This window comes from Macrotis lagotis, chromosome 4, assembly GCF_037893015.1.
Source record: "Macrotis lagotis isolate mMagLag1 chromosome 4, bilby.v1.9.chrom.fasta, whole genome shotgun sequence".
Classification (NCBI taxonomy): domain Eukaryota; kingdom Metazoa; phylum Chordata; class Mammalia; order Peramelemorphia; family Peramelidae; genus Macrotis; species Macrotis lagotis.
The window spans coordinates 184,451,868-184,523,956 of record NC_133661.1 but is presented as its reverse complement, the minus strand read 5'-3'; the positions used below and the strand labels follow the sequence as shown (position 1 = coordinate 184,523,956).

General features: G+C 35.9%; 1 gene segment (V, D, J or C); it reads left to right on the top strand.

Annotated features, from left to right (window-relative positions):
• Positions 1–28,077: 28,077 nt before the first annotated feature.
• Positions 28,078–45,003, top strand: LOC141521914 (T cell receptor alpha variable 38-1-like). The segment is given in 6 exon segments: positions 28,078–28,187; positions 28,411–28,595; positions 33,673–33,797; positions 37,893–38,131; positions 38,249–38,337; positions 40,564–45,003. Coding segments are annotated over 3 exon segments (330 nt in total).
• The last annotated feature ends 27,086 nt before the right edge of the window (positions 45,004–72,089 follow it).

Below are 72,089 nucleotides of genomic sequence, written 5' to 3'. Positions count from 1 at the left end.
AAAATCAGTGTCTACAAATACAAGACTATTATACACATTGATATCTCTAAGATTACTATTTTACTCCTCTGGGCTATTTTCTCTGAAATATTCCAACCTGTTCCACTGCCTTCTCATCCTGGAAGCTGCCTCTATCCCTTTAGTCTTCTCTCACTGGAAAGTTCCCTCAGTTTCTACTAAGTAGTGAATACCAAAAATTCCCATTTGAAGTAACACCAAGGCCACCAAGTGTGCTCAGTCATCTCCTTCCTGGCTCTGTTCCTGACTCTGTGGTCTTAACCCCTATGCCCCTTTGTAGTATTCTCTCTCTCTCTCTCTCTCTCTCTCTCTCTCTCCCCCCCCCCTTGAGTTTAATAATTTGTTGTTATCATCTCCTAAATAACCCACCTTTCTTACATTTATGTGCTTTATCTATAAAAGGAGGAGAAATATATAAAGTTCCTTTCAGATAAGTCATTCTTTTTTTTTGTAGAAGCCCTTTATTAGCAGAATTGCATCTTCAGAAAATTATGAAGCCATTCACCTGGACCAGGTCTAGTTCCTAACAAAAAGGTTGGGCTTTCCCAAACACACAAATAACTGACAACTTTTAAGAAAGTTGCCAACACTTAATTTACCACCTCCCAACAAGTAACGAAGATGGCTTATTGTGTGAAATAAGCAGGGGGTCAAACAGGCTACTTCTCTGACTGTGAGTTAGAGAAATGAACACAGTCAGCTGAGCGTAATCTGGTTGAGACAGCTCCGGATTAGCAGCACTAGAGGCTTCTGCTGAAGGCTTGCAAATCTTAGATCCCTACAACCCTGTGAGGTAGGTGCTCTCTTCTAACTCCTTAGAACACAAAACAAAACACAGAGAGGTTATTGTGAAGGCTTGTTTGAGGCAGGGCTTGAGCTTGGTTTTTTTCTTAACAGGAATAACTTGTTGCGATGATCTCTGCCTCTTAAGCATAACCTCAAACAGAGAAATGCCACACAGAGATGGAGAGAACAGTAGTTTAAACTATATCACGACACACAGTTTACTGAACGAATGGATGCAAGAGATGAAGACATTCAAGGGCAAGACAAGTCAAATACTTTGCTGGGGGTTTTCTTTGACGTCTGCACTTTGGCAGACAGGTTTCCAAAATGGGAGGTGCAGCAGTAGTAGTTACTTCTTATTGGGGGCAATGAGGCGATTTAAGTGATGGATGGATGGATGGATGAATGAATGAATGAATGGGTGGATGGATGGATGCAATGGTAGGGAGGGGGAGGTGGTCTTGGTGTAGAATGTCTTTCATTTCCCTGGCCATTCTTTATAACCTGAGCTTGGTCCTTCTCCAGTGTCTCCTCTTTGAGTTGTACCTGATCTTATTGCCAGTTTTCATCCGAATCCACTGGGGAATGGGACGATTCTGCTTCTGTTTCTTGTTCAGGAACCTCTTGATTCTGAATGTTTTATGAGAGGACATGATGATGAGATGACAGCCGAGCTTCCACCACAATGGCTGGATGGGCGAAAAAGGGAGAAAGACTAGCGGAAGCTCGCTATTAGAGGATCTGCCAGATAAGTCATTCTTAATGGAATAGCAGGTCAATTATCAATAAACATTTGTTGTCTGCTATGTGTTCCAGGCAATATGCTAAGTACTATGGATACAAAGAAAGAAAAGGTTGATCCCTTGCACTCAAAGATTTCACAGTCTAATGTAGGAGACAACATGCAAAAAGCTTTGTATAAATACTTTCTATAAGCTAAATTGAATATACTCAACAGAAGGAAGACATGAGAAAAAAGGGGATCAAGAAAGGTTTGTTGTAGAAGGTAAGATTTTAATTGGGAAGAAAATCAGGAAAACTGGGAGGTCAAGGTGAGGATTTCATGTATGGTGTAGAGCCTGTGAAAATGTCCAGAGTTGGGGAGATCATTCTAGGCTATTAAAGAACTTACCTTCAGCATCCCTGTGTTTGGTCTGAAGAGGGCAGTGCTTCCATTTTCATAAGAAACTGGAGCTTTGACTGTGAATTTGAGAAAGTGAGTATGACTGACAGTGTGAGCTGCATGGCAGAGATGACTCTGATTGGCTATATTTTCTGAAGCAGCAAAAGAAATAGGTTAGGAAGCAATGGTTATATTTGAAGAACTCATTTAGCATCTAAGCCTTTGGAGTTCCTTCTGAATTTTTATGGTGAAAAAGAATGGAGAAGTTCTTAGAATTTTCATTATTGATCCTGTGGTTTCAAACAAACTGTAAGTTGGGTTGGTGTTGGTATTAATTATGATGATGAAAATAAGGTAATGGGTCATAGAATGGTATGAAAGTAAGCATGTTGGATCTGGATTAAGTGGATTTGTCTTTGATTCCCTGCTTGACCTTGGAAATCCAGTTATCTAAAAATGAGAGAATTTAAAAAAATTCTGAATAGAATACAAGCAGGGTGATGTTTTTCCTGCTTTATTAAATAATTCAATATACAACTTTATAAACTGAACATTAATGAGTTCATGTACTTGTATATAGTATTCATTTTTGTTCTTTGTACATTGAAATATTTGTAGTTTTGGAAAATATTAGCCTAATTGGCTTCTAAGATATTTTAAAATTATAAATCTGTGATCCTGTGATATTTAAAAGACTCAGAGGGCAATTTTCACAAAGCTAAGGGGTGGGGGCAGGAGCTCAGTCTGACTTATTTAAATTTGCAAACTTTAAGAAGAAAATATTAATTCTGAAGTGTGATGCCTTGACTTTTTCTCTCCAGGGGTGACCAGCCAAAAGAAAGTGGAGCAAAGTCCTTTATCCTTGACTGTCCAAGAGGGAGAGGATGCCATTGTGAACTGCACTTATACAGATAGTACTTTTGACTACTTTTTCTGGTATCATCAGTATCATGGGAAAGGTCCTCAGTTGCTAGTACAAATATATTCAAATGCAGCTATAAAACAAAATGGAAGATTCACAATGCACCTCAACAAAGGGGCCAGAAACTTCTCCTTGAACATCTCTGCCTCTCGATCTGGAGACACAGGCATCCACTACTGTGTAGCAAGCACACAGAGCTCCCTAGTCACCTGCAGCCTGTCACAAATCCTATACCTGGGGCTCTAACCACACTCCCTGCCAGGGGACTTAGCCAAATGTTTATTGCCTTCTCCCAATCTGCAAATGAAAACAGATATGCAATTGTCCTAATTGGATATCTGAGAATCAAGGGTTTAAAAGTATTCATGAAGATATTTTAAAAGATCTTCATCAAGTTCTTTAAAGTACTTAGTGGAAATCTCATTCATAATATTAAACATCAACTCAAATGCCATCTCTTTCAAGAAATCTTCCCTCTCACCCTCTTTTTCCCATACTGTCTATTATCACAACTCCTCATGTTTTCTTCATTCTTAGAAGTTTTATTAAACTTTATTTGCATCTCTAAGGACATTTTTATTTTTAATATGGTTATCTGTGAACTTCTTTACCTTGAGGAAGAGGATCAAGATTTACTAGGGTTCATATCTCTTTTTCACCTGGAATAAAGATATGAAGATAAGTTCTTAAAATATTTGTTGAATTACAAAGGATGGGGTGATTCACCCTCTTACCCACTGGATTGTTGTAGTTGCAAAAAATAAAGAATAGAAAATAGATCATGAGAAGTTAAAATGATGTATTTTTAAAGTATGAATACTTCTCTCATTGGGTCAAAAAAAGATCGACTATGATGAACTTATCGAGCAAATTAGATGGTACTTGGAGGGGAAGGGGTGATATTCTTTAAATACCTAAGCTCTGAGAAGCTCAAGCAAGTCCAAACAAGGGAATTTTTTTTTTGTGATGGGGATTTAGCAGGAGGAGTGAATTTCTTTTTTTTTAGGTTTTTGTAAGGCAAATGGGGTTAAATGGCTTGTCCAAGGCTACATTGCTAGGCAATTAATAAGTGTCTGTGGTTCTATTTGAACTCAGATACTCCTGATTCCAGGACCAGTGCTCTATCCACTGCACTACCTAGCTCCCCCCAAAGAGAGAATTTCTAATCACATCCTTATCCCTTACTGATGCATGAATAAATCAATATTTGGAACAGCCACCTAAATTTTGTGACTGGTAATATATAATATACTTTTCTTTCTTGATCTTTTGTACCGTGGTCGAAAAATTTTAAAGAATCAGTTGTGGGGGGGCTATTTTAGTTTTTTGGACACATTTCTATTTTTAGTGAGCTTCCCTCAGTTATTCTATGATGAATATCAGATTAATGTGTCCATAGCATAAGCAAGTTTGACTATAATCCTGATGGTAAAACTCTTGTTTTGAAATGAAGAAATCAGAGTACTATTCTACCAATTACAGTTTAACTTTGAGCAAGTCAACAACCATGTTGTACTTCCATTACATGTGCACTGAATATCTATCTATCTATCTGTCTGTCTATCTATCTATCTATCTATCTATCTATCTATCTGTTTGCTTTTCTTTCTCTTTCTCTTTAGGAGTCCTCAAAGTTCAATTCAGATAACCTCATTAGATAAAATCTGACTTTATAGTTTCTCTCATCATTTGCTTTATATTTTTATATTTGATCCATGGGATATTAATAAACCAACTTACATGTATGGATAATTCCCCTAACAGTATGATGAGTTAACAATGGTAGGTCATAAAATGTGACTAATATGATGACATAGCCTTCAAACTCTCTGAACTCAACTAGTATTCTCACCAGAAAGTACATACTCATCATAATCTCTGCCTCCTACTCTCTAGCATTCTAGACAACCTATTTCTCCTTAATCTTGATTATGTACAGCAGAACTCTGCCTAATTTGCTTCTCTAAGTTCTACTTAAAATAAATCTCTTTCCTTTGTTCAAAAAACAGAATGGCCTATTCCTTTCTTCAGTAGGTAATATATATATATATATATATATAAAATATGTATATATATATATATGTGTGTGTGTGTGTGTATTATATATATATGTATGTATGTATTTATAGTAATATATATGTATCTTTATTTACCTTTACCTCTCCATAGAATATTCAATTTCTTGCTTGGATATTATAGATAAGCAATGAATTGGCCTGAGATATAAAAGGAAGACCATTCTGGATAAACCGTGAGAAGCTATACAGTCCTTTCCAGAGTAATGTTGCCCATATAAGATATGAGTATGTCCAAATAGTGTTGTCTAAAAGTAGCTCAAAGGGAGGCATGAATATCTCTGGAATCTTCTCAAGGGAAAATCATTACTTTCAGGAAGTGATCAGTAGATCAGGGCCACAAGGCTGGCCCACTCAGAAGGAGTATACTGTTCTAGAATTATATACTTTTTTTTAGGTTTTTGCAAGGCAAATGGGGTTAAGTGGTTTGCCCAAGGCCACACAGCTAGGTGATTATTAAATGTCTAAGGTTGGATTTGAACTCAGGTACTCCTGACTCCAGGGCTGGTGCTCTAACCACTGTGTAACCTAGCTGCCCTAGAATTATATACTTTTGAAGAAAGCCATTATAAGTTTATATAGACTGTTTCATCCTTGAGGATAAGCTTGTGTTGCATCCTTGAGGATAGGCTTGTTTTATTTTTATACCTTTAGAATTTCACATACCCAGCTCTTGGCAGGCATTTAATAATTGATTCTTGAACTCAGTTGAATTGAGTCTTCTTAACAGGACCCTCTCTTGCATAGAAATCCTTTTATCCTGTTTACTTCCTGTCATATCCCCATGATTGGTCCAAACCTCCTCCTCTCTCCTCAGGCCTGCTGTATTACCTTCTCCCTAGGTCATCTCAGTAGAAAGTACTTCAGTTTTTCTGAGAAAATAGAAGCTAACCATTATGACTTCCCTCTTCTTCTTTGCTTCATTCTTCAGAATGCTTTGATATCCTCCCCATCTGTTCCTATTGTATCCTAAGTTTCTTCAATCTCTGAGTAAGAGGTAGCCAATTCTACCTTCTAATGAATAGTTCTCTATTTTTGGACTTAATCCCATTCCATCTTGTTTCTGTCATGACTGCTCTCCCATCATAGACTTTTCCTCTCTCCATTCTTCCTTCTCTTCTTCCATCCCTTCTTCTCTGTCTCTCCCTTTCTTGCTCCATCTCATTTTCTTTTCATAGTCATCTTTTTTGCTGACTATAAAGGTTATATTAAAAAATATCCTTCACTTAGCCAATGTATCTAATATTTTCCCCCTATTCACAGCCAAACAAATAAAAATAATTGTCTATACATGTTGTCACCCTGTCCTTACTGCCTTTTCACTTTACAAGCACTTTCAACCTGGACTGCAATTTACCATTCAATAGAGACATCTCTCTCCATGATAATTAATTATCTATCTACTGATAAATTCAAGTCTTTCTACATTCTTAAACACTTGATCATGTATTCATCTTGGATATTCTCTTCTTTCTTAAATTTCATGATACTAGTTTTTCTTGGTTCTCCTATTTGTCTGATCACTTCTCATTCTTTTTTTTTAGATTTTTCAAGGCAATTGGGTTTAAGTGGCTTGCCTAAGGCCACACAGCTAGGTAATTATTAAGTGTCTGAGACCGGATTTGAACCCAGGTACTCCTGACTCCAAGGCTCTATTCACTGTGCCACCTAGCCACCCCTTCTCATTCTTTTTTGCTGGATCATTATCCTTGATCCATCAGCTGAACATATGTTTTATGGGACCTCTTCTCTTTTCTCTTTATATAATCACATAGCTCAGATGGGTTTAATTATTATCTCTAGACAGATGACTCTCAAATCTCTATACCGCCCCCCTCTAAATTGCAGTGGTTGACTGGACATCTTGACCTAGACATGCCATTGGCATTTCAAAATTAGTAGGTCTAAGACAGATCTTATTTTCCTGTACATTTCTTCTACATTCATCTATTTCTACTAAAAGCACCACCAACCTCTTAAATCATCCTTGATTTTTGAACTCAGTCATCCTTATTTCCTCTCAATTTCACCCTCCATATCCAATCATTTGCTAAGTCTTGTCAATGGTACCTTCACATTTTCTCTTACATATCTATTACAATAATTAAGGACATTTTCCTTTACCTAAAATTGTAGCTGATTATCCAAAATACTGTTTCATTCATTCATTAGTAAAGGAGAGGAATGTGATTAGAAATTCTCTTCTTCTCCCTTTAGGAGACTTAAATCTTCCTCCTCCTCTCCCCCCCCCCGCCATGAAAACAAACAAAACAAAAGAAAGCAAAAATTCCTAAACTTGGATTTCTTTGAGTTCTTCAGGGTTTAACTACTTAAAGGCCACTACCTTTCCCCAGAAAAGGCTGTCCAATATTATAATAGCTTCTTCCACCTCCAATCTATTTTCTAAATTGATGCCATATCAATACTTACTTGTAAGATGGAAGACTGTTCATGTTACTCCCCTGCTCAAAAATCTTCAGTGACTCTATATCAAATCTGGGATAAAATGAGCATTCCCTAGCCTGGTACTTAACGCTTACCAAAATTCAACTCACAGCTAAATTTGTATCCCAGTATTTATCTTTGTATATTCTGCTCATCCCCTAAATTTGAGGTTCTATTTCCCAAGTATATGCTGTTACACGATGTCAACTCTGGTAACAAATGATCAGAGTCACAGAAGTTTTGCAGCTGCTTACTCTAAGATGAGCATAGTATCTTTTGCACTGCATTCAGACTCTATATATAGTTTTTCCCATCTGGATGTGGATGTGCAGGCATCATAGTTGATCATCATACAATGTGGTTGTTAAGGTGTACAAAGTTTTCTTGATTCTGTTCACTCCACTAAGAATCAGATCATGAAAATCTTTCCATGCTTCTCTAAAAATCTGACCACTCATGATTTCTTTATTTTTCTTTTTTGCTTTTGTTTTTTTGCAAGGCAATGGCGTTAAGTGACTTACCCAAGATCACATAGCTAGGTAATTATTAAGTGTCTGAGGCCGGATTTGAACTCAGGTCCTTCTGACTCCAGGGCCAGTGCTCCATCCACTGCACCACATAGCTACCTCCACTCATGATTTCTTACAGAATCAACAATATTCCATAATTTGTTCAACCATTTCGCAATTGATGGACATCCCCATATTTTTCAAGTCTTTGCCACTCCAAAAAAGGGTTGCTATAAAATATTTTTTTAACATATGTGATTTTCCCCAATTTTTATGATTGTTTGGGATATAGATCTAGTATTGGTAATGCTGGAACAAAGGGTATGATCAATTTTATTGCTTTTTGGGCAAGTTCCAGAATTTTACCACATCCTCATCAACATTGACATTTTCCATTTTTGTCATCTTAGCCAATCTGGTAGGTGTGAGGTAGTACCTCATAGTTGTTTTAATTTACATTTTTCTATTCAATAATGATTTGAGCATTTTTTCATATGACTATAAATAGCTTTTATTTATTCATCAGAGAATTGCCTTTCCATAACCTTTAACCATTTATCAATTGGGGAATGATTAGTAATCTTATAAATTTGATTCATTTCTCTACTTATTTTAGAAATGAGTCCATCAGAAATATTTGCTGCCTTCCTTTTAATCTTGGTTACATTGGTTTTCTTAGTGCAAACCCTTTTTAATTTAATACAGGCCATATCATCTATTTTATAATTTATAATTTTCTATATTCCTTGTATGATCATAAAATTCTCTCCTCTTTATAGATCCAACTGATAGAGTATTTCTTGTTCCATGAAATGGTCTATAGTATCACCTTTTTAGACTAAATCCTGTACCTACTTTGATCTTATTTTGGTATAGAGTGTGTTTTGCCATACTAGTTTCCAGTTCTTTTCTTAATAGTGAGTTCCTATTCCAGAAACTAGTGTTTCTGAGAAAGTCCAAGCTTCTGTATCCATGACAGAACTCAAATAAAGATTTTGAAAATAAGTAAGGGAGGTAGAGTAAAAATTGGGAAGAGAAATGAGAGAGATGCAAGGAAAAACCACGAAAACCAAGTCAGCCACTTGATCAAGGAGATACAAAAAAATGTTGAAGAAAACATGTTTAACACTATTTTAGGTCAAATGGAAAAAGCAGTCCAAGAAGTTAATGAGGAGAATACCTTAAAAAGCAGAATTGGCCAGATGGAAAAGGAGATGGGAAAGTTCTCTGAAGAAAACAACTCCTTCAAATGTAGAATGGAGCTAAAGGATGCTGTTGACTTTGCAACGAATCAAGAAGCAATAAAACAATACCAAAAGAATGAAAAACTAGATGAAAACATGAAAAATCTCATTGCAAAAACAACTGATCTGGAAAACACATCCAAAAGAGACAATTTAAAAATTATTGGACTACCTGAAAGTCATGATCAGGAAAAGAGCCTTGACTTCATTTTTAAAGAATTTCTACAGGAAAATTGTCCTGATATCCTAGAAACAGAGGACAAAATAGAAATTGAGAGAATCCACCAATATCCTCCTGAAAGAGATCCAAAAAAGTACCCCCCAGGAATCTTATAGGCAAGTACCAGGACTCCCATGTCAAAGAGAAAATATTACAAACAGCCAGAATGAAACAATTCAAGTATCATGGAACTACAGTCAGGATTACATAGGACTTAGCAGCATCTACATTAAGGGCTTGTAGGGTTTGGAATGTGATTTTTTCCACAAGGCAAGAAAGCTTGGAATGCAACCAAGAATCAACTACCCAGCAAAACTGAAGATCCTCTTCCAGGGGAAAAGATGGACTTTCAATGAAACAAGAGAATTTCAAATGTTCCTGTTGAAACAGCCAGAACTGAACAGAAAGTTTGATCTTAAATTAGGGACTCAGGTGAAGCATATAGAGAGAGTAGATGAGAAGGGCAAATTATGAGGGATTTAATGATGTTGAATTGCATGTATTCCTGCATGGAAAGAAGATACTGATAATATTCACATGAAACTTCCCATTTATTAGAATAGTTAGAAGGAGCATATGTAGAAAAGGCACAGGAGAGAGCTGAATTTGAAGGTACAATATTTTGTAAAAATGGAATCAATGGGTGAAAGGAAAAGAGAAAGAGAATAGGCTGAGATATTTCATGTAAGAGTCAAGAAACAGCTTTTGCAATGGTGTGGAAGTGGGGAAGGTGAGGGGGGGAATGAGGGAATCTACATTTTCATCAGAAATGGCTCAGAGAGGATGCAATATATATATGTATATACATATATATATATGTATATACACACTTAGGGTATAGAAATCTAGAAGAAAAAGGAGAGGAAGTAGATGGGAGAAAGGGGGGCAGGGGAAGGGAGAGGGGACATAGGTGATATAGGAGAGGGTAGATCACAGGACAGGATAGTCAGATATGACACATTTTCTTTTTTACTTTTAGCAAGGTGGTGGGATTGGGTGGCCTGTCTTGGATCCCATGGCTGGGTGGTTACTGGATCACTGGGGTGGGATATGGACTTGGGGCCTCCTGGCCTCAGGGATGATGCTCTGCCTGCTGCACCACTTGGCTGCCTTATATCACACTCTTGAAGAGGGACAGAGTGAAAGGAGAGAGAAAATATAATAAATGGAAGTAGGGAGGGATTGATGGAGGGAATTACAATCAGCAACAGCAACTATGGAAAAATATTGAAATAACTTCTTTGAAGAAATTATGATGATGAAAGTGAACCATCCCAGAGACAGAGCTGATGGTATCTGAACACAGACTGAAGCCCATATTTTTTCTCTTTCTTTCACTTTATTTCTCATGAGGGTTTTTGTGGGGGGAGGGAGGAATTATGTTTATTCTTATAACAAGACTATTTTAGTAGTATGTAAATAAATAAAAATGTAAATTTGAAAAAAATATTTTGCAATTGTGTTCATATAGTTTTTGGGTTTGTCTTGGGAGGTAGATTCCCAAGAATTTTATGTTGTCTTCAGTTACTGTAAGTGAAATTTCTCTTTCTACCTCTTGCCCTTGAGCTACATTGTTCATATATAGAAATGCTGATGATTTATATGAATTTTTAATATCTTTATACTTTACTCAAGTTATTAATTATTTCAAATAATTTAAGTTGATTTTCTAGGGTTCTCTAAGCACATTATTATATTGTCTACAAAGAATGAAAATTTTATTTCCTCATTACCAGTTTCAATTCCTTCAATTTTCTTTTCTTCTCCTATTGCTAAAGCACCTTTCTAATACTATATTGAATAACAGTGGTGACAATGAGCATCCTTGATTCTCCCCTGATCTTATTTGAAATGCTCATAGTTTATCCCCATTACATATAATGTTTGTTGATGGTTTGAGATAGATACTATTTATTTTAAGGAAAACTCAATTTATTCCTATATTCTTTAGTGTTTTTAATCTGAAGGAGTATTGTATTTTGTCAAGATTTTTCAGCCTCTATTGAGAGAATCATAAGATTTTTATTAGTTTTGTTATTGATATGGTCAATTATATTGAATGTTTTCCTAACATTGAATAATTCCTGACTACCTGGTACAAATCCTACCTGATCATGGTGTATATCCTTGTAATAATTTGTAATCTCTTCGTTAAAATTTTATTTGAAATTTAATGTTCATTAGGGAGATTGGTCTATAATTTTCTTTATTTTAGCTCTTCCAGGTTTAGGTATCAATACTATATATTGGTTTCATAAAAGGAATTTGGCAGAATTCCTTCTTCTAATTTTTAAATAGTTTGTATTGAATTGAAATTAATTCTTTCTTAATTGCTCTTTTAGAATTTGTTTGTGAATCTATCTGGCCTGGAGATTTTTTCTTAGGGAATTTGTTGATTTGCTCAATTTCGTTTTCTGAAACGCGATTATTTATTTTATTTTTTTATTCTGTTTATCTAGGTAGTTTATATTTTTGTATGTATTAATCTGTTTCACTTAGATTTCAAATTTATTAGCATAGAGTTGGGCAGAAAGCTGCAAATTATTACTTTAGTTTCCTCCTCATTAGTGGTATGTTCACCCTTTTTATTTTTGATACTGGTAGTTTGGTTTTCTTCTTTCTTTTTAAAAATTAGATTGAGTAAATGTTTATTTCATTGTTTTTTCAGTTAAATGGTTTTCTTACTTTCAATTTTATTAATTTCTTCTTTGATTTTTGATATTTAATTGGGGATATTTAATTTGTTCTTTTTTTCTAGATTTTTAAATTGCATGCCCAATTCATTGATCTCCTCTTTCTCTGTTTTGTTCATATAGACATTTAGAGACATATAATTTCCCCCAAAAAACTGTTTTGGTTGTATACAAAAATCCCATAAATTATGTATGTTTCATTGTTGTCATTTACTTGGATGAAGTTGTTGATTATTTCTGTTTTATTATTGGATCTACTCATTCCTTAAAATGAGATTATTTAGTTTCCATGATCCTTTATTACAAGTATTTTTTATTGCATCATGATCTGAAAAGCATGCATTTATTATTTCTGCCTTTCTGCACTTGATGGCAAGGTTTTGTGCCCTAGTACATAGGTGTAATGTATTACGGAAAAAAGATTTATTTCTTTTTATCCACATTAAGTATTCTCCAGATGTCTATAAGCTTTCTAAGATTCACCTTCTTAACTTCCTTCTTGATAATTTTGTGGTTAGATTTATCTAATTCTGAGAGGGGGAGGTTGTGGTCCCCTACTATTCTAGTCTTGTTCTCTTTGTCTTCCTGTAATTTGCCTAACTTCTTCTCTAAGAATTTGAATGCTGTATTACTAGGTTCTTATATATTTAATGATGATATTACTTCATTGCCTATGGTGCCATTTAAGAAGATATAATTTCCTTTCTTATCCATTTTAATAAGATCTATTTTTACTTTTGCTTTGTCTGAGATCAGGATTGTGAACCCCTGATTTTTTTTACTTTTGTTGAAATATAAGTCTATACCATTTTTATCAAATTGCCTTTTTGGATGTCATGTGCAAATTGTATTATGAACATAAGGATCATATTTGTCATGGACAGATGTGCTGTTATATGTGTGGAAGAGGAAGTGAAAGATGTCTTCTTTAGTCTTTGATCTGGTACTTAACTTGGAAAACTGGTGAATGTTATTTATTTCTGACTCCTTGGACTTTCTTCCATAGTGGCATGCTGTCACTTTTTCCAAAATGATTCATGTCACTGGTCTTCTTTTGTTCCTCAGACATTTAGCACAGTGCTTAGAGTGATAATGTTTTGACCTTCATTCTCTAAGGGAGATACTGCCATGATAAGCACATGAATTGAATTTGAGTGCAGGGGTACTATGTGACATCTCATTTTCTCCTTCACAGTCATTTGGGTCCAGTGTCCAGATTTGAATCAGGATGACTATAGATGACCGTGGATAAAGCAATCAGGGTTAAATGGCAAGTGTCTAAGGTTAAATTTGAACTCCCATCTTGTCTCCAAGGTCAGTGTTTCATCCACTGTACCATATAGCTGCCTTGTGCTCACAGTAGGTGATTAATAACTGCTCCTTTCCTTACTTTCTGAATTACAGTAGATATATACCTAGTCAATTGTTCCTTTTGTATGATTTTCTTAGGCTCAAGAATATATGGGTTAAGTTCCTAGGTCAACCTAGATATAGGGTATCTCTAAATATGTACAGAATATTAAAAAGGAAAATGTCTTGCATTTTATACATTAAACCAAATTTTAAAGCATTTTTGCAATACACACTTTATTGTCTCTTAAAGGTACTGTCCCATCTAAATGGAGCAGTTTTGTGCTGAAGGAAACAACAAAAATATTTTTTACTACCATTAAATTAAATAAATATTTATTAGGTATTATTTGACAGGTTTTGTGCTAAGTGCTGGGGATATAATTAAAAAATAAGTGAAATTACTACAAAGACTTACATCACCTTCCAGAAGATATAGGATGATGCTTCTTGCTTATGTTAATAGTTTAATGGTTTAAATGAATCAGAGAAATAGCTTTTGCTTATTAAAACTCAGAAAAATAGGAGTGGAAAGGACAGTTTCAGGGACACAAAATAGGTAGAAGTACATTTTGTTAGGAAACAAGCTATGGAACATTCTGGATCCTTAGATAATTTTCATATATATATTATTTTTTGAATTAAGAGACTAAAACTAAAAAGCTGAGAAAATTAATTGGAGACTTTAAGTATAGTTTTAAAATACTTGTCTATTTCATAGTGAAACTTTAATAACATTACCTTTTACATGAAAAGTGAGTCCCTGAGAGTCAAGATCTGGTTTAAATTACTAAAGACCATGGGTGATATATAGATGACTGAAGTTGAAGAGGAAAGAACCTGGCAATTTAGGATTGAAAAAACAGCAGGACATTGAAGAAGTAGTTTGTTGGAGTATTTGAAGAGACCAAAAGAACAGTTAGCTAACAGAAAACTTCTACTCTGTGATTCCTGGTTGGCAGAATGAAGACTTGTTTTGGTTATTACCCTTTTATACCAAATAAAAAAATTGGGAGAGGTGAAGCTTTTCAGAAATGTGTGTTGAAAAGGCATGAAAAGAAAAAAACAGGAGAAAGAGAGATACTGCACCTGCTTAGTTATATAATATTAAGAATAGCTGGCTAGGGGTGGCTAGGTGGGGCAGTGGATGGAGTACTGGCCCTGGAGTCAGGAGTGCCTGAGTTCAGGTCCATCCTCAGACACTTAATAATTACCTAGTCATGTGGCCTTGGGCAAGCCTAATCCCATTGCCTTGCAAAAATCTAAAAAAAAAAAAAAAAAAGAATACCTGGCTAGTTTATTTGTCTAGAGAATCAGCCTGAACTATTTGCTGTTGGCTTTTTTATGAATGAATGGTGCCTTATCTAGGTGAAGGAATTACAGTTTGGTCCTGTTTATATAGTCTAGAGATTACAGGTTTTATAAGCTTTGCAATTTCTCTGGCTTAATAGGAACACTGTTCACACTGGGAAACAACACCTTTAAGTGTTACTTTAAGGGTGGCTATAATAAGGTGAAAGAGTTTATTAATACTATATTTGAGTATTTTAGAAGAGAGAATTTGTTCAATTAGAGAGCAGAGCAGAGAGGACCAATGGTCAAGCAGTTAGCAGTTTCATGTGGAAATGTTCCTGAATGACATAAAAATCTGCAGTATAGAGCTGTTAGTTACTTGGAGCACATGGGTTTTCTTTTCTTTTCTTTTTTGATTGATATTTTATTTTATTTTTCCAATTACATGTTATGAAAATTTTTCAGCATTCATCCACTTGCATATTTATATAACACCATTTTCTACCATCCTCCCTTTCCACCCCCCTCCCCTTAGTTGCAAACAGTCTGGTAAAAGTTACACATGTGCACTTGTGTTTAACATGTTGACATACTATTCATTTTGTGTATGAGGAATTAGTATTAAGGGAAAAAAAAGAAAACCATGGGATAGGAAGGGAAAAACATAAGATAACTCTTAAAAAAGGGAACATAGTGTCCATTCAGATTCTGTGGTTCCCCCCCCCCCCCCCGACTCTGGATGTGGATGGTGTGGTCCATAACAGAATAGGGATGGGATTAAATGACCTGCTCAAGGTCACACAGCCAGGTAATTATTAAATGTCTGAGGCTGAATTTGAACTTAGATCCTCCTGACTCCAGGACCAGTGCTCTCTCCACTGCACCACTTAGCTACCCCACCTATTATTGGTATTGCTGCGTTTAAGGCTATGATCAGTTTTCTTGCTCTTTGGGAGCACATGGGTTTTCTTTGCTAATATGCTCTCCTGAAGGTTCTTGTAAATAAATGCCCAGTTTTTGTCACAGATTCTGAGTGCATGGGTAGGCAAATATGATCTGGGTTTAAAAATAGATAATGATGTATTATATTATTATCCATTTGCTATGATGATGATATTGTAAGTAATATTACATTTGTCTTTTTGCTTACACATTTTTCTAAACTGTATTTCCTTTTCACATTAGGACCAGGGTGAGTGGATTTCTGAAGGGAATATCAGGGTCTTGGTTAATATATATCTTCTGGTATCTTGTTGCTGCTTTCTAGATGTATTATGTACTGTATTCTTTAAGCATTTCAAGGGCAATTCAGGCCAGGTATGATGCAAATTTCCTGAGTTCCCTAATCATATCCTTTGACCTAGGATAAAATCTGATAACTACACACTTGCTCTGAGATTTACCAGCTTCTGACTTTAATTTGGGACTGGGCAATACAACTTTAGATTTGCCTCTGATTGGAATGCCAGTAGATTGCTGCTGTCTTTAGATACTATAAATTTTTGGAAGGCTGTACAGATTTAGCTCAAAAGAATTTCAGACTCCCCATTGAACTGATCTCTTTGCTTTGATAATTCACATTTCTCCCTCCTGATTATCTTGCCTTTTTGACTTCTCCTTCTCTGTCTCTTTTGCTGAATTTTCATCCATGTCATGCCTCCTAACCATGGGTGTCCCCTAAGGTTCTTTCATGGGTCCTCTTTTCTACTCCTTTTAAATAATTTCATTCAATATCATTAACTTTTCAAATTTCATTTTTCCCCTCCCTAAAGCATCCTCTCTTCCCAGCATCCCTATTATGGTCAAGGTGGTATTAATTTTTTCTCATTCAGGTTCACAAACTAGGTATCACTCAAGTTCTCACTCTCTTTCATCCCCCTACCCCATATCCAATCAGTTGTTAAGTTCTGTCATTCTAGCTTTACAATATTTTTTTTGTATATGCCTCCTCTCTTTTGACACTTCTACCACCATGAAACAGGCTCTCATCACTTCATACCTGGACTATTATAATAACCTGCTGGTTGGTCTTTGTTATAAATGGCTCATGAATGCTTAGTCCAGAGTGATTAAAATGGCTTTTTTTTATTAAGACATCTTAATAAATGGCACACCTCTCTCAAGGGGAGAGGGCCACCAAAATATGGAACTACTAGGTATTATATGCATTTTGAAAAGCTTGTTCCTGCCCCTTCATGCCAATCATTGGCTGGGTTCACAAATCTAAATGATTCCTTTTGCCCTGCTCATTAAACTAATGAGTGAGAACAACTACCTGTAGGTTAATCTCAGAACTAGGTGGGGGCAGATCTGACCTAATATCAGTTTTTGATCAGATTGGGGCTAAATTTTTTGTCTTAACTCATGTACCTGTCCTTAGGCAACAATATAAGCAGACCCCACTCCTTGTAATGTAAACTAACAATTCTCCCTTCACATTTTTGTGAAACTTAAATACCCAGACTTCTTCCTTCAAATCTCTCCCCACTCCACACTTTAATCAACTGTCAAACTGATCAAAGGATATGATTGAACTCAGGAAATCTGCACCACACCTGACCTGAATTGCCCTTGAAATGCTTTAAAAAATCATATCACACCTTCCCCATACTCAGTAAATTCCAGTAACTTCCAATTGCCTCTATTATACATTTATCTTCAGATAATAAAGCCCTTAATACCCTAGTTTCTATTTTTTTTCAGATTTCTTATATTTCAGTCCTCTTCATGTATTCTGTGATGAAGTTTCTTTAACTTGATACTTTTATCTCTGGATTCCCAGTTGACTGTTATCTATGTCTAGAACTTTCTTATTCTTGATCCTTTACCTCCCAGATTCCCTGACATCCTTCAAGTCTCACCTAAAGTTTCACCTTCTGCAAGAACTTTTTTTTCCAGATCCTCCTTTGTGCTAATGTCTTTTGTCAGTTATTATTTCTGTTTATTCTTTGCATCTTATTTGTACATGGGTATTCTTATATTACTTTGAAAGAAAGGATTGCTATTTAAACTTTTTTTTATTGCCCCAGTGCTTAGCAAAAAGAGTGCCACAAAGAAGCTACTTAATAAATGCTAGTCAAATGATTGGCTTTATTCTCTTCTCCCATTAAGAATATAAACTCTGAAGCCATGAATTAAGGTCAGTTTTATAAAACCTCTATAACCTGGTTTCTCTCTAACTTCCCAGTCTCTTCTCCATATACTCTTTTATTCAGGAACAATGACTTACTTGATGTTTCACATCCACCATTTCCCAACTTCAAGTATTTTTTACTGGTTGTTCCTTTCACCTAGATTGCTCTCCTTTCTTAATTTTAATTAAAAATTTTTTTTAGGTTTTTGCAAGGCAAATGGGGTTAAATGACTTGTCCAAGGCCACACAGCTAGGTAATTATTATATATTTGAGACTGGATTTGAACTCAGGTACTCCTGATTCCAGGGCTGGTGCCTTATCCACTGCACCACCTAGCCACCCTGCTCTCCTTTCTTAGATCTTCCTTTCAGCTTTTCTGACTTTCTCCAAGTATCAACTAAGGTCTCACCTTCTACCAATTCTTTCCCAATTCTCTTTGATCTTTGTTCCTTCCCTCTTGAGCTATCCTTAATTGATCCTTTCAAAACTTGTTTGTATATTGTTGTTTATGTGCTGTTTCCTCCTTTAGATTATGTGCTCATTGACAACAGGGATTGTTTTTCATCTTTGTATCTTCAGGACTTACCTCACAGTATATGGCACTTAGTTGGATCTTAATGAATGATAGCTGACTAGCTGACACAATCCCTCATTTAGCCATAGATTGCCTCCTTAGTCCACACTATCTGAAATTCAAATCTGGGGTTTGACACAGTGGCTAAGTAGCTCAGGTTTATACTCCTTCTTCTGGAATAATGACTTGCTGTGTTTTATCTTTAGATTTTCTGAATATTGCTTAGTCGGGAGTTCTTTACTAGATGTTTGAGGAATATCTTCTTATTCTTGTCATCTTGGACAGTTCTTTCAAATTTGACCCTTTTCCAAGCTTCACCATTTCTTTAGAAGGCTCTACCATTTTTCTAGTCTCACAGTTTTATAACCTCAGCCTTTATAACCTCAACATTATTTCTCTCCTTCACCACTCATATTTAATTAGTCACTTAATTTCTCTGTTTCTATCTTACCTACGTTTCTTGCATCCAATCCCTTCTCTCTAGTCACATAGCTACTTAATTCAGATCTTCATTACCTCTTAATAACTGCAGTAACCTAAATGGTCTGTCTCAAGTTTCTTCAGTCAATCCTATATCCTGATGCCTATGTAATTTTCCTTGCATGTAGCTCTAATCATGTGACCCCCCCCCCCCCGCCCCATGCCATTGACTTCTCATTGCCTCAAGAATACATTAGGAACTCCTCTGTTTGGCTAAGTCCTAACTTATCTTTCTAGCCTTCCTGGGCATTACCTGCCTCTTTCTGACTCCTTTATCCAGTCAAACTCCTCTTCTTTCCCCACCTCCCACATAACACTCTACCTCTAGTCTTCATTTCTTTGTGCTTACCATCCCACAAGTTTGGAATTCACTCTCTCCTTACCCCTGACACCTCATCCATTAAGATGCAACTCAAGCAACATTTTCTACATAAAGTCTTTCCCAATTCCCTCAAATACTAATGTCCTCCCTTCAAATTACCTTGTATTTACCTATTTTGTAAATGTTTATATAGTAAATCTTTACTTTATACTTACACTATATCAATTTTAAAATAGAATTTTTTGTTTTTATGTTGGCTAAAAATCTCCCATACCACTCTTTTCTCCTATCCCAAAGAGTCATCTCATATAAAAACTAATTTTAAAAAATTGACAAAGAGGAAAAATGATAAAAATTGATAAATTCATAAAATATCTAAGATTAAATTTTGTGATCTTCATTCTTGGACTGTCTTCTCTCTCCTCCTCCCCTCACACCACTGCTGAGGAGCAAAGGGAATGTTTACTCATATCTCTTTTTTGGGAAAAAACTTATTCTTTGTAATTTCAGAATATTGATTTTTTTTTTATTGTTTTGGGGTTGTTCTTTTAATTTACATTGTTGTGTCTACTGTTTATATTTCTTTCCTATGCCTACTTATTTTGCTTTGTTTCATTTTATATGCTTTTCCATTCCTCTCTATATGAATCATGTTAATTTCCTATAGGACAGTAATAATATACTATTACTTTCACATTTCACAATTTATTTAGCTATTCTCTTATTGATGGGTATCTACTTTGTTTCCAATTCTTTGCTAACACAAAACATACTTCTTGGCATTTTTGCTGTATATGGAGTTTTTCTTTTTGTCATTCACTTCCTCTCTGCATTGTCTAGCAGAGGAATTTCTGGATCAAAGGGAAGTGATTATTTAGTCTCTTTATTTGAATAATTATTATTTGTTTTCCAAAATAGTTGCACCAATTCACTGCTTCATCAAAAATGTGGATATGTATATTATATATGTAATATACATATACATATAGTTCTTGTTCTACTACTCTTCTTTCTCCTCCTCCTTCTTCTCCACCTTTTCCTCCTTCCCCTCCTCCTCCTCCTCCTTCCTCTCTCTCTCTCTCTCTCCCCCTTCCCCTCTCCCCTCCATTAGGATGCACATTCTTTATGAGAAGGATTATTTCAATCTTTGTATTTATAACCATAGCACCTAACACAGTGCATGATATGTTTAGGTCTTTGATAAAATTTGTGAAAAGGTATTATTTTATATTAATGATACAATTAATCATATAGATATATGAATTGTTTGCTTTCCTCATTTTCTGTTTAGTCTTTAATGTCTTAATGTTTAGAAGCTCTGCTGTCACAAAGCAAGTCAAAAAGCATTTATTAAACACTCTGAGTCTGTCACTGTGCTCAGCTTTGGCAATACAAATAGAAGCAGAAGGAAAGTTAGTCTCAAGATGCTTACATTCTAAAGAGGGAAGAGAAAACACAAAAGCAAACTGAAAAAGGGGACAAGCTTGGGATGGGAAAGTACCTGGGTGGGGGCATAATGGAGAAAGTCTGGAGAATGAGGAGAATCCTCTGCAGAGGAATGAAGTTCTGAAGGGTCTGGGCATTTTGCTTAAAAGGGAGTTTCTATGTGGAGATGACCAATAATGAAAGGGACTGCAAGGTTAGAGAATGCTCTCAGTGTCAGAAATGTGATGTTGGCATGAACTTCCAGATTGAGGAGGTATCTATAGCAGGACAGAAATAGAGTGGAGTTGGAGAGGAATGACCTTCCAGAGCTCCCCTAACATGTATTCTGAGAGTAAAATGAGCATATAGTGACTGTGCACTGCAGTATGATAGGATTCTACTGCTTGCCATATGTGACCTCTGGACAATTACTTTTGGTCAAATTGGTACAAATTTCTTTTGTAAAATTATAGGGTTAAATTATAGGACTAAAACTCTGGGATTCTTCTAGCTCTAAAGTTTATGGAACCTGTGGCTTTTGTCTAACATCATTTAACTGAAGAGATTATTGGTCTAAGAAGAACTCAGAAAAGAAGGCCCTTGAAGACAAAACAAAGTTTTATACACTATAGAATCTGTTTATTACAGAGTGAATTATAACCAGGCAGTAGGGGGAAAGTTAGAAAGAGCCTCCCCCACCACCTTCCTTTATCTTAATGCATTTGTATGACCTGTCAGGAGAGGTAGTTTACTTCCAGAAAGGAGTGATGTGAAAAATTGAACCCACTGAAAAAAAGAAGTGGGGGATTGGATAGCTCTTTCCTAATCAGATTTTCACGCAACATCATCAAAAGCAATAACAACGACAGCAGCAACAACAATAATGACAACAACAACAAAATCTCAGTATTATCTGGCATTAAGAGGTCATCTGAAGGCTTATAGTGCAACCAGAACCTATCATTTTATCCTTATAATAGACTTGTGGATTAAATGCCAGAGTTATTATTGCCATCATTTTTCAGATGAAGGGACTGAGGAGAGAAAAATTGTGACTTGTCCAATGTCACACAACTAATGAGTGTGACAATATTTTAAATTATGACTTAACCAAACACATTTCAGGAACATACTATTTCTAAACATATTGCTATTGTTATTTTTGCTCATATAAAAATTTTTATTAATATGGAAAGGAGGTTAGAGAACACTCTGAGAAATAACATTTTGGAAATTATTGCTATAATGCTCACGTTGAATTGAAAGCATATGCTTTATTTCATTAATAGTTTATGAATTAAAAAGTAAAAGGAGCATATCTTGGTATAAAGAAAATGACATAAGCATTTGTGGATATGAGCACAAGAAGTCAGGTTTCTTATGGTCTCTCACATAAATGGGATGGTTCTTTTTGAGAAAATAGGTTCATTCTGCAAGTTGGTCAGAATCTTAGTGAATTGTTTTAGAGGAACAGAGATTAAAACCCTTTTATAGACAGTCTGAGAATATTTTGTGTTTCTTACAGTAGCAGAACAAAAGAGGAAAATGGAGGGAAAAAAGTATTTAGCATGGAACCCAAGTCATAGAATAGGGTCATAGATCTAAAACTCAAACTGAAAGTTAATCAAATCCAACTCTGTCTTCTTATGAAATAACTAAGACTTTGAGAGGTAAGGTAATTTACTCAGGGTTACACAGAGTTTAAGTGAATGGATAGATGAGTTTCAAAAATTTTAAACATGGTATAATCCTGAGCAAATGCATGGTGGGTAGAATGCTGACCATGGAATCAGAAAGATGAGCTAAAATACTACCTCAGAAATTTAACTAGCTCTGTGACCCTGGTCAAGTCATTTAACCTCAGTTTCCTCAACTGTAAAGTGGTTTTATAATAATAGCACCTATCTGCCAGGATATTTGTGAGGTTCAAATGAAATAATATCTGTGAAGCAGTACAGTTCCTTGCATAATATAAAAATTATAGAGGCATTATATAAATATTAGCTATTATTATGAAATCTGAGGCACATAAAAATATCAACAAACTTCAGATATGTATTTTTCAGAGTGTCCCTAGAGCCCAAGAGATAAAGAAGCTGTATATAGCAACTGAACCCATGATTCAGGTTTCAAATGGAATACTATTTTACCTGAGTGAGCAGAAAAATGGAGAAATACCTGAGAACCTCATTAGCAATTGACAGCTGTGAACTTTTTTTGTGATTTGGAGAGTTTCTGGAGGGCAGGATAAAATTGTTATCCTATAAGTCTAAGGGAGAAGAGAGATGATGTTTGTCTTACTTGGGAGAATCCTTGTGGTGACTGTAGAAAGCAAAGACAAATTCTGGAGAATGACCTGATCACAAGTATCTCCTGTTGGCAGTCATTTGTGTAAGATAGGTTGAGCATTCCAAACAAGTGGGAGCAGAGACCTAAACCCTGCATATCCAAGAAGGTGAGGCAGCACTAATAGATTGTATCATCTTGATGAATTCAAGAAAACCATATTATTACTAAGATTCTGAAAAAGACCTTAGGTAATTAATAGTGAGGCATTCAAAAAGCAAAAGAGAATGATTGAAATACTCATTCATACTTTCAGAATAGGCAGGTTCATGCTGATAAATGTTTAACAACTGGATTTCTCAAAAAAAAGTATGCATGACAAATTTTTTTTTAGGTTTTTGCAAGGCAAATGGGGTTAAGTGGCTTGGCCAAGGCCACACAGCTAGGTAATTATTAAGTATCTGAGACCGGATTTGAACCCAGGTACTCCTGACTTCAAGGCCGGTGCTTTATCCACTATGCCACCTAGCCGCCCTGCATGACACATTTTAAAGTTTAATCTGAATTGCTAACATTTTCTCCATTACTTTAAAAATCTAGATAATCAATAAAACAACAAATTTAGTCCTGACTTATAATATTTGCTTATTTCTGAGATGCAAATGTTGACATTGAAAATTTAACACTCAATACTTGTCAACCAGTACAAGCAGCCTCAGGCATATTCTTTAGTACAGGTATCACAATGATCAGAGTATTTGACTTGGAATCAGGAAAACTGTCTTTAAATCCTACTCTGAAACTTACTGTTATGCAAGTTATTAATACTCAGTTTACTTTTCAATAGAATATATATATAATAATACCTATAATAGCCAACAGTTTTGTTATGAAGAACAAATAAGATAATATTCTTTGTCAACTTAAAAATGATATATAAATGTCTTATTATTGATATTTGCAGCATAGTTGACTGAATTAACTGATAGTGCAGGTATATATCATAATGCTTATATTGTTGTTGCTACTTCTACTGTTGCTAATTGTTGAATACAAATGTCATTAAAAGGGATTTTTAAGTATATGATACTCAAAGCATCTCTTAGCCCAAAATGTGAAGAGTACAAATCTTGTTTTTCCAGTTTCTCACCTCTACCCAATTAAAAAAACTCAAACCCTAACTTCATTTTTGCTGCCTCTAATACCACCTTCCCTCCCTCCCCAACATCTTAGTTTTTAGAATTGCATTGAGAAAAAGAATTGTAGGACTTTCGTTTTTCCTTCATTCTTAAAGAAGACCAATCATCAGGGAGGTGATGCCATGACAAGCTCATGAATTGTATTTAAGTGAGGGGTTGTTGTTCTAAGTCAGCAGCCTTACTTTCTCTCCTAGAACTATCTGGATCCAGTAGCCAGATATGAATCAAGATGACTGGAGATAGCCCTGGATGCAGTGGGAGATCTTGACTTTTTAAAACTAGGTCTTTCTAGGTCATAGTTTGATTGAGGAAATACTAGTTTAGTCACTAAGGTTAGGAAAGAGAGATAGAAACTATTTCAGGTCTTTAGATACAAATGATCTTTGTTTTTGGATACCCAGTACTTATCCCAGTTCTTGGCAAATAGTAGGTGCTTGATACTTTGATACTTAAAGTCTGTTCAGTTGATTCTCGTTTCCTAAATCATTTTCTTGTCCACAAGAGGGTGATAGTTTCCACAGACGTTTCATAGTTTGCGAAGTCATTGGCACAAATTCATTCCACTCTGAACACATGGCTCTTTTCCAGAATGAAGGACTAACAACATCCCTGTTCATTCAAAATGGTTGTACTCTTTCTCCCAAAACTGTGACAAGCTACAAAGAAAGAAGCTCTGATTTTTGAGCTTTCAAGTCCTTAGCAGAGCTGACCAAGACTGAGCCTGGAGCAATAGGATTTTCTGAGCTTTGTGTCTCTAGGGGAAAACTCAGATTTTCCTTTCTCTTCAACTAGCCATGAACTTTGTTCCAGGTCCAATGTTTCTGATCTTGCTACTGTTTAGTGAGTAGTCATTTCTTTTAAATAACATCCTCCTTAATTACCTAGTTGTGTGGCCTTGGGCAAGCCACTTAACCCCTTTTGCCTTGCAAAAACCATAAATAGATAGATAGATAGATAGATAGATAGATAGATAGATAGATAGATAGATAACATCCTCCTCATTCAAATCCAATTTATGTCACCTCCCGTGATGTCATGGTCTTCTTCAAGAATGAAGGACAAGGGGCAGCTAGGTGGTGTAGTAGATAAAGCACCAGCCTTGGAGTCAGGAGTACCTGGGTTCAAATCTGGTCTCAGACACTTAATAATTACCTAGCTGTGTGGCCTTGGGCAAGCCACTTAACCCCATTTGCCTTGCAAAAAAAAAAACCTAAAAAAAAAGAATGAAGGACAAACATCATCATCAATCAGTGTAGGTTTAGCTGGCCTGGTATTGCTCTCAGTCAGGAAATCATTGTTAGCCTAGCCACAAACCTGCTCTATTTTTTAACCTGTTAGCCCAATGGAGGTTGTTCTGTATATATATGTATATATATATATATATATATATATGTATATATACATATATATATATATATATATCCAATCTTATCATAGTAATTTTTATTTTTTCTCTTTTAGGAAGGACCAATGGAAATTTAATGACCCAGACAGAAGGCCTTCTCATGTTTGCTGAAGGGTTACCACTGATTTTAAACTGCTCTTACAATCACAGTTAGTCTGTTTTTCTTTTCTGGTAAGTCCAGTGTCCTCAATGAAGCTCTGAAGCTGATTTCTGAGAAGTGCAGAACATCAGTAGGGCAGCTGCAATCACATTAAGGATTCCACCTGAAGAAGGAATCTGTCCAAATGGGGGTCACCGAAGTTTATTATTGTGTTCTTTATATAGCAAAGTAGCAGGGAGAGCTGAACACAAGCTACAAGGTACAGAAGAGGTACTGAGTTTAGCCATCCTTGGAAAGTAGAGCATCATTTTCTCTTCCGATGGAGTCCTATTCTGAGATGTCTCTAGGGAGCTGGACAAGCCCCAGACAAACTTTGAAGAACTATAGTTACTGAGAGGGGGAAATGGGGCATGGAGGAATCTAAGGGAAACATGAACCTCATGACTTGGATATAAGCCTTAATTCACTCCATGGTTACTCCTTTGTGTCCCAGGGGAAATATTCACATGAAACAGCTATGGTCCCTTTGAAAACTGAAGGAATTGAGTTTAAAACCCCCATAGCTATACTTAGGTGGAGCACCGAAAAAAAAAAAGAGGGAACTCAAATTGCCTTTATGGTAATTCACCAAACAAAATGACTGGGATCTGTTTGCTCAAAACCTTTCAAATATGTACCATTGGGGGACAGGGACCTTAGTCACCACTTCAGTAACTTTAATTTCAGGCCATCAACCCTCTTCTGTAACTTCCCCTTCCTTTCCTTGAAGCTGTTCAGAAATACAATTCTTTGGGAAAGGGCTATACATACATAAGGAGCATGCCTTTATGGGAGTCTGCTTTTCACAACATTCATGGAATAATCTGCTCAGACAATAGTAAATTTATAGAAAACTGCTTATTTCTCATGCCTTTTCTTCTCTGCTCTGTTTTCTTGCTGCCATCTCAGTACTATATTTATGTTTCATTTGAATCTCAAAGATGTGATATGTTTGCTAAGCTTTCCCTTGTCATGTTTGTCTCAGTATTTGATATAATCTGTCAGCATCACCCTACAATTCCTAATTTTTGTTCTCATATTTAGTCTAGATTTGATTTTGAAGACCTGTATAAGATCTTTTCTTAGTTATATCCACATATTTATTTGGGATTTATACAACAGATTTTTTGAAAAAATATCCATAATGTACTTTTTGGTTAAATCTGTCTTATTGCCTTTTTCACCGTAGCTTTACTAAGTATAGATAATCAAAAAAACAATTACTCATGCCTTGATTTGTAGCATTTGCCATTTCTCAAGTATAAATAATGAACCCCAGTAAGTCAGTTTGAGCTGGTTCCAGTATACCTTTGTATTTATTTAAGAAAAACTGAATAGAAGACTAATCTCTGTGCTCAATATAACTAGCTATCACAACCTTCCCTGCAACAGCACCTGGATATAGAGCATCTCAGTCAACTGTGAAGTAGAGACAACTTTATTGGGATACCTGCATCTTCTAGGGACAACCTCTGGATGGTGCTGCATTCATATTCACTCTCTTGGAGATGGGACCTCTGATCTACAGGTGTTTGTTTTGTTCTTGTGATGCAAATGGAAATTCCTATAGGTTCTAATCGAACAAAGTGGAAAAGTTGAGGTTTTCCTGCATTCCAGTTTTTTTTCCTGCTACTTTTCATTAAGAACATTAGCAACTCAAAATTTTGAAAGTTAGAATGTTTTGTTTTATAGCATTAGATAGAAATACAACCTTATTAAATGCAAAGCATATTCCATTCTTATGGGAATCTATGTGGTCAAGTGGAATAAATTTAACTTCCACTATGAAAACTGTCTTGGAGTCAGGAGAATTTGGTCACAAATTTAGTCACAGCACTTATTAGAAGTATGACCATAGATAAGTGGCTTAGCCTTGCCTGGTCTTGATTTTTTTCATTTGAATAATAGTTTCTACCTCCTGGTAAAGATTAAATAAGATAATATTTGTAAAGTATACTGCATACTTTAAAATATTATATAAATAACATTGCTATTAATAATTATTTGTCACATTAAATTCTGGGCAGAGACATGAAGCTGGGTGAAGATGAGATCTTAAGGGGAAAAATGTTCATATTGCAGTTTTTTATTAACTTTTCCTAATTCTTATTCTAAATTAATTGGCAAATAAATCTAATGTTGATTTATTAACATTTCTCTTCACTATTAAAGTGTATTCATGTTTTCTGACAAATCTAAACATAGAATTTAATTTCTAAAGCAACCCAGTAAGACTAGATGGAACATTAGGATGGGTTAGTTTATCCTAGACTATATATATATATATATATATATATATATATATATATATATATATATATATATATATATATATACACACACACATATATATATAGGGGAAAGCATGTTGTGGGTAATGTAAATTTGTGCTAACTAAAACCCCATTTCCTGTTATGAATGTGCAGCATCAGAAAGCCCCAGGGACTCTACAGGAGGCACTGTGGGCTTGAACAGATCAGAGTCATTTTGACTAATATGCTGCTCTCCAGTCTGCTGTGGACAATTATGATATCTATCTTTATTGGTAAGGTCCACTATGGACATGGGGGCTGTGGTATCTTTTAGGGTTAGGGACTTGGAGGGGTGGAGAGAGGGAGGTTTCCATTGTAGAGAGTTGTCTTCAGTTAAGTAAAGGAAGATGGGAATAAAATTATGATTCTTTCACCAGATTTCCCTAGTCCTAAATTGTAATGTTTCTATTTGTAATGTCAGATGACCAATTCTTATTTGTCTTATTTTTTTTGTAGGGGACAGTACAAGTAAGGAAGTCACTCAACTGCAATCAACACTGATTGGACAAGAGGGGGAAGCTGTGGCCCTGAATTGCAAGTATGACACTAGTGAAAATAATTATGCTCTGTTCTGGTATAAACAGCTTCCCAGCGGGGAGATGATTTTCCTTATTCGTCAGAATTCTTATACTCAACAAAATGTAAGTAGGGATCGATACTTGGTGAACTTTCAGAAAATAAACAAATCCATCACTTTCACAATTTTGGCCTCCCAGCTGCAAGACTCTGCAATGTATTTCTGTGTTCTCAGCATGAGCACAGTAAGAAAAATCATAAGAGGAGCCATACAGAAAGATCAACGCACACCTTGCCATTGCCACCTGCTGCAAAGCCCCATGAGGAGACAAATGCATACAGGAAGGAACTGAAACTAGAACTGACAGGCTGGCTATTACATTCTAAAATAGGCTCTCCCATAAATGGACTCAGAAAGTCAGTGAAGAAACCACATTCTTTACAAGCCCTCATTCTCAAATCATTCAGTGAGCATTGATCATAGGGGTGCTTTGAAAGGCCTGTGATCTCCTTAATGTGGGTCTTTGCTTCATTGTTGCAAGCTATGGTCTAATCATATTTTAGCATCATGATTGAGAATCTCATCCATGAAGTTTCCAGGGGTATTCCAATCAGTTTCAGATTTTTCTTCAGATCCCTGGATACTGATTGAGTATCCAAGGAGCACGCAAACTGATTATTATATATCCTTTGCTTTTCTTACACCGATTATTTCCAAGGAAGAGACCATAACATAACACCAAAGAAGCCATGATGTCACCCAAAGAGGTGAAATAGTTAGAATGGTATGGTAGAAAGAACATTGAAGTCAGAGGACCTGGGTTCAAATCTCATTCCTAAATGTGATCTTGGATTAAGCCCTTCAAAGTCCCTGGGTCTCAATTAATTTGACTGTAAAATGATTGTCCTCCAAGGTCCTTTCTAGCACCAGAGCTATGATTATATGATCAATAAATCTACATTTCACCTTCAATCTTCCATTCTCACCCCCCACAATAATCTAATTGTTTCTAATACAACTTTTCAACCCCCTTTAACATTTCTACACTCATCTCTTCTCTGGTTGACCTTCTATATATGAATATCTTATAGAGGGAAGGATATATATGTGTGTACACAAGCATACACACATGACATATGAGGAAATATATATATCATGTATATCACATACATACACATATCATGTACATATGTATGTGTGTATGTATGTATGTGTGTATATAAAATCTCAGGTACCCAATCCAAGCATCTACAACATCCACAGCTTTTCTGTAGACAGATTTCTCCCTCTTCATACCCCCCATCTTAGTGATCCTACTTACTTCATCCCCCATCATCACTGAGGCAGTGGTCAATAAGTAAGCTTCCAGATCCTCTTGACCCCCTTCCCATCACACGCAAACTTTTATTTTTTCAGGAGAACAAGTAAATAGCCCAGGATTTACATACATAGATAGATTACTATTATAATATTTTCCCCCCTTTTCTGAACTTCCCTATTTCCTGAGAAAGTTCCATAATCTTTCCATGTTCTGGGTTCACAGCCTTCTACTTATATTGACTCATCACTCAATTGAAATGGTTGTTTCAAAGTTACCAGTAGTGTCATGTACTTGCTAAATCTGATGATTTTTTCTTAACCTTCATCCTTGTTGCAGCATTTGTCACTGATGTCAAACCAATATAAGGGTTGTCATACTTGTGACTCAGTATCACTGTTGAGGACCAAAAAATGTAAATATATAACAGAATATAATATATTATGTAATTTATATGTCCTTGTAAAACATGTATATGACAATTTAAAACATTTTTATGTATATACCAATTTAAAATGTCATATAGGCTACATAACCACATTGACATACACAGTTTATGAAAAGTAAATACATACATATTGGGAGTTATATGCAAAAACTGCTACCAGTGGGGTGAATTCATAGACCACCATCTTATCCTATTGCTTCATCTTCTTTTATGGTCATACATTTATCTTTTAATTTATTTTATGTTGCTTCTCCTGTTTAATTTTTCTCATTGGAAATATAATACACCCAATTTATTTATGTCCATTATGTGAGTCTTCAATGTCTTTGGGTAACTTTAATTATTTTATTTAATTAACTTTAATAACTTTAATTCTTAGGAATTTTTATATCCCATACTTTGCATTTTTTTGAATGTTGTTGTTCAAGGATATGGGTAGTAGAAGAAATTGTGACTTAGATGTAAAATGTAGCTGCTTCTTCAGAGTAATGTGCCAAGTGGAAAACCATGCCTTGGAGTGGGAGTGGATCAAGTGGATCAAGTGGACTTATTGTGGTCAAGCTAATTGTGAGAAAAGATTCACTCAGCTTTGTGCAGGTAGAGGAGTCTGGAGACAGAGAATTCCTCTACTTTTTGTCCTTTGGCAGGTTAATGTATTCTCTTCTCTCTTTGGGGAAGAACGGGGAGTCAAGGAATTGGATATCAGAATGTTTTGGACAGTATCTGTCCAAATGATGAGAAAAGGTGACCAAGAATTCTAGTATGTAAGTGGATGAAGACCTGAGCAGGAGCAGGAGCTAAAGAGAGTAGCCACTGCTCTGGTTGGGTATCCAGCAGCCCCCTAAGGTTCAGATCATATTTTAGACTTTTGATTTGTCAAGGGGATTGTATCAAGGTCTCCTTGAACTTTAGACTCAATGTTGGGACTAGATAATCTGAAGGACTTCTTGGTTTTTAAGACAGACTCCAGGCTTGCTGATTATGGTTGAACAAGCATACTGGGGTGATTCAGAGCCTTATTCACCTTGGAAAGTATGTACAGAAAATCCTAAGCAGTTCAAGGTTCCTCAGTCTCAGTGGTAGGAAAAAGGGAAATGGTATATGTTACCTTCTTTCCATAGTAGACAACTGTAGGGATAGGGGTAGAAAAGTACCAGAACTGAAAGTGTCAGTGTTAGTGTAGGCTCAGAGACTCCAGATCATCTTAACAGCATGAATCCATCAACAGAATCTATAGAAACAATAGTTCTTCCTTTTAGTGTTTTTTTTCATTTTTTTATTTTGAGGGGATGGGGTAAAATGGTGTAAAGGTAGTTTGATGGTATTTCTAACCTGTTTAGGGAATTTACTGAAAGCTGACTTTCCTAGTTTCTTTTAAAAGTTAAAGTTTTTTTAAAAAAAACTAGAATTTAGGGTTTTTTTTCCTTCCTCTTATAGCCTACCCCACCATGGGGAGGGGGAAGAAAAAAGGCCTTCTTATGATAAATACATGATCAATCAAACATATTCCTGACTTGGTCATGTCCCAAAAATCTGCATCTCATTCTATCTATTTTGACTGCATCATTCTCAGAAGGTAGTTTATTGTTGTTTAGTCATATCTCATTCATTATGACACCATTTGGAATTTTATTGGCAAAGAAACTGAAGTGGTTTGCCTTTTCTTTCTCCAGCTTATTTTACAGATGAGGAAATTGAGGCAAAAAGAATTAAGCAAGTTATCCAGGGTCATATAGCTAGTAAGTGACTAAAGATAGGTTTGGACTCAGGAATATAAGTCTTCCTGTCTTCAGGTCAATGCTCTATCTACTAGGCCATCTTGCTGTCTCTTCAGGAGGTATGTAGTAGGCTTCCTTTTTGATCTTCTGCAAATATGATTGATTACAGTTATTGATCAGAATTCTTAATTTTTAAAAAAGTTGTTAGTTTTTTTATAGTGTTGTTATAGAGAATGTTCTCCTAGTTCTGCTTACTTCTCTCTACATTAATCATACGTATCTTTCCAGGTCTCTCTAAGAACATTCCCTTCATCAATTTCTTATTATATTAAAATTACATCGTGTTCATAAAAAATTATTTCTTCATTGACAAGTACTGATTTAGTTGTAAGTTCTTTGCCACTACAGAAAGAACTACTATAAATATTTGTGTGCATATGGATGTTTATCATCTTTCTTTCTCTTTGGAATCTAAACCTAGTAGTGTTATCACTGGACCAAAGGGTATTCAAATTTAATAACTTTAGGGGAATAATTCCAAATTGCTTTACAGAATGGCTATACCATTCATCTTTGCCAACTCTATATTATGTTCTCATTTTCCCACTATTTCTCCAATAGTTGTCTTTTTTTTCCCAGCTAATTTGATGGATATGAACTGGAACTTCAGAGTTAATTGTATTTGAATTTCTTTAGTTACTAGTGACATGTAACATTTTTATATGACTTTTGATAGATTGAAATTTTTATTTAGAAAATCCTTGTTCATATTCTTTGAGCATTGATTAATTTGAGAATTGATATTATTCTTGTAGATTTGAATGAATTCCTTGCATGTCTTGGAAATGAGACCTTTGTTAACAGTAATAATAACTATAAAGATTTTTTTTCTTCTTCCCTGGCTTTCTCATTGTTCTTTTGTCTCATTGGGGAATCTTAAAGGCTTTACCTCAGGGTCTCTAGTTTGAAGAATTTCTCCTATTTGTCCTATTGAAAGTTAGGGGGGAAAAACCTGTCCATCTTCTAAGTCTTCTAGCATCTCTCTCTTTCTCTGCCCTTTCTCAATAGGTCAATCAGTAACTATTCATTTTGTGGCTATTATGTGCCAGACACTGTCCTATGTGCTGAAATTCTATGTTCAAATCTTAATTTGGTCACTTGCTAACCATATGACCATGTTTAACTCTTAGAACCTCAATTTCTTCAAGTATAAAGTAATAATAATGTTACTTGCCTTGCCTCTTCACAGACATATAAGGGAAGTATTTTGTAAGCTTTAAATACCACGTAAATGAGTGATTTATCAAATATTAAATGTGAGTTATTAAATTATTATTAAATATGAGTTATTAAAATCTTTTCCCTTGTAAAATGCTTCAGTTCCCATGTTTGTTTGATAGTTTCTGGTCTGTAGATCCAGTGGATCAAGTGGAAATCTAGTAAGAGCACCCTGTTTCAGTCTGAAAAGGGAATATGAACATAGCTAAATAATTAAGATAATGATGCATATAGTAAGTGTAAAAATGAGATAATGCAACATAAATGTGGTGTAAACAGAATGCTACATGAGGGACAAATGGAAAAAAGAACAGACTGGGGGAGCATGGGAAGTATCATGAAGGAGATGGCATTTCAGCTGAACCTAAAGCAATTTTTTTTCTTGTTGGTTGGAAATAGGTCCAGAGTTACATTTTCCATTATTTCCTCCACTTTCTAGGAGATGAAATTGTCAGCAATTTCACTTGATGCAATCCTCAGCAATTTCAACTTGAAAATTGTTCAACTTGGAGAATTTATCAAATGCTCTGCTTAAGTAGAATCAGACTTTTAGCAGATGTTCAGGTATGTGCAATCTAGCATCCCTGTATTTGTTCATCAAATGACTTTTGTGATCTTTATCAAAAACTCGTTATTTATGTCATTCATCTGGCCAGGTAGTCATAGCATGCTACCATTATGAGATTACTACTGTTGTTTTTGCCTTTAGCCCTCTCAGAAAACTTCCTAGGGCTGGGTCCCTCATGATTTTTTACACAGGTGTGTTTGTTCTTTTGGCAGACAGTGTTATTCTTCTGGTCATTCTCTCAGATATATTTTTCTCGAATAAGGTTTATTCTTCAATTTCTGTTTCCAGTCATGAGTCTCATCCCATAAGGAATTTGTGAAACCTATAAAATTATATTTGCCTTTTTACAATAAAATCTCAAGTTCACCCTTTTAAACCTCTGTTCTCTCTTTTGGTTTAGAGATATATGAATAAGTTTTGTTCCCAATCCACTCTCTAGTTATTGCCTTCTGTGAAATATTTGGCACCTGCCCACAGCTATTCTTTCAGTCATACCTGATATGTGCTCTGTCATAACTAGATTTATGGTTTTGTCCCGGTCCTTCCTCTCTCCCTCCTCCCATCCTCCTTTCCTTACATTATTTGTGTGGGTGTAAATAAAAGAATGAGACAGAAAGAGCTATAGAGAGAAAAAGAGAGACAAAGAGACAGAAACAGAAATAGAGGCAGAGAGAGACGGAGATAGATTAAAAAATAAATGGAGGGGGTGGCTAGGTGGCATAGTGGATAAAGCACCGGCCTTGGAGTCAGGAGTACCTGGGTTCAAATCCGGTCTCAGACACTTAATAATTACCTATCTGTGTGGCCTTGGGCAAGCCACTTAACCCCATTTGCCTTGCAAAAACCTAAAAAAAAATAAATGGAGATAGAGGCAGAGAGACAGAGAGAGGTGATGACATCATAAAAGAGAGAGGTAGAGAGGGGTAGAAGAGAAATATTTATGCCAGTTTGACATTGTACACCATTTGATTTTAGTCATTGCAGAAAGGAACAAACCCTGAATATAGAAAGTCGTTTCTCTAGAGGTCATCACCTTGGTGATCTGAGAGTTAAAGGTGTACATGTCAGGTAGAAGAAGTAACACAAGGGAGTCAAATGGCAATCAAGAATAATAGGTGAAATGTTCAATTCTTATTTAAAGAACAACACCATCCAGGAAGGAGCTAAAGGAATTTTTCACGAAAACATAAATTTATTTAGAGGTCATAAAATTCAACCCTATCATATTAGAGATGCGCAAATTGAGGCCAAGTTATTTGAAATGACTTTCCCAGGGCTTTCCCACAGTTGTGGCTAGATCGAGATTCAAGTCTTCCTGATTCTAAGTCTAGTGGTCTAAAGCTATACAGTGTTTGATAGCTGCCTGTAGGGCTCAGTTCTAGTTTGCTAGTGCAAAGAAAAACACCACCAACTCATAGGATAGTGGGATGGCATTGGTTCTTGCTCAAGCCCTGGCACATGGTACTGCACTCTTCTTGATTGACTCTTTGAGAGAGAGACCAGCTACATATCCCTCTTGGAGTCCTAGAAGGACCTCTGTGAGTTTGGAGATAATTTTCTTCAGTGTTATCAGCTTGTGCCCCCATTCTAATGAGTTTTCCTTTACCATTAGCCACCAGTAATTAAGGCATCTAATGTTTCATTTAGCCAATTAACTTCAATTAGTTTTGAAAAAGGAAAATTTCTTTGAAGATATAGCAAGAACAGCAGTCTAATTTCCCCAAGTACCTGAGGCACAATCTTCATTATATCACCTCAATCTCCAAATTTGACACAGCTGCTATAACCATATGCAAATGTGGTATAAGCATTGGTTGAGTCCTTATTTCAGACACTATTAAACTTAGTCCTCAAGGTCGTTCTTCAGTGGTGGCCTGGGTCTTAAAGATCCTCCTTTGGGGTCTTCTGAGTTGGCTGGAGCTCCTAGATTTTGGGGTCTCCATTCTAGAATTTTAAAGGTCACAAAGGTCATTGGTAATTCTAATTCGCCTTCATCTTTCAGAAACAGAAGCTCTTTATTTCATGATGTTTTTCATTGAAAGAGGACCTGGGGAACCTTCTCAATCTGAAGACCCAAGACAACTCAGTCTCTTTGTTCTATTATCTGTCCTACAGAAAAGGAGAAAAAGCTTCTTTTTGGCTAGTTAGTGACTTCTGAATGCACTGGTTCTGGTTTAGCAGAAAATTAAAAAAATTTCTTCTCATAGCAAGCAGTTGGAAACATTTCTTAAGGACACTTAGGGACTGAAAAAGTAGAACATACTGAACACGCTCACAGGAACTAGGCTCATTGATCAGTCCAATATCACCTGTATTTTAAGTCCAATATTCCAATGCGTCTGAGATATTATCTAGTTAATTATTCCTTCTAATGATGGAAACTGCAACCTATTCATAGGAACAAGCAAAATATTTAAATTTATAAATAGAATTAAAAGGTCTTAATGCTATAAATAATTAATTTACAGACTTAACCTAGGGAGCAGAGGGTTCTGGCACACTACTGAGCAAGGGAGAGTGATCCTAAGGGTCTGATTGGAATAGAGATTAAGGTTTCTTATTGGAGGAGGAAAAGAAAGCAAGGCATAAGGTATCTGTTTAATTCTTTTGTTGCTTAAAATAATTTTTCCCCTTTAGTTTCACAGCTGAATATTTTATGCCAAATTTGTGCCAAAATGAATCAATTATAGTTGCAATTTGTTATTTCTTCCTAATTCTACTTTAAGAACTCAAAGCAACTAAATAACAAATAAAACATGTATTTTTCCAACCTAATGTGTTCCTGTACCAAAAGAGTTAATGTCTATTATATACCAGATGCTTTTCAAAAATCTCATTTGATCCGGGCAGCTAGGTGGTGCAGTGGATAGAGCACCAGCCCTGGAGTCAGGAGTACCTGAGTTCAAATTCAGCCTCAGACACTTAATAATTACCTAGCTGTGTGGCCTTGGGCAAGCCACTTAGCCCCATTGCCTTGCCAAAAAAAAAATCTCATTTGATCTTCACAGCAACTATGGGAGTTAGATGCTATTATTATCTCCACTGTTCATTCACTTAAGGAAATTGAGGCAGACAGAGGTTAAGTGACTTGCCTGGGAACACACAATAAGTATAGATATAAGGTTAGATTTTAATATGATGAAATCTAGTACTTTATTCACTGTATCACTTAGTAGTCTTTATAGGGGAAGGGGGAATTGACAGAAAGGTTGGAGAGATGGTCCTTGCCATGGTACTTGTTCCTTTGGGTTTCTTGGTGCCAGATGGGCAATTTGAGGAAGAAAGGGGGCCAGGGATAGAGAAGGATATATATATATATATATTATCCCTTTTCTATGCATACACATAAATGAAAGATGGCATGATTATGAAATGAGTAAGAGATGAACATGATAAACAGCCAACATCCTTTATTGATATCTACATAATTTTAAGAAAACAAGTCATGGTTCAATAATTTGATCTGAATTTCATTTTCCAATACATTTATTTATTAAAAAGGATCAAAAACATTAGAATTTTAACTTTGTCTCCGGAATTTCGTAGTTCCTAAGATTTTTTCCCTCTTTTCACTACATGAATCAATAGTTGCTAAATCTCAGCTTTCCATGCAGTTCCATATACACATTTCAGTTAGGTAATATATTTCCCATTTAGCTTATATATGAGTTCTTTTGTATATCTAAGCAAGGATTTACTATCTACTATATTTTGTTTTTTTCTTCTTCCAGGAAGTTTCCATGAGCCTGGTCATATATGTGAATAATCTTAATCTATCCTTTATCTATTATGTATTTAAATACAAGTTATTGGGTTTTTTCCTCAGCAAGTCCAGATTTACTTTCTCTGAGCTGAGATAAAAATTTAGACCTTGAAAAGGTCTAAAGGGCTTATAATACAACCCTCTTATTTGGAGTTTCATTTCCACTGTTATACTCTACTAGTTCTGTTTTTTAAATCCTTTATTTACTCTGTCAATTCTTCTGCTCATTTAGTTTTTTACCATAATTTCAAAAATATTCTAATCAAAGTGACAGGATATAAAACATTATTTTGGTAAACGTACTAGATATTATTTATTTGACCACCAGATGGCGGCAATTACCTGTTTTTGGAATCTTCGCAAAGGAAAAAACTACAGGCACTCGTTTCTAATAGGCTGTTTCTAAAGGAAATGTCTTCTTTGGTTTCTGGAGTCAAAAAAGAAAGACTCGTTGAGGACACTGAGATCAGTGATGCCTGAGGATTCTTTCAAGATACCCAAGAATGAGAAGAAGTATGGACAGATATTTTGGAATTTCCTTCATGATACTGTATTTTTATTTCAATTGTAAGTTGATGGAGTGGAGATTCAGTCTGGTTCATTTGGTGATCTCTGTGGGTATTATTGATGTTTAAAGAAGTGATGTGGTAACAATTGCTAATTTCTGACATTGTCTTTCTGCAGGGGTCAGCAGCCAAGATGAGGTAAAGCAGAGTCTCCTGTCCTTAAGGGTACTGCCGGGAGAAAGTACCACTCTGAACTGCAGTTATAAAGTGAGAGACTTCAGAAGCTTACAGTGGTACATACAGTATCCTGAGAAAGGTCTTAGAATTCTGTTTTCACTTTTTTCAAATGAGGATGAGAAGTGGAAAGGAAGATTAAAAGGCTCATTAGATAAGAAGGAAGCTTTCAGTTCCCTACACATCAATGACACTCAACCTAAAGACTCAGCCACCTACTTCTGTGCTGTAAAGACACAGTGATTCTCCTGGCACCTGCAGCCTTACACAAAGCTTACAGATAGGCCATTGGCAACAGGACAGAGGAATATGCTACACTGATTCTCCCCTCAAAAGAGGACTGTTGAGATAGGCAGTTTTTAAATTAAATTCTCTGGGATTGTCAGGTAGATGGAACTTTAAAATTTTTGAATTATTCATTCTCCTTACTATAGTCCCTATATCTAAGCTGTTCCTAACAAAACCAGTCAGAGCTAAACCTCAGATTGGATCTACATTGTCTACTTATTCCTCTCTCTCTCTCTCTCTCTCTCTCTCTCTCTCTCATTTTTCTCTTTCTCTGTCTCTGTTACTTAAGCATCAGGATATCATTTCAGTCAGCTAGTTAACAAGACTTTAACAATAAGTACAACCCTTGCTTCCAAGGAACTTTCATTCTTATGGGAAGATAACATGTCAATAGTTAGCATTATATATGTGTATATATATATATATATATATATATATATATATGTGAATATCGCAGATGGAAGGCAATTTGAGAAGAGGAAGAAATTAGTATCTGGGGGATTGGGAAGGATTTGTAGAAGGTGAGAAATGAGCTAATTCTTTCAGGCAACTAGAGAAACCAAGCTGTATGTAAAGGGATGTAGCATTCCAGGAAGTGGCATAGTCATTGAAAAAAGCATGGAGATAGGAGATGAAGTTTGAAAACTACAAGGAAACTAGCATTAGATAATAGATTTCTTAAAGATGAATAATATATAAGAAGACCAGAAATAAAGGAGATATTATGAAGAACTTTAAATGCCTAACAGAAGGGTTTGTTTAATCTTTCATTGTGGAAGTAATGAAAAGTCACTGAAGATCATTGAGCATGGGGTAACATCGCTATATTTTTAGATCTGAGCTAGAATTGTGATTTAATGAGTGGAGAAAAGAGTATCTATATGAATGTTTAGAAACAGAAAGAGATAGAAATGACAAGACTATAACCTGGCTCAAGTGTACTCTAAGTCTATACCTCTGCTCAGAAGCTTTTCATAACTCAGGGGCTTTACTTACTGTAGTCTTTCCATCCTGGGAATATGTATCAAGAGATCCATAGTTTAGGCTTATTGACCAATCTGTTGGTACTAGAGCCACAGGAACACAGCTAATTCAAGGGAGAGTTTAGGTACCTTCTGTTCCTTACTTGTGCTTGTCTAGTCACCTTCATTTTTTCCTATATTAAAGGACTATGCTAAACTAAGCAGTATTAGTGCCAGATGGTGAAGGATGTTATGTGCTCCCATGACTCCTTGTACAAGGTAGTATCATATAGTGGAAAGGTATGTGGCTAGGAGCTGTGATTTTGAATTCCTGTTCTGCTACTTGTTATGTGATCTTGGACTGTTCATGCAGACTAGTTTTACTTGACCTGCTGTAGAGCATTCTGAGTTCTGGGTTGGTCTGACCAGTAACCATTGGACACACTTAACTCTAACATAATGATGTCATCTGGGACCTCTTTGAGAACAAAAAAACAATCAACCAACCATATGATCATAGATGTCACCTATTTTTCTGGACCTCAGTTTGTTTATCTATAAAATTAGTAGAAATTTTTTTTACACTTTTGCCTCCCTCAGTTGTTGTGAATAAAGTGCTTTTTAAATAAAGTGCTCAATAAATCTGACTTATTATGAAATAGTGATTGGAACTCTATTCTTGAGTCTAGGTTTCAATCTTGACTCAGATATTTATTGGTTTTATGACTCTAGGTAAGTTACTTTCTCCTAGCCTTATAATATTCATCTGTTAAATAAGGAGGTTGGATTGATGACCTCAAAGATCTCTTTCAGTTTTAAATCTACACCTGTATACGCTATTGCCCTTTGGAGACCTCTGAACAATACAGGTTCTAGAATAACTCTTCTTAGTTTGTGAAGAAAGAATATAGTAATGACAAGAAACCTAGCATACTAGGTTTTGAATTTGTAAGATAAAAGCTATCACCATGCTCATTCTAACTCTATGATTTTGTCTCCTTGTCTCAAGTTGCAGCCCTGCACCATTATAAGGAAACTGGACCAAAGGGCTCCTAGAAGCTCCATTTTGACCAAATCAACATGTCATTCATGAATAACAGTGGAAAAGAGGTTCTTTAACAGCTATGGATGAGAATCAACTTTAAAGAATTCAGATAACCAGTTGGCAGTACTTGTGCTTTGAAGGCAGTACTGACCTGCATTGGTACTCACATACACCTGTGGAACTGTTGGGTTTGGCTTTTTCAGAGTTATCAATATCACTTTGAACCTTCTGATCTACTTGTAGGGAGGACCACAATTTTGTTTGCTGATGGGGTGTAAAGCAATGTACCCCAGTTGCAGCAAGCCCATTTGGTACTTTTCAGCCTTACTCCCAAGATGATTTTTCAAGGTATGATAGGATGGAAATGAATCCCTTCACCAATGCTCTATCCAGGGCCTTTGTGCTTTTTTCTCAGTGGAATCCTAAGGATGACTTAAAGAGATCCAGGCTCCAAACCTAGGAGTTAGAAGGTTTCTGGGGACCATAATTCAAATAAGAGTTTAGATGAAGAAAATCTGAGTATCAATCAGTAGGAAAAAACGGAGTCCAAAGGCAGACTTAAATGAGGGCTTTTCAAGTTAGGTGACTGGCTCTGATCTATATATCAAAAGAGCTGGAATAGTTTGCGGTTATGAGTTTTTCCAGAGCTAGGGTCCTAGAAACTGCAAAGTAGCAGCTGAACAAAGAAACTGTAACCCAAATAAAATGGGTGTGTGTGGCAGGGTAGGGTGGTACTTTGGAAAGTTCTTCACCTGTGTTCTTTCATTTGATCCCTATAACAGCCATGGTGGCTAGGTACTATTGCTATCCCTATCTTTCAGAAGAGGAAACTGAGGCAGGGAGGGATTAAGGAACTTGCCTAGGATCACCCAGTCAGAAATATCTGAGACAGCCTTCTGATTCTTAAGTTCAGTGCCCTATCTACCCTACTATCTACTTGCCTGCAGCAGAGCCAGTAAGTGAGACCTTCTGCCTGAAGGAAATCTGGGAAAAAATGGTGCCAGTGAGCAAGAGTAACAAATAATACCTGAGGATTGAGAATTCTATGGAGAAGGTGGTGACCAGGAAACCAATAACTGGACAAACACAGACATCCTTCAGAGCATGCTACTACTAGAGGCAGTATTGGAGAGAGGAGTTTCCCATTCAAATTTCCTGGGTTTGAAGGGTTTTCCACTTATTCCATGAAGGCTTATAAGGCACATGTACTCTTTTGTTTTTTCAGGTTTTTGTTAGGCAATGGGGTTAAGTGGCTTGCCCAAGGCCACACAGCTAGGTAATTATTAAGTGTCTGAGACCAGATTTGAACCCAGGTATTCCTGACTCCAGGGCCGATGCTTTATCCACTGCACCATCTAGGTGCCCCAAGCCACATGTATTCTTAATAGATGTACCCCTCCATGTGCTCTTTGGTTACATATGTTCCCTGTGTGTATGTGTGTTCCTTTCCCCATTGAGATCCATTTGTAGTGGTAAATTGTATTATGTGGTTGGGGGAGAATCATTCTTTGTCACTAACTTTGTTGAGCATATTTAGTTTTGTGGCTCCTGGAAAGCAACTTGGAATTATACTCCAAAAAGAAAATTTGCATTTGACCCAGTGATACCACTACTAAACCTGTGCCCCAAAGAGAACAAAAAAAGGAAGAAAATGACTAAAATATGTAAAGTATTCATAGTTACTTTTTTTTGGTAGGAAAAAAAACAGGAATTAAGGAGTCTCTACCTATTTGGAAATGGCTAAACAAATTTTGATATATGAATATGATGGACTATTATTTCACCATGAGAAAGATTTAAATGAACTGTTTTAAAGAAACAGATCTCTAAGAACTAATGCAAAACTAGTAGAAAAATGAATAGATAACAATAATATTATAAAGAAAAATAATTCTGAAAAGCTTTGAATGTTAATCAGTATAATGAGCAGTGAGGAATCCATGAGAAAGTGATCCAAAGTCATTATGAAGGACTGATAATGTTTTATGCTTCTCCAAGTGGGTTGAGTTTCAGGAAGTAGCTAGCAGCTTGGGAAGGTGCAGAGAGAAACTTTTTTTGGGTTTTTGCAAGGCAATGGGGTTGAGTGGCTTGCCCAAGGCCACACAGCTGGGTAATTATTAAGTGTCTGAGGTGGCATTTGAACTCAGGCACTCCTGACTCCAGGGCCAGTGCTCTATCCACTGTGCCACCTAGCCACCTGAAACTTTTCTTTTTAAAGAAAGATTTTATTTATTTTGTGTTTTACAATTTTCCCCCTATTCTTCCTTCCCTCCCCCCCCCCCAGAAGGCAGTCTGTTAGTCTTTACATCATTTTCATGCTATACATTGATCTAAGTTGAATGTGATGAGAGAGAAACCATATCCTTAAAGAATAAAAATAAAGTATAAGAGAGCAAAATTACATAATAAGATAATGGTCCCAAAATTGAAAGTAATAGTCTTTGGTCTTTGTTTAAACTTCACAATTCTTTCTCTGGATACAGATGGTATTCTCCGTTGCAGATAGCCCCAAATTGTCCCTGGTTGTCGCACTGATGGAATGAACAAGTCCATTAAGGTTGATCATCACCCCCATGTTGCTGTTTAGGGTGTACAATGTTTTTCTGGTTCTGCTCATCTTGCCCAGTATCAGTTCATGTAAATCCTTCCAGGCTTCCCTGAATTCCCATTCCTCTTAGTTTCTAATAGAACAACAGTGCTCCATCACATACATATACCACAGTTTGTTAAGACATTCCCCAATTGAAGGACATTTGCTCAATTTCCAATTCTTTGCCACTACAAACAGGGATGCTATGAATATTTTTGTACAAGTGATGTTTTTACCCTTTTTCATAATCAGAGAGAGAAACTTTTTAAAGGAAAAGGCAAGCAAAGGTGGGATAAGGGAAGGTTTAGGGAGGGATGCCTTCTGCACAAGTGTGGTTTAGGAAATCATATCAGAAATAACCAAGGATATTTGTTTATTATTTAGTCAACAACAACATTCTACTATCTCAACATTGTTTAAATACCTCAGTTTCCCTTCCATGTCTGGAACATGATAGCCTTTGAATGATATATAGGATTCAAGGTACATAATGTATGGGAAGATTTCTAATCAGATACAGGAGAGTGAGATATTTTCTATGACTCAAGGGCAGTACTGAGAGGTTCAAAACAAGTTTTCCCAGAGATGGGACAGAAACAGCATCTCTTTAAATTACACAAGATGGGCTTTGTAGGGAGAAATACAGTATGGAGAAGTACAAGTTAAGTAAACTATTTGTTATTTTTCACTTCTTAGTATTTCCACAACATCAAGACCGCAGTTCCAGAGTACTGAAGATGAACCATAATATCACTCTGTCAGAAAATAAGGTAGTCAAAATACAGTGAGACAAATAATGGGCCAATAAGAGAATTTGCTTTGAGAAATTGTTATGAAGGTTGTCTTTTTCTTTTTCTTTTTCTTTTTCCTGTGGAAAGGGAATGGAAAAATTGTGAACATAAATACATATTAATTGAAAAATAATGAATTTAAAAAACATTTAGCTTTATACTAACATGTCCTTTGGTTGGTCTAAAAATATCACCCATCGAACAAGCCAAGTGATCTATGGTTTGGAGTGAATGTTGTTTGTTCACTCAATGATTCTACCTATGATAGGTTTCTGGACCTCATGTGTGATGGTGCTAAACATAATTGTACCTTCTAGAAACTTACCTTGGTTCTAAGCACTGATATTGACATGTATTAAGTGCTTAAGCTTTTTCATGAATAAGTATATGAATGAAATTGTCATACTTCTCCTTTCTTTTTAAGGATGAGCTTGGTCACTGGCAGAGTTGCCCCAGCTGTAGCTAAATAAGAAGCCTAAAGTTATAAGCATCCTTGTGAGATATTGTGGGTTGGTTCCAGATCACAACAGTAAAGTGAATAATAGCAACTCCACTGAGGAGAAGATGAACTTTTAAAGGGACAGGAAGATGAGATAATTAGGGATAAATAGATGAGGCATCTAGTTCAAAGAGCAACATGAGGTAATTAAGAACATGTAAATGAAGCCCAGGGTAGGGATTCATTATTTTGAGGAGAGTGTCTTGTATGAGTGGCAGTCTTTTAGGAAGGGACACACTGCTTTGTGGATAGGGGCTTGAATAGGGGGGCAATGGTATCTATAAGGAAGATAGTGAGATATAAGTATGGCCAGGTTTCAAGTGATTTTCATAGGTTAGTCAATGGTGTGACAGTATAGGTCTTAAGTTATTTCAATAGCCTTGAGGAATGAGATGGAGCTCAGTATTAATCTAAGAGTGACTCAGAAAGAAAAAAAAGATTAAATAGGTTAACTATTTGACTTGGTCAGTGCAGAGATTAATTATAGGTCGTATTTCTCTGTCCAATATTTGCTCTACTACAGTTGTCACAAATAGTCAAATATAACTGAAATGACTGAAAAATAACAAAAATATTCTGTTATATTTCTGTTTATTTTATTAAATATTTCCAATTACATTTTAATCTGCTTTGGGGAATTTTGGGAAGTATTGAAGACCACAAAACTGCCCACCAGTGTCTCTTGTTTGATGTCTTTGTTCTACACAATTCTCTAATATTAATAAATATAGGTAAGGTACAGGCCTGCTTCTGGGTGATGAGGTCATTGACACTCTGTGAAGGACCTTGCCTCCTGGCAAGGATTTAGAAAATCCCTATCCTCAGGCACAAGACAACCCTCCCACCAATAAGACAATAAATCCCTGCCCTAGTTTGAAAGGATTAAGTCTTTGAACTATGCCCTTCAATTTGCATCTTCCTGCTTCTTTAAAAGCTCACCTTCTTCTCAAATGAAAGGTTCTCTCCCTTTGGGAGACTAATCTGCTCCAGAGGAGTGTGAGCCCCCCAAAATGCTTGAATCTTAATTCTTTTGAGGGATGACCTGAGTCCTGAACCTTAACATGGGGATAAAGTTTCTAATCTAGTATCTCTTTTTTGAAGTGTTTTTTTCACACCAAATTAGTGAGGTTGGTACTAAAATTATTATTCTTAATTTAGAGATATAAGGAGATCAGAAGGTTAAGGATTAATATTACTTAATTCCAGGACCTGTGCTACTTCCATGATAAAAAGAAGCTGTTTTATCTCCAAGTTCCCTGAAGGTCTTCTCGATTGCAATTTTTGTCATCATAGATTTTGAGAGAGTTGTCAAAGGACTTTTAGTCAAATTCATTAAGAAGTCTCAGTTTATTGCTTTGTAACTTCCATCCACTCATTACTTAGGGTTCTACTCTCTGGAGACAAACAGAACAAATCTAATCCAATCCCTTTTAAATACAGTTATCATGTTCTCTCTTGTCTATTAATCTGTTTCTATCTCTCTGTATCCTCTCTTTTTCTGTCTCTATCTATTGTCCCTCTCTGTCCTTATCTTGATATCTATGACTTTCCTTTTCCTTTGTCTTTTTCCTTCTACTCTGCCTCTCCATCTGTCTCTGTCCCTGTATTTCTCTGTCTCAGGTTCTGTCTCTGTCTCTTCTCACCATCTGTCTTCTTCTTTCTCAACTATCTACCTTTATTTGATATGAGTTCCAGATCTGTCACCATTCTGACTACCCTCCTCTTCTGATCACTCTCCAGCTTATCGAATCAGGGCAAAGAAAATGATGTAATCATTTGCCATGCTGCACTTGAAGGTCACCCCTTTGGGACAGAAAAGACCAATGTACAATGCTATGAGTGCTGTTTGGTACATAGTATATAGACTGCCACCCATGTGCAATGAGTACTTAGCCACTTCTTGGGGACTGCCCTTATGACATAATCATTGGAAAATACCTGAAGCCAGGTGCTAAACCATTCCCTAAGTATCACCCTTGTCCCATTCACCATGGAAATGCATTTAATCAAAATTCTCCAGGGTTAGAGGTCTCTTTCTTCTCTGGATTCCTAGTAGAGTGGCTATTCTTTTTCTCTAAGCTAGAACCATGTGTTCCAGGCTAAGTTCCTAAAGCAATATGACCCTATCTTCATATGGTTGGATTTATGTTGATCTAAGCATTACTGCTCTTCTCCTCTGAGTTCTCTACCCTTTCCTTCTCTCTTCTTTACTCTGAGTTTCCTTCCTGGATTTATGCTAATCTAAACTTTCTCTCTTTCAATGAAGCTATTTTTTTCTGGATCCATAATTAACAATAGGGACCAAGCTCTAAGCTTTTTCTCTTTCTCTCTCTTTCAACAAATCTTCTTTTTGGATCCATAGCTAACAATATGGACACAGCTCTAAACTTTTTCTCTCTCTCTTTCAATGAGATGACTTCTTTCCAGGGCTATAATTAACAATATGAGTCCAGTTCCTGTACTGGACTCTTTCAGATCTAATCCCAGTCATTTTTTATGCCTTTTTCTAATCCTCTTTCCTCAGGCAATCTTGTCTTGACCTTTGTCATTAAGCCTATCCTCAAGTAACTTACTGTCTCCTAAGATAAATTAAATTTATGAATTATTTGAGTTTTGTAATATATGTGAACTTTGTAGGCTTGTAAATAAAAAAACTGAGCTTTTTTACCTCTGTGGTCAGAATTATGAGTTCACTTAAAGTACCCTGATCTTTGGTACAGCACCAGGCGATTCCGTGTCCTAATTATCAATGTTCTTATACAGTAATATCTTGAACTAAGCATAATAATCATCTCACAAGGACAGAGTTCAGAAGGACTATCATCTCCAACTTCATTCTCTAAAAGGAAGAGAAATAGTATACTTTGGAAAGTCTTCCTTATTTGTGAAAAATTAACCCTAACGTATTCTACAGTTTTTAGTAATACTGGGGTCCATCCTGGGAACTGCAATTTGCCTAGATTGCTCTAAAATATCAAAAGGCAGCTTTGGAAAATATTATAATCTTGACCTCTCCTATTATCTCCTGTCACCTGAATAAAAACACAGAGAATAAATCTATGTATTTTGACTTCTTGTATCAGAATTTCAGGTGGACACCAATATAATAGCTCTTTTGGAAAGGCTTAGATTAGCTGCCTTGCAAGAGGGCCCAAGTTGATAAAAGCCTTGGGGATTCCATTTCTTTCTAACTTGGGAAGAATAGAAACAAGAGGACAAAAGGTACTGGAGGGGGCAGGGTTTTCCCCTTCAATAGAAATTTTAAGAAGCTCTTGAAAGTGAAGAGTTTTAGAATATAGGAAGAAGACTGAGTAATGTGATTTTCCAAAACATGACATATCAATGTTGCCATGGCAGCAGCCCTGACAATATCATCTATGGCTCTTGCTAGATTAATGGAGAAGTGAAAACTAAAAAAGAAAATTTAAGACTTATATATACATACATACATATAGTGTGTGTGTGTGTGTGTGTGTGTGTGTGTGTGTGTTTTATTTCCAGTATACTCAAAGGATTAGAGACCTAAAGAAAAAATAAATGCATCCTTGTAGATCTTATGACCATTTTTATCCTTCCTTACTTTAGAGGGATGTAACTGGCATCAATTTTGAGGAGTGTTCGTTTACTCTTTTAAAGATGCATCATACTGATCTAATATAATTTCTCATAAGGCTTTGTATATGACCCTGTCCTGTGTCATCCCTGTCCCTTTGTTCTCAGAATGAAAGTGCAGGGATGATGAAGGAAAAGCATTGGAGTAGTCTAGCTAGACCATACAATAATTTCTCCATCATCAGGAAGACTCTGGAATTCATTCAGGAGAGAATGAATAACCTTTTCTAACACTGGGCTAGGCACTTCAACACCCCAGTGTTAGAGAGCTTTCTCTCTCTCTCTCTCTCTCTCTAATTGGAAGATAACCAAAAGCAATTTTTGTGTTTTAAAATTACACTTTCAAGGATTAAGTTACTACAAGTTTGAAGTAATTTAAATCTACCCCATCAGACCATGTACTCAACAATTTTACTCATAAGAGAGATACTTGTGAGGAGCATTTGTTGCTTGATTATAGTGGATGGTCAGTGAATTTGTGTTAAAGATGATGCAGATGATAAGTGTTTGTGAACATGGGTTAGGCATGGTAAAGGACAAGATTCTGATCTCTGTGACTGGCATGTCACTGGAATTTGGGAATTCTGAGCTTGCAGTAGGACAAACATCAATTATATATTTGTTTTCAGATGATGAGAAACAAAAAGAAATATTAATGACTGCACTCTATAGTAAGGCATGTCATAGGCTGTGAACCTCTAACCACCCAGCCCAGAGACCTACCTTTGTGCTTCACTGTTAAGAGGTTCTGTTCATGGGGTGGCTAGGTGGTGCAGTGGATAAAGCACCCGCCCTGGAGTCAGAAGTACCTGGGTTCAAAATTACCTGTGTGGCCTTCGGCAAGGCACTTAACCCCATTTGCCTTAGAAAAAAAAAGAGTCTCTGTTCATCTTCAGCTTGTACTAAGTCCCTACAGCTGGGTCTCAAACAAAGGAGCAGAAGCAGTGATTATTCCTTTAAAGGCATTTTATCTGTAAAAGGAAGTGGTTGGGTGGGGCAACTCTGTTAAGTTAGTCTCTTTGGGAAGGTTAAGAAAAAAACAATGAAGACAGATCATTTTTTTTTTTTAGGTTTGTGCAAGGCAAATGGGGTTAAGTGGCTTGCCCAAGGCCACACAGCTAGGTAATTATTAAGTGTCTGAGACCAGATTTGAACCCAGGTACTCCTGACTCCAGGGCGGGTGCTTTATCCACTGCACCACCTAGCCACCCCCAGATCATTTTTTTAAAAAATCACTTACTCCTTGTCTCATAAACTGGGTTACTTCTGATAAGGTTTATGAACTAATAGATCAGTTCTCTTTCTTCTTCTTCTTCTTCTTCTTCTTCTTTCCTCCTCCTCCTCCTCCTCCTCCTCCTGCTGCTGCTGCTGCTGCTGCTGCTGCTGCTACTACTACTACTACTATTACTTTGGGGTATTACTCAGATTTTGAGGAGCCAAGCCATAAAAACGGACATTGAAGAAGCTGCTTGGTTAGTTGTTGTCCATCTCAAACAGGACCAAAAATGGCATCACTATGTTAGACAAACTACAATGTATTCAGTTGTGGCTATTAGAACAATACAATCTCAGAATGCTTTGCCAAAGGTAGGGTATAATTAGTCCATATAATATCTATGTGGACTATTGAAGAAACTAAAGAATATTCAGAATTGAATCCCCAGTACCTGGCATACAGTAAGTACCTAATAAATGCTTATTGATTTACTGAGGGGAAAAGATAAGGAGAGAGATTGAATCACAGAGTGTTCATCACAGTTAGTCAAATAAGGTTCTGAGGACAATTTCTTGTATCTCTGTGACTTTCTGTATAGGTTTTAGTGAACAGTGCCTAGAGCAGAGCCTTCAGTCCTGGAGTACCCAGAAAGGACAGGATTTCACCTTGAACTGAAATTCTTCTGGCATTTTGTCCAATTAGATTGGTACTGTTGGGAATCAGTGAAGACTTTATCTTCTTGATGATGTTAGTTAAGGAGTGAGGGGTCAAGTGGTAAGGAAAAGTAATTTCTCAGTTTTCTTAGAAAAACTTAATAGGGCCTCATTCATCAGGGACTTTGAGAACAAAAGCTCAGCCCAGTATTTCTACATAACATATATAGCACTCCCTAGACAAGCCCCTGTCAGTGGGAGTTAACTCCTGTACTAAGGTTGAAGACCTGACTAACATGGCTTTGTCTGATAAGAAAGTAATATAAGAAGATTCTAGTAAATTCAGGGACTGGGCTAATTTAAAGGAAGTCTTTTGTTCCTGTGAAAATATATTTCAAATCCAATTTTGGTTGTCATTAAGAAGCAGAGTAGACAAGATTGAGGCCAGAGAGGACTGGGCTCCAATCCAAATTTTACTAATTACTCACTGAAGGACTTGGAGCAAGTAAATATAGTGCCTTAGCCTGTCTGCATCAGTAGAATGGGAATAATAAACTAGAATGCTACCTAGGATAATCTGACACAGGATAGTCTGCCTCAGATCCTCTTGAGTACATTATTTGATGCTGTGGCTCTCAAAGCCTGCCTATTAATGAGAATTTGATCCAATTACTCTAATACCAGTGTTCCTGTTAAGATTAATTTTAAATAGTTTCGAAAAGAAAAGGGGACAAAATCTCTCTGTGGTTTTATATTTAAATGCTTCATTTTATGCCAGATAATTGGAAAAGTTCAAGAATGATGCTGCTACATAGCTGCCAGAGAGCACTGTTGTCATATTTTCATATTCTATATTTTATAGAAAAGACTATTTACAGTCAAACAATCAAATGTGTAATACTAGGTGCTACTTGAAGCCCCCAGTATCAAAGGGTACTCTGGGTAGAATTGCTGTTGTCATAATTTCCCTTAGCACTGGTGGACATCAGGGGGTTCCTCCCAGATTCTCTACCATTTTAGGAGGGCACCCCAAGTAATCTTTTTATCTTTTCTCACCCAGGTGACAGGACTTCATCACACTTCTATTCTGAGTATCCTTCCCCCTCACTTTTTGGTTTCCATTTCTGTTGTCTTCTCCATCAGACTAATAATATTTGTCCTTCATTTTTGAAGAAGACCATGACATCATGGAGTTGATGCCATGACAAGCATGTGAATTGAATTTAAATGAGGGGATGCTGTACTAAGTCATCAGCCCCATTTTCTCTTCCAAAGTCATCTGTGTCTAAGTGGCCAGATATGAACCAGGACAACTGGAGCTAAGCCCTGGATGCAAAGTAATCAGGGTTAAGTGACTTGTCCAGGGTCACACAACTAATAAAAGTCAAGTGTCAGAGGCCAAATTTGAACTCCCATCCTCAGGACTCCAAGGCCAGTGCTCTATCTACTGTGCCACAAGTAAGGACAGTGTCTATGGTATTTAACAATTATATATTTATTTAGCAAATGTTTATTGACTATACCTGTCTTTTTCTTAGACTAAAGTTTAGAATGTGCAGATTTATCCAATGAAATCTGAATTCCATACTCTTCTTATTTGTTCCATTGCTTTCTATGTGTTTTTCTGATTCACTTACACAGCATATTGAATGACTTCCAAAATAAGTCTATTAGTAATTAATTAGTAATAAAAGAGAGTGTGTGATTTGGTGGAAAGAGAGCTGCCATTATTCTCAGGAAGTCCTAGGTTCAAATCCTGATTCTGACATACACACTGGTTGTGTGATTTCCTAGCAGGTCAATCTCTCAGAATCCAGGTGACTCTAAGGATAGGAATTGCTGTAATGGGAGTTAGGAGGATAGGGATACCAAAGTGCACACCTAATGAAAGAATGAAAAATGGCATTCATGCATTGTTAACCTGGGGATAGGGACAGGAACAGTTTCTTCCCTATTCCCCCCCTCCCCTTTGACCCAGGGTTCCTTCCCCTTTTCTTTGAGACCTAGGTTGTTGTTCTTGGCTACTTTCTTGGAGTTGTTCTTCCTATTTGTATTGTATTTATTGCATATGTTGTCTTCCCAGTTTTAGTTACTTCACTTTACAACAGTTCATATAAATTTATCCATATCTCTTTATTTATCATATTCATTTTCTCAAAATACAATAATATTTCATTTCATTTATGTACCACAATTTGTTTAGCTTTCTCTAATAATGTGAATTACCTGTTTCTCAGATGTTTACTAACATATTATTACTATAAATGTTTTGGTGTCAGTCTTTATTTCTAACATTGAACTATTTGACGGTGCTAAGAATTTTGTTCTAAGAACTTTTCTTTCTCAGTCTTAACATCTGTAGTTTCTAAGGAGAGAGAGGATATCACTCCTTGAGCAATTGTCAGATTGCATCTCCAGAAAAGTTATTTCCCTAAATGATGATTGTTTAGAGGACTGGATTAGAAGCAAGGGAGGTGGTATGGAGGTTTTTGCTTTCTCTGGGTTCTTTAGATGGCCCCGGCATAGCCTGAAGGTAGGTAGTAGTCACAGTGTTGATAATAGTTTAACCTGCTTGGCATCTATGATCTCTTGACTCTCCCTCAGGGTTCCTTGTGATTTTGCTAGCTTGACTTGTCTGCCATAGTTGGAAATTGATGGAAATGACTGGCCTCTCCTTCAAAGAAGCTGTTTTCTTGGACAAATGGTTTTGGGGTCTGACCTCGTGGTTCATTCCTGAGCATATTTGGCAAATAATCTCAGAGTTATTTGAAGGACAAGAAATAATTCTCAGATCTTGGCATAACTACTTCAGAGGCCAAAAAAAAAAGCTTCAACTAATTACCATCCTCCCTGAAATCTCTTTAAACTGTCTTTTTTCTTATATCATTTTGATGTAACAGAAAGGATGCTGGATTTGGAGTAAAAGGACCCGAGTTTCTCACATCTGGCTAATTCTGTGACCTTGGAAAGATCACTTATCCTCTCTAGACCTCGGTTTATTCATTCATAAAATAAGAAAGATTAGCTCTCTAAGATAATTTCCTAAAAAAAAACCCAAACCTTGAAAATCTATGATCCTGTCATCTTTCTCTTATCTCCTACTTAGAGCTTGCCTTTCTGACATTACAATGTATTGCATGATGATAAGAATATTTAGTAACTTTAAGAAAAAGCCTCTAGGGGTGGCTAGGTGGTGCAGTGGATAGAGCACCAGCCCTGGAGTCAGGAGTACCTGAGTTCAAATCCAGTCTCAGACACTTAATAATTTCCTAGCTGTGTGGCCTTGGGCAAGCCACTTAACCCCATTGCCTTGCAAAAAAAAAAAAACACCCAAAACCTAAAAAAGAAAAAAGAAAAAGCCTCTGTAGGCATAGTAATAGCTTAGGATAAATCATTAGGAACTCTTTCTGTTATTCTGGTCCTCCTGAAAGATCAGAGTTTCAAGACCAAAAGTACTAGAAATATAGTCTTTTGGCTATTCTGATGCCTGAGAAACTATAAAAATGTGCCAGAGACCAAAGATTGGGAGGAATTGAGAAATGCATTCTTCCAGTATAATCATTTAACCACATGAGGGCATTGTTTCCTAAAACAGATGCATTTCAAACCCAAATTCTAGATAGAAACTAAGTGTCCAATGAAAACCATCATTTCTTCATAGCAAACAGTCAAGGCTTTAAGGATTTGGAAAGAAGAGACTAACCATGAGCTTTTGGCTGGATATAGTGATTATAACATTCTTAATAGTTGGTAAGTCATTTTATACTTGCATCGTGGACTAATTTCTTTTTTTTTTTTATCATGTAAAGATTTCCTTTAACCTTTAGTTTATATAGTGGATAATTTTTTCAAGTCCAATGCAACAACCATAAAAACCTTTATTTTTCAGGAGAAGCTAAAGGAGATTCAATAACCCAGACAGAAGGTCCAATTATTGTTTATGAAGGGGAATCAGTGACCTTGAACTGCACATATAGAACAACTGGCCTTCCCTTTCTTTTTTGGTATGTCCAATACCCCAACAAAGATCTTCAACTCCTCTTAAGAGAGTCAAAAGAAAATGAAGAAAAAATTAGAAATGATTTTTGGGACAAAAAGGACAAGAAAGAAAATTTCTTCCAACTGACATTCAGTTCGACCCAAATGAAGGACAGTGCTGTGTACTATTGTACCATGAATGCCACAGTGACAGGGATTATAGAGGAAGCTGAACATAAACCTCTAGGCATAAGAGAAGGCCTGATGAAGAGAGGAAATTCATTCTCTTAGACCAAACTATGCTCTAGAGAAACCCCTAGGAACATAGACTAACCCTCATTTCTGATGCTTTAGAGCTGAGATTACTGCCACTGGGGACAACAATTTCTGGAAACATCACTGCTTTCATTCATGGTGGTTCTTCCTGGGATGGAATTTAGCAAAGGAACTGAATTATAGTCTTTAGCAGAAGGAAGCAGATGACTTTTCAAATCTCAATAGTAAGAAATGAAAAAGAATTCAATGGAACAAGAGAGAACCTTGACACCCTGACTATTTCACAGAATTTAGCCACACAATATAATCTAAACAAGCAACACTCCTTCTGAAACAAAGAAACATTACCCTGGGTTCTCTGAGACCATTCTAAAAACAGTGAAAAAAATGTGGACGAGAGAGAGAGAGAGAGAGAGAGAGAGAGAGAGAGAGAGAGGAATTGTGTTGGGAAATGTTTAATCACCTGTTCTGGGGAGTGGGGGCTGGGGAAGTATGAGTGACACTTTTCAGTTCATTGTTGACATTAAAATGTTAATATTATTTACAGTATTAATATTTTCTCTATTACTTTCTTGAGTCTAGACAATTGTAAAACAATAAACTAAGACTTTGTAGTATTTACCAGTTTCCTAGGTGTACATGATCAAAATGAAAATTTAATAATTTACTCTGGTGAGCCAGTTTGAGTGGCTTCCAGCAAATCCCTGGATAGACAACCAGCCAGTCAGTCAGCCAGTCAATCAGCCAGAGAGATAGACAGACAGACAGACAATTATAGGAAGTGACTATGAAAGTTGTGACAATGGTTTGAATTGCTTAGTATCTCTCTCTCTCTCTCTCTCTCTCTCTCTCTCTGTTTTGTTTTTTTAAGTTGACTTAAGCTGATGTACCTGCATTGTGGATGACAATTGGTTGACATTTGGTGGGGTCAACTGGTCCTTTCACCACAGGTACAATGGCAAACTGGAGGCAGATTAGATGGTTCATTCACAAGCATTTCATTCATAAATAGATAGATAAATAAATAAGAGAAAGGATGATACATAATTTATTAAGTGGTGACCCAATACTACTAAACTCTGAGAAAACAAATACAAACAAGCAAGAAAATTCTTACCCTCAAGGAACTTAGATTCTAATGGAAGATAAATTTTAATACTTTCAGTCATTAGCCTTATATGAAGAGCCTAGACAATGTTTCTATTGATAAGCACTTTGTATTTTGGATTAAGTAACTATACTGCATGGTGATAAGAATATTTAGTAACTTAAAGAAAAAGCCTCTGTAGGAATAGTAATAGCTTAGGATAAATCATTAGGAATTCTTTCAGTTATTTTGGTACTCCTGAAAAGTCAGAGTCTGAATGAATGCAAGTTCTATAATGTTTGGTAATAAGACATGATTTGGCTCCAGCTTCCCTTTCTAGACTTATTATCCAGACTCATTCTCTATCACATTCATGATGATACAATCAAACTTACCCACATAGTTTTTCCTGTACAAGGGGTTCCATCTCTTGCCTTGATGCTCCTGTGAAGGCTGCCCTATCATACCTGGAATTCACATCCTCTTCATCTCTGCCTCAAGTCCAATCTTCATATTTTCCCTCCCTCCCCTAATGTTTGTTTGTTTGTTTATTTGTTTGTTTTTGTTTTTGCAAGGCAATGGGGTTAAATGACTTGAGATCAGATTTGAACTCAGATTCTCCTGACTCCAGGGCTAGTGCTCTATTCACTGCACTACCTAGCTACCCCTCCCCAATGTTTTTAATGCCTTATTTTATGTTATTTTCTCAAGCATATGTTTTCTCTTTAATACTCTTGCTCCCATTTACATACACAAACTAGAAAGTAGACTCCTTAATGGAAAGGATTCCTCATCTTTGTGTTCCTGGCACATAGCGCAGAGTTTGACTTAGTGTAGGAGCTTAATAAAGCCTTATTGCATGAATGAATAAATGAATGACAAGAGTTTTTAAGGCTGAGACAGGAAACAAAGTCCACAAAGTAATAAACATCAGAAAATTAGGTTATTATTATCATTTTTAAACAATCAGGGACAATGGGAGGAGGAAGGAGAGAAGAAAGTAATTGTAGTTATTGAAAATGTAGTAACAACTTGAATGGGGTCTCAGTAGAAGAACTAGACCAGAAAGCAGGAAGACCTAAGTTTGATTTCAGCCTTAGACACTTTTTAGCTGTTTGACCTTGGACAAATCACTTAACCTTTGATTGCTTAATCTACTGGAGAAGGAAATGGAAAACCATTCTTACATCTTTGCCAAGAAAATCCTTCATTTGAGTTGTGAAGAGTTGGACACAAAATGAACAACAATGACATGAATGGTAAATAGGGTTAAGTTAGTTTTTTTTTATTTAAAATACAATTGCAGTTGGAATGATATCAGGGATATTTAAGGCAAATAAAACAGGTGAATCTGGAGATCATGCTTGTTCCTTGGATCTAGATGCTTTGTAAGGTCAAGCTTTCTCATGCAGAGATATGGCTATGGGTAACTAAGGCTTTTTCCAGGTGTCAAAAAGCAGAATGATAAACTTCAAAAGAAGGCCAGATAATAATAGCTAATATTTATGTAGCACTTTAGGGGTTTTAAAAATATTATATGATTTTGATCTTCACAACAATACTAGGAAGGAGGTGCTATTATTATTTTTACTTTTTTGATGAACAAAAAAAGGCAAAAGGAGGGTAAGTGATTTGCCCTTAGTCACAAAACTAGTGAGTGTCTGAAGGTGAATTTGAGCTCAGATCTTCCTGATTCCAAGCCTGGCATCCTGCCTCTTTTCTAAGTCAAATTTCTCTGATCCCTTGTCCATATTCTCTTAAGCCTATTTACCCATGGAGATAGTATGTCAGGATATAATATGAAGTGCTACATCATTTGGGGATGCCTGTAATCAACAGGGGGATCATAAATAAAGACAGAGTAGTTTTCTCTCCTCCCTACTCTAAATAAATAAATACATAAAGGGATGATGAATAAGTACATGTGAATAAACAAATAAGTCATTGAAAAAATAATGCACATAGAGTAAGCTCTTTGGAAGTAGGAACTAGGTCTCATATCTTGCTATAAGTGTAGTTAAAATGTGAGCTATTTCTCCTGTGGTTATTGCTCCTGCCACCTCAAAATTGCTTTGTATACATCTGTGTATAATTTCTTTTTCTTCATTCTATATCCCTTTCATATGAGGCCTTTGAAGGCAGGGATTATTTACTTTATCTTTGTTAATCTTGGCTCTAAAAATAGAACCTTGTAAGAAGCAAGTGATTAATAAATTCTGACTAAACTTAGCTTAATTATTTGGCATGACATGGATATGATTTATTTTTAAGAGTCCCATTTTTGAAATTGAATTCTGACTCTATTTAATTTTTCTATGTATGAATAAACAGGGACAGTGCTTTCAATTCCTGAATATCCTCCATTTTCACTTAAAAGCTTTGAAAATTCATAAAACCCATCCAGTTCATGATTGTCTAGGCACAGAGAAGAGAGAATTGGTTTTTAACATTAACAGAATCAATACCAGCTGGTATCACTCTGGGCTATGGAGTGTGCTGATAAATGTTTAACAATCAGATCTCTGAAAAAAAATGTACCAAGATACATTTGTTAATTTGCACTTGTTAACATTGTTTTCATTACTTTTTAGTCTATAAATCACCAAAACGATAAATCAAGCCCTGATTTGTAGTTTGCTTATTTCCTTTGTGTAAATCTCACACTGACTCTAGTAACCCCACTGAAAGAGGTCCCAAAACTGAAGGCTTAAAGGTATCTAGAAGGCAATTAAAAATAAGGGAAATGAGATTTGGGCTTCTCATGACTCTAGCCATATGGTATAGAACTTAACTGAAAATTCCTTCATCTGGTATTATGGTGCCATAGAGTATTAGAATTACAGAATCTTGGAGTTTTAAAGGACCCCCAAACTATTCAAAATACTACTTAACCAATCTACTTCAATATGCCCAGTACATATTCATTTCCATTCTGCTTGAAGGCCCCTAATGAAGAAGTAGTTAAAAGGGTTAAGTGGCATAATAGTTGGTTAGGCCCAAAGGTCATTCCTTTGCCCACCAGTAAATTCATTATTCTCTCTATCTTGTATGTAATTGAAATAGGAGAGGTGCCCTTTCATTGTAGGCTTCATCTCCTACCAATGGTAGATAGTCTTGTAGTATACCATCAGTTTTCTGAGGCCTTCCATTCCACTGTTCTTCCAATCCCAAATTTTACACAACATTCAGGTCCTACTATAATTGAAATCCATGAATCTAGGTTCAGGTAAACTTAAAAAAAAGTTAACATAAATCAATTAAAGGATTGAAAATATAGCTTTCAGTAGGAATCCACAAATTCTCACTCCAACATTCATTAAAATCTATCAGACAGGAATAAATATATTCAAAAGTAGAAAGTAGTTATTTTTTAAAAAAGAATAAAGCATGAAAATAAAGTGACAAAAGAAGAGAGTTATAATTATACTAACAACATTACAGAGACTATACTGCTCACTCTTTAAAGCCATATCGTTCATTTGATTTGGAGAAGAATTTGTTCTATACTCTTGGATGTGATTATTTGGGAAAAAATGTACAGGAAACACCCTTATCAAATCATATCAGAAATGATATCAGCGTAGGTGAGAATATAGGAAGCTCAGTAATATTTAATTTAGTGAAGGGGAATAGAGATAGCAATGTGGTAGTCACATCTTAATCTTTCTTACTCTAAACAGTTAAATTTTGAGTTATTTCCCTCTCATGGTTAATGCTCCTGCCATTTCAAAATTGCTTTTTTATGCATACGTGCTTATTTTCTTTGGGTACATACCTTCAGAGTGTGAGTTTTTTGTAGGTAGGAATATCATCAGAGAAAGTAGTATCTCTTGTTTTCATGTCTCCTCAGAGAAATATTCAAAGAAAAGTGAAAGATGATATTTCTACCATCTCCAAGGGGAAACACTACTCCAGGGTGGATTGAACCACAAGGAGCCAAGTTCCTATGAACAGAACTAGGAGATGGAACCTTGCAGCTGCTGGTTTTAAGTGTTTCTCTGACTGAACAGATTGGATACAAAAATATAAACATCTCAAGATTTTATAAGGATGTGTCCTTAGAAGATGGCAAGACAATCACAAAGAGGTAGTTGAAAGCTTCCCTAGGGATCCTATGGCTTTAGGCTTTCTATGAATTGAGAGTGTTCATAAAAGGGATGGTGGTAAAGAATTTTATACCTAAGTCAGGGAGGGAATTAACAGATTCTATGCCATCCTATCGGTTAGTTGTTGGAAGTATTATAGGTTTGGAAAGAATTATAGGGATCCATCTCCTTGGTTTACTGTTCTTTTATTGTCTAGATGAAGGGAATGGATGAAGATGAACCAGAGTTCTTGAGGGCTGAAGCTTCTGGAATAGGTTACTGCACTGGAATGTAATTGTCATCTCATGTGAATAATTCATGTTCCCACAAGGAAGAATCTCTGTGAATGCTTTGTCCTCTTGTTTGTCACATTTTCAGTGGAAAAGAAGAAATGGGAAGACAGATCAGCAAAAGGAATGTTATCAATCTCTGTGCATTATTCACTTCCAGTATAGAAACTCAGACATCTTCCTCTGGACTGGGCAGGCACAGTGCTTCTCAGGTCCCTGTGACTAGAACTCTAGTGATATTTTCTAGGGAGTAGGGAACAAGATTCAAATAAATAAATTAATGTTGATTATTTGGACTATATGAGGCATAGTGGCATATGATAGTGCTCTATAACTTAATGCTTCCTGAAACCCATTGGAAAGATTTAATTTTAAAAAATAAATTGTTTTTGATTAATGGTCAAAGCATATGAACAAGTAATTTTGAGAAGTAACCAAAACTTTTTAATAGTCATATAAAAATGCTCTAAATCACTATTGAGAGAAATAAAAATAAAGCAACTCTCAGATACTATCTCAGACATGTCAGATTGACTAATATGACAGAAAAGAAAAATGATAAAATTTGGAGGACATGTGGAAAAGTTGGGATACCAATAGAGTATTGGTGGAGTTGTGAATTGGTTCAGCATTTTGGAGAGCAATTCAGAACTATACCCAAAGGGTTTTAAAACTGTGTATATCTTTGACCAAAAAGGTTTGTATCCTGAAGAGATCAAAGAAAAAGGAAAAGGACTCATAGGTACAAAAATATTTATTGGAGCTTTTTGTGGTGGCAAAGAATTGGAAATAGAGCTTATGCCCATCGATTGGGGAAAGGCTAGAAAATATTGTGATATATGATTGTAATGAAATACTATTTTGCTATAAGAAATAACAAACAGAATGACTTCAGAAAAAGTCCTGGGAAGACCTGTACAAACTGATGAGAAGTGGAGTGAACTCAACCAGGAGAACACTGTACACAGTAACAGCAATTTTACAAGGATGATCAACTGCTAATGACTTAGCTATTCCAATCAATATAGTAATCCAAGACAATTCTGAAGGACTTATTATGAAAAATGTATTCCTTAAGAGAGATAACTGATGGCATCTAAGTGCAAATTGAAGCATAGTTTTCCCATAACTTTATTTATTTTTGTCTTTTTCTCCCTACAAGGTGAATATATATCTATTTTTTTACATAATTTCACATGTATAATTGATATATTTCTTGCCTTTTCAATGGATGGAAAAGAGCATGAGGAAAGGAGAGAATTTAAAAATAAAAAAAATTGAAAAATAAAAATACATAGTAAATTTATTTTAGAAATAGTTATAAAAATCTTTGTTTTTCACATTACCAGCATTTCTTAATGTATTTCTTCACCTTCCCACTTCTGGAAGACTTTTGTTTTAACAAAGGGAAAAAAGGTGTATAAAAACTAACATATCAAAAAAGTTCAATGTTAAATTCCATTGCATACCAATAGTCTCCCTTATCTGCAAAGAAATGATGAAAAGTAACTTCTTTTATTTTTTTTCCAGGTGTTGCTTGGTCTTTATAGTTTCATGCCATTCAGTTTTGATTGTTTCATTATTGTTTTATTTATTGTTGTTTTTATTTGTTGTTTACATTTATACTGTTGCAGTCAATGTGCATTTTGTTTTCCTACTTCTGCTTCACTTTGTGTCAGTTAATGTAATTCGTTTCATGTTTCTCTGTATTCATTATCTCTTACAATATAGTGATATTTTATTACTTTTCTGTTGAATAACTTATTTAGACATTTCCCTTTCAAAAACATGTTTTATTTTCAGTTCTTCAATACTAAAAAGTGCTGCAAGAAATATTTTGGCATAAAGCTTAGGAAGTCTTTCTTTTTCTCATTGGATATTCTTGAAGTATGTCTCTAGCAGTGGAATCTCTGGGTCAAAGTATATGGACATTTCAATCATTCTTTTTTCATAATTCTAAATCACTTTCCACAATGGTTGTGCCATTTCATAGTTCCATGAACAATTCATTAATATGCCCATCTTTTCACAATCCATTTACTATTGATTTTCCCTATCTTTTGATTTTTTGCTAGCTTTTTGACTGTAAGGTGATATACTCCATGGCTAATTTGATTTTCATTTCTTTTATTAGTGACTTGGAGGGTTCCAGTTGGTTGATATCTCTCATATCTTTATTTAAGGATTATTGTTTCCTATTCTTTAGTCACATCTATTGGTGAATGGCTAGTTTTTCAACTTTATTGGCTTCAGTTCCTTATATATCTTGGATATAAGATACTTAGAAAAAAAATGGCCACAAAGCTATTTTTCCTGATTAATGGCTTCCTTTTTAATACTAGCTGCATTTGTTTGGGGATTACAGAGACTTTTAAAATATATTAACTGAATTAAACAGTTTATCCTCTAGGGTCATTTCTACTTCCTGTTTAGTTAAGAATTATCTCCCTCTCTAAGTTATTAAAGAGTCAGTAAGATTGTTTTTTGTCCATACCTAGAATTGTACTCTTGTAATTATCTGTGAAAGCTCACTTTAAAATAAGAACTCAAATTTGTAACACTGAATCTCACTCTCAGTAAGTGTTTTAATGGCAAATACAATGCAATAGACTAGTGTTTGTATGCAAATGGAGGGTTTACTTAGATGTACAAAAGCTATATTAGTGAACAATATCTGTGAACCAGTTGACTAAATCCTTGAAGGCCTACTTGCATAGATTATCCCAAAGAATACTATTGTCAAGAATCTAGGCATTGAAAGAGAAGAGTCAAGTAGGATAGCAAATCTTTGACAAAGGTCAAAGGAAGGTTTTTTTTTTTTAGATTTAGGGAGGGCTGAGCATAGATGTAGGTCAAATGGGAAAAAGTTAGTGATAAAGGTAAGATTGCAGATGAGAGAGTGACAGAGGTAGAGAGACAGAGAGAACAGAGAAAAAATGGAGATGAAGATGAGAGAGATAGAGAGAATAAAGAGAACAGAGAAAGTGAGAAAAGGAGAATGACAGACAAATAGACACAGAGACAGAGTCACAGAGTGAAAATGACAGCTAAAACAAAATTCTGGAAGAGATGGAAGGTACTAGTATTAAAGGTTTTTATAAAAAGTGGTTAAGGAGAAGGAGAAATCTTCTTGGCAAGAGGAAAGTAGGAGAGGGGAAAAATAATGATTTTTGAATTATGGGGAATGAAGAAGGACTTAGGAAGTTTGTATTATTAGTTAGAAAATAGGAGCCTAGATTATTTGATATAACCTAGGAGTATATAAATATGCATCTTGGCAGTTTTAAAAGAGCCAATATGGGAAGTAAATAGAGAATTCTAGGAAGGTAGAGAAGTGGTATTATTGTGTGTGTGTGTGTATGTGTGTGTGTGTGTGTGTATGTGTTTTCAGTGAAAGTCTGAGTAAGATCATTTATCATTAGTTTGAAGTGAGTGTATTCAATTCAATTTCATGATTTTCTTCCTTCAGCAGTCCTGCAGAAGTTTTGGAGAAATTACTTTGGTTTGAGCTTAGGTTAGGGTAAGTAAAGTAGGAATGTTTGAAATTTTGGGTGAAAGGATTCCTTGGAACTTGACAGGAGGGATAGAGTCAGCGAAATGAGTTGAGTCAACAAGTGGGTATAGGCAGGAGCAGGTTGACTGACTGTCAACTGCTTAGATTTATTTTTATAGTCTCAAAATCATATGAAAAAAGCAAACTAAAGTCATTTCCTTGGTTACAAAAGTGTACAATTTTCATCATTAATCATTTAGTTCATATGGTTACAAATTTTATCATGTAGTGGTTACAGGTGTGATTATCAATCATGTAGTTAATTTTCTTGTCCCTGCTCAGACCGTGATGACCTCAACCTGCCTGTTGCCTAGTTTGTTGCTGCATAGTAAAGTTATTAATTAAACAGAACTTTCCTTATAATAATCTTTAATATAATTTGTTTAATGGAATGCTTCTATGTTTTTGTACCACATATGTAATGTTTTTCGATATGCTCCCTTGACAACCTATAGTGAGGGTAGTTATGTTTGTCCACCTGTCTGTTGCCTCCTTCAATAACTAATATTCCTTTCAGCCCTTGTTGGTAGATGCTACAGTTTCTATGACTTTTTATTCTTTGCCAATAAACTAAGGCTGTTAGAGTTCACATATTGGTTACCTATACTAACTATTCTCTCACCATCTTTATCATATATTCCTGTGTATGATGGGGGGGGGCAAAGCTGTTAATTTCCCTGGAATTCTATCTGACCCATCTTGTATCTGGTTTCCCTGTATATATTCTGACATCTCCCTGGAACTCCCAGTGCTGTGTCTTCCAAAGATTTCATAATATTGAAGCCTTTTGTATGTCTCAGGGAGAGGCAGTCCTGTTAAATTTGGACAGAGTTCACAATCTGTTTTATTCAAGGAATTTCTCTGAAATCCTTCCTTTATAGTCATTCCACTATTAGGATGAGTAAGTTTTTCAATCAATAATAGACCTATAAATATGGGTATACATGGAATCCCTATATATATATTGAAGAAGGAAATGTTGTTCCATCAAGCAGTGTGACTGCCCTGAGTCTTCTTGCCGCGACTGTGTCAAACAGCTTAGAGACCCTGGTTCCCAACACATCTTGGCAGTTTTGAAAGAGCCAGTATGGGAAGTGAATAGAGAATTCTAGGAAGGTAGAGAAGTAGTATTATTTTGTGTGTGTGTGTGTGTGTGTGTGTGTGTGTGTGTGTGTGTGTGTGTGTGTGTTTTCAGTGAAAGTTTGAGTAAAATCATTTATCATTAGTTTGAAGTGAGTGTATTCAATTCAATTTCATGATTTTCTTCCTTCAGCAGTCCTGCAGAAGTTTTGGAGAAATTATTTTGGTTTGAGCTTAGGTTAGGGTAAGTAAAGTAGGAATGTTTGAAATTTTGGGTGAAAGGATTCTAGAGAAGTAGCTACCATGACATTAAAATGTTAATCCATGAGATTAAGACTTAGAGTCAAGATAAGCATGCGGAAAATATTTCTAATAGAATAGGAGAATCAATAAGATACAAAGGATGGCACTTCAAAATAAAGATGAAGGGTCAGTTGAGTGTTAGAGAATATATGTGTTTAGAGAGTTTTAGGGTTCTGCATATTAGAGGTAGCTCATTTGAGTGATATGACAAATTTTAAGTTGGGACTATATATTTTTTTAGGCTTTTGCAAGGCAAATGGGGTTAAGTGGCTTTCCCAAGGCCACACAGCTAGGTAATTATTAAGTGTCTGAGACCGGATTTGAACACAGGTACTCCTGACTCCAAGGCCAGTGCTTTATCCACTATGCCACCTAGCCGCCCCGGGGACTATGTTTTGATGGTTGAATTGAAGTGAAGAAGGATGATTGGGGTTAAGAAGGTTGAAGAATTGAGAAGGCAGTTTGCCAGAAGATTTGCAGCATAAATCTTGACATTCTAGAGGGAGAGGATAAGGGGAGAGAAATTGTAAATTGGATACTAACTTCAAGAAAAATTTAGGAGTATCAGCATAATATTCTTAGGTATTAAAAGGCAACATGTTGTGGAAAGAGTAACAGAGAAGGGAGATCAGAGAAGATAGTTAAGTGACAAAATGCAAAGCATCATTTTTTTTTGCAAGGCAAATGGGGTTAAAAGTGGCTTGCCCAAGGCCACACAGCTAAGTAATTATTAAGTGTCTGAGACTGGATTTGAACCCAGGTACTCCTGACTCCAAGGCCGGTGCTTTATCCACTACGCCACCTAGCTGCCCCAAAGCCTCATTTTCTTAACCAGTTAGGAGTCATGTCTCCTCTTGCAAACCCAGTAGCAGGCAAAACATGCTAGACTTGGTTGGAAGTGTAGTTACACACACAATTTATATATAAGAAAATATACATATATTTGGGGCACAAGGCAAAACTTTTTATTGATAGGAATGAATGATCAAAACATTTCATAGACCACTATGATTGATTCACATCTTTTTTTGGTCATTAATTTCTCTTTCATTTTAATTTCTTTTACACCTTTTAGGTAGCTTCTCCTAAATAATTTCTCTGGTAATATGATGCAACCTACTCATGTTCACTATGTGACTCTTCATTGTTCTTTGCTGATTTACAATTTGATTCTTAGAAGTTTTGTATATTCCTTACTTTGTGTTCATATAATATCACTAGAAGAGTATTACTGTTAAAAGTTGGAGGTTTGTCTTAGGAAGATTAGGATAATTAAAAATACTAGCTAATTTTCCAAATGAAAAAAATGTCTTGCTTTCCTGTTTCTGTTTGATTCTTAACTCAGTGTATGTCTTGTCAAGATATATGCACTTATAGTCCAACTCTATGACTAGTCTAGACAACTTCATGTCATAATCTGAAAAATAATCATTCTTCATTCACTTAGTTTATCCTTTGCAGATAATCAGGATAAATTCTTTTTATTGATCTTTGTAGGTTCTGAAATGTTTTAGAGCTTGATGGAATTGGAATAAAGTTGACTGCAAAAGGGAGCTTCTAGAGTACCTTTCCATCCTTCGGGAATCCCTCTTCTATTTATTTTCTGAGCAGGACATCTCTTCTTTTACAATCCAACTTATTCATTAAGCCTTCTTTCTGAACTTCACTCCCCCCCCCCCCCCGACATAGATGAAAGTGGTCATTTCTTACTAAAACTTAATATAGTCCTTGACATATTTCTAATGACTGCTACACTTTAGACCATATATATTTGTTTTCATTCTAAATAACCAACCTACTAGAGCAAGCTGGGAAGAGCAAAGCAAAGTAGATAGACTTTAGGAAAATTCAGATTTAGTTTTTGCCTCTGATTCTTCCTGGGAGTGTGACTATGGGAAAATCACTTCTCTTAGTTTGTTTTATCATTTATGAGTATAATAATATCTTTATTAACTATTTCCTAACATTGTTGTGAAGCATGAGATAAAACGTGAAAAGTGCTTTGCAAATCTTAAAGAACTGGGCAAGGAAAGAGACAATGTCATTTTTCATCTTTTTATCTTTTTGCCTGGTATAATACTCATAATTGTTTATATTTAATAAATGTTTGTTATTTGAATGAGAGAAGAATGATAAAAGAATCTCTTTGTCCCCAAAGTTATTTGGGAAATCTGTCCTGGTTGAGCATTTTCTTATATCCATGGCAGTTCATTATGTAGCCCAAGGAGGGCAGTATTATCTTAGTCAGAAGTGCCTTTAACTGAGTGCCCTTAGTATCCATGACTAATGTACACGAGGTATATAAAGTGATAGACCCGCATCTCTGATTGGCTGTTCTGGTGCTTGAGAATGCTTTGTATTTCCAAAGAGAAGAAGAGCTAGAAGCAGTTAGAATTCAGAAAATTTCCCTTGACTTTTATGCTGTAGTCCACATTATTGACCTCAGAACTGAATGCTTACTGACCTTAACTGGAGAAAGAATGGAGAAGCTAGTGGGATCCTTATGTGTGATCCTGTCTCTTCAACAGAGCTGTGAGTTGGAGGAGATGGGAACCAGGAAACAAGAATAGGAACAGGGATTCTCAGGAAACACAAGGCTAAGGGGAAGACAAAGTCTGGGTCACATGGGATTTACCTGACATGGCACAGAAATAAAAGGAATAGTAAAAGTGATCAATTTTCTATATCTCTCATTGCATTTCTGAACAGGGGTAAGCAGCAAACAAATGGTGGAGCAGAGTCCTCAGTCCTTGAAGGTCCAGGAGGGAGAGAACATCACTTTCAACTGCAGTTACTCAGACAAGGCTTTCCAAGGGCTTCAGTGGTTCAAACAGGATCTTGGGAAAGGTCTCACTTCCTTGTTTTACATAAATTCTGAGAAGAAGGTGAGAGGAAGGTTAAGAGCCACAGTCAACAGGAAGGATCTTCTCAGCAACCTCTACATCACAGCCTCTCAGACTAGAGACTCAGGCACCTACCTCTGTGCTGTGGAGGCACAGTGATGCCCAGGTACCTGCAGTCTGTGCACAAACCTTGTCGTAAGTCGGGGAGCATATGATGATATCCTAAGAGTGATTATTTTAGGTTCACTCTTCCTGCCTCACACTGGGAGTTTTGTGTGTGTGTGTGTGTGTGTGTGTGTGTGTGTGTGTGTGTGTGTGTGTTTCCATTAGGGTGACTTAGAATTCTGAGATTCCATGTAATTGTTCTTCTATAAAGTTGTGGCACAGAGGAAAGACATTGTGAAGGAGAAGAGCACACCCCTGAACAATTCAACTTGTCAAATTGAAGGATACAAGTTGAGGTAGTTGTGCCTTGGAGTCCCACAGTCAGTGTTTAATTCTTGAATGTAACTCTCATTTTGGGGATCTCTGTGCCTGTTTTTTCACATGTGAGTCTCCTAAGATTTCATCTGCCTGCCCTCTTTGATATTCATTGTTATTCTTTATTCCATTCTGGATTATAATCACCTATTTCTTCTTCCAAAAAAAATGTCAATTTCCCTTTATATCTCTTCATATTCTCTCTTGGGGATGAGGGGGCATCTTTATTTGGCCAGTGCAAAGATGCTCCTAGAATCCACTCCTCTCAAAATAATTCCCTGAAGAAATATATACTATAAGACAGAAGAATGCACACATGACACTCAGCCCTGCACCATTCTTCTTTTCCCACCCTGCTCTTCCCCAGGAACTTTAGTTTAAAAGTCTCTTGATTCTTCTAGTTCTGTATGGGTTTGCTAATTCATTTGGCATATCATAACTTGAACCTCTTATACATTTCAAGAACATCTCTAATTCTTTTCTATTTCTTTTCAAGTTTCCCCCATGTATTAGGAGAGTGTGTATATGTATATATGTATGCTTATATTTGAACTTAATAACACTACATATTTTATATATCACATTATAGCTATTACATATCCATATCCATATATACAATGCAAACTATATCACAGGAACCTATTTGTACATTAGGTATGTATAATATGTATATGTATTAATACATATAAGGTATTAATATATAGAAGGTATAATTGTATATAGATGTGGCCTGGAATTTACTAACTATGCATATCTTATATATCACATTATATATTGCACATATCCATACACATACATATATGCACACTATAAAGTAAAAGCATATATGTGTGCATTATGTATATATAAACATATTTTTTGTGTTTATGCATGTGTGAATATATACATATATGCATGTTTAGATTTAGCCCTATTGCACACATATTTTATATAGATCTTATATATGTAATGACACAAAGTATGTATAACTATATGCGGGTATATATAATGTATGTATCTATATGCATATATGTACCAGTATATACACACATATCATGGGAATTAGCCATACACAAATAAGTAAAGTCATATCATTTGCCCTGAAGTCAGAGTTATTATGTTAGATACTTAATATGAAGCCATATATTTTTAGTTCCAGACATCATTTTACCAACCAGTTTAGGCTACTATTGAAGGGAGAAAATAAGACAATTTAACCTCTGAGAAAGTATAAGAGAAAAGGCATGGTATGTTTTCTCATCAATTTTATGTCTGCTCAAAAGATGGCAATGTTATTCTTTACCTTTTCTCTTTTAGGTGCCAAACAGAAACATTCACTCTCAAGATCTCTATGAATGTGTTTTTTTTTCTATTAGAAAAATAAAACACAAAATACAATTCTGGCTGAAGTGGTGAGAATCTCTGATATATAGCTCACAGTATCAGGAAACTTGAGAGGAATGAACAGTACTGAAATGGAGAACTTCATTTATGATCATACAGTTTCCAATGGGTTATGAGTTGGGAGTTTCTGGGGACTGAGGTAGCCAAAAATATATTCTTTCAAAGGTTAAAGAGTTGGGACACCGATGCAATCTGGATCTTCTATGTTTTCCTTTGATGACTGTTAGAAGATTAAAAAAAGTAAATTCTGGAGAATGATGAGTTGGTGTCCAGTGTCTTATGTCTGGCTTTCCCCTTTGGAACAGGGATGACTGATCAACAGATGAAGGTGGAGCAGAATCTTTTGTCCCTGATGATCCAGAAAGGAGAGAATATCATTGTGAATTGTGCTTAATTGGAGATTAATTTCACTTATTTCATATGGCATAAGTGAAACTAAGCTCCAGTATTCTGGGAAAGGTTCTAATTTTCTAGTACAATTGCTTTCAACTATGGGAAAAAATTAGAATAGAATATTTAAAATCCAGCTTCATAAAGGTGCACATAGTCTCCCAGCTTGAAGATTCAGTCACCCACCTCTTTGCAGCAAATACTCTCCAGGCATTGGTCCAGCCCACTCCTTGTCACAAGGCATTGATTTTGGCAGTGAGAATTGAGATGTTGACTTGACAGAATGTGGATTCTGCTCTTGTAGTGCTGCTTCAGAGACACTGGGCCAGTCTTCAGATTGTGTCACTATTGCTTCTCCTATAAAAATTAAGGCTATAATTGAGACATTGGTACAGACATATGCTGAAGAGAAGGTATTTTATTACATCTGGATCATTAGAGCAATGGGAATAGAATGAAGAGTTTCTCCATCATCTAGAAGTTCTAGAATGAGCCCAAGGCTGAATAATGAAGTAGTTGGGGGTCCTTTCATCAAAAGTGGAGAGGAGTCCATTTAAACTAAAAAGGAGGTGCAGTTACTGTTACACTATGATTTTAAATTCACTTTGCTTCTCCCAATATCTATAGTTTCCAAGCAATACCACAGTGAGTTGTAAAGAAACAAGTCTAGAACTAATAGAGTTGATCATAAACAAAAAGACATTTCATTTATAAAAAATCATTAGATTTTAAGTCCAAGGATCTACATTTAAGTCCTTGTTTTATCATTTACTACCTACATGACCTTGAGCTCTAGATCATAATTTATTCATCTGTAAAAGGAAGGAGTTAGACTAGATGGTTTCTTAATATCCATTCAGGCTCTTAATTGATGATCCTATGAATACATGCTACTGTAGACTAGACTCCTCACCTTCAAACAAAAGAGAGAAATATGAAGCATTGTTGCAAAAGAAAAAAAATACAAATGAGACTAATAGAGAACTAGAAAAAGATACAAACAACAAAAACATAGGAAAGAGAACCATTATAAAAAATGAGCAATAAAATCAATTCCCTCATGCTTATTTGCTTTTTATGAGTAAAGTTAGCTGTGAAAGAAAACTTAAGCATTACCTGTCTTGGAGTTTCAAGGATCTGATTATTTTCAAACATTGATATGTAAATTTGGTCCATATGCACTTTGTTGTTTATATCATCAACATGTAAGACTGGTTTCTTGTGCAATATCTTTCATAAGCATTCAAGTTTTTTTATATTATTTAGCATATCCATTTTTCTCATCTTCAAGATTACTTTTGGCATATATAGAATTCATTTGTTCTTTTAAGAGTATAATCTTTTTTCTTCCATTTTTCCTCACACACATGCACACACACACACACACACACACACATATATATATATATAAAATATACTTTTGTTTCAATATTTTATTCCCATTCCTAGTCTTTCTAATTCATTGGAAGGATTATTCATCATGTTTTTATAAACTCTATACCCTGCTTTTAGAAATGGAATTGAGTACTCTAATTTCTGGTATACTTATATTCTAAATTTCTTCTTTTTAAAGTTTACTTTTCTTTTTTTTTAAGTTGTTATGAAAGTATTTCAGCATTCATTCACAAACTTATGCATATTTTAAAGTTACATAATTTTCTTCCACCCTCACTTCCCACACCCCCCTCCCCTAAGTGGCAATTAGTCTGGAGAATACTGTACATACAGATTAGTCATTATATGTGTGCTAGGAATCAGGATTAAGAGAAAAGAAAGAAAACCATGAGATAGGGGAAAAAAGTAAATAAGAAAAAATTTAAAAGTGGATGTATTATTCATTCAGATTATGTAGGGTTTTTTGTTTTCTTTTTCTTCCTCTGGATGTGGGTAGCATTGTCCATAGCAGATCTCCTAGGATTGTCCTAGCTCTCTGAACTTCTGAGAGGTGCTGCAACCATCAAGGCTGATCAAGTCACAATGTCATTGGTAATGTGTACAATGTTCTCTTGGTTCTCTTCCCTTCGTTCATCATCAGTTTCTGTAATTCCTCCCATGCTTCTCTAGAGTCAACCATTCATGGTTTCTTATTGAACAATAGTACTCCATAACATTCATATACCATAACTTGTTCAGCCATTCCCCAACTGATGGGCATCCCTGTTGCAGGAGGGGTCTGTCTGACCCTCCAGCCACCGCCCTCTACTTACCTTAACCCAAGGTCTTCAGGCGTCTCTGGCTCCCCACCCGGGGTGGGGGAGGGGAGAACAAACCAGGCAGAGCACCCGAGGAGAGGTTCACTTCTTTATTGATGTTACTAAGAATCCCCCCGAGCCTTTCTGTACTATCCCTTTTATCCCCAGACCTAACTCCTCCTAGTAGGT